We start from the raw sequence: 65,824 nt of genomic DNA on the forward strand, positions 1-65,824 counted from the left end.
TTGTAATGGGAGCACTGAAGCGAACTATAAGGTAAAATAGGCAAAATAGTTCGCCTATTCAGTGTGAATTTGATTTTGAAATAAAAATCAATGCACGGGACCAGGGGGGAAATAGGGATTGGGGGACGGGGGGGGGGGGGGGGTCTTAGGAGCTGCTGATTGTGAAATCCCTTATGCGGCCCAGCCTCATCCTGACTTTGCCTCCTGCGGCCCCCAGGTAAATTGAGTTTGAGACCCCTGATTTAAAGCATCTATAGAAGTGATTATTACCATCACAGGGCCAATAGAGAGCTAATATTGTGCTTGAGGGAGGGCCCCTCGGGGTCCCTCTGGCCCAAGGGTAGAGTTGGGCCGAACCTCCGATTTTAGGTTCGCGAACCTTGTTCGCGAACTTCCGCGGAGGGTTCGGTTCGCGTTAAAGTTCGCGAACCGCAATAGACTTCAATGGGGATGCGAACTTTGAAAAAAAAATAATTATGCTGGCCACAAAAGTGATGGAAAAGATGTTTCAAGGGGTCTAACACCTGGAGGGGGGCATGGCGGAGTGGGATACATGCCAAAAGTCCCGGGGAAAAATCTGGATTTGACGCAAAGCAGCGTTTTAAGGGCAGAAATCACATTAAATGCTAAATGACAAAGTGCTTTCAAACATCTTGCATGTGTATACATCAATCAGGTAGTGTAATTAAGGTACTGCTTCACACTGACACACCAAACTCACCGTGTAACGCACCGCAAACAGCTGTTTGTGTAGTGACGGCCGTGCTGGACTGGTGCGCACCATGGCGAGAGTGCAGGTTTTCGTGGCTTTACAGCCCATATGGTCGCCTGGCTGATGTAGCTGAATGACAGAACAGTGACTGTCCAGCTGATCAAATTTGGTCTGACCACAATGAGGCAATGACCTTATTATCGTGGGTGTGCCCCCCGAGACACTCATCTAGGCGCCGGTCATTGCTTCATTGTGATACGCAAGCCCCTTCACCACGGCAAGGTAATGATCACGAAGGGGAATGGGCGCATGTACATGCCTTTTCTTTTGTTGTTGCAGCTGCCCGCAGTGCAGCCAGAAAAATTAGGCAGTCATGTACACGCACCAGAAAAATTATTACAGCGGCCGCTGCTAGCAGCGGCCTAAAAAATTCAGCAATCCGCCTGGAGTCCCGGACCCTGTTGGTGGTGGCGGAGAAGGTAGTCAAGCGGCCTGCAGGCAGACATGCTGTGTGGAGGGACTGGGAGCCACTTAGTCTTCTTGGGGCAGGCCAGGCAGCCAGTCACACGGCGTGCAGGCAGAGATGCTGTGTGTGCGGGGACTGACTTAGTCTTGGGGATCCATGGGATCCATGCCTCATTCATTTTGATAAAGGTGAGGTACTTAACACTTTTGTGACTTAGGCGACTTCTCTTCTCTGTGACAATGCCTCCAGCTGCGCTGAAGGTCCTTTCTGACAGGACGCTTGCGGCAGGGCAGGAGAGAAGTTGGATGGCAAATTGGGACAGCTCTGGCCACAGGTCAAGCCTGCGCACCCAGTAGTTCAAGGGTTCCTCATCGCTGTTCACAGCAGTGTCTACATCCACACTTAAGGCCAGGTAGTCGGCTACCTGCCGTTCCAGGCGTTGGTGGAGGGTGGATCCGGAAGGGCTACGGCGAGGCGTTGGACTAAAGAACGTCCGCATGTCCGACATAACCATGAGATCGCTGGAACGTCCTGTCTTTGACTGCGTGGACACGGGAGGAGGATTAGTGGCAGTGGTACCTTGCTGGTGTTGTGCTGTCACATCACCCTTAAAGGCATTGTAAAGCATAGTTGACAGCTGGTTCTGCATGTGCTGCATCCTTTCCACCTTCCGGTGAGTTGGTAACAGGTCCGCCACTTTGTGCCTGTACTGAGGGTCTAGTAGTGTGGCCACCCAGTACAGGTCATTCCCCTTCAGGTTTTTTATACGGGGGTCCCTCAACAGGCAGGACAGCATAAAAGACGACAGCTGCACAAAGTCGGATCCAGTACCCTCCATCTCCTCTTGCTCTTCCTCAGTGACGTCAGGTAAGTCAACCTCCTCCCCCCAGCCGCGAACAATACCACGGGAAGGTTGAGCAGCACAAGCCCCTTGCGATGCCTGCTGAGGTTGTTCTCCTGCCGCTGTCCCCTCCTCCTCCTCCCCCAAAGAAACACCTTGCTCATCATCCTCTGAGTCTGACTCGTCTTCTGCACACGACTTCTCTTCTTCCTCCTCCTCCCCCCTCTGTGCTGCCGCAGGTGTTGAGGAAACAGCTGGGTCTGATGAAAATTGGTCCCATGCCTGTTCCTGCCGTAACGGTTCCTGGTCACGCTCATTCACAGCTTCATCCGCCACTCTACGCACAGCACGCTCCAAGAAGTAAGCGTAGGGAATTAAGTCGCTGATGGTGCCCTCACTGCGGCTCACAAGGTTGGTCACCTCCTCAAACAGCCGCATGAGCCTGCATGCATTTTTCATCAGTGTCCAGTTGTCGGGCCAGAACATCCCCATCTTCCCAGACTGTTTCATTCTACTGTAGTTGTAGAGGTAGTGGGTCATGGCTTTCTTCTGTTCTAGCAGGCGGGAGAACATGAGCAGGGTCGAGTTCCAGCGAGTCGGGCTATCGCAAATGAGGCGTCTCACCAGCATGTTGTTTTTGCGCTGAATTTCCGCAAAGCGTGCCATGGCTGTGTAAGAAAGCCTCAAATGCCCACAGAACTTCCTGGCCTGCTTCAGGACATTCGCTAAGCCAGGGTACTTTGCCACAAATCTTTGAACCACTAGATTCATGACATGTGCCATGCAGGGTATGTGTGTCAGCTTCCCCATATGCAAAGCGGCAAGCAGATTGCTGCCGTTGTCGCACACCACATTGCCTATCTCCAGGTGGTGCGGGGTCAGCCACTCATCCACCTGTTTCTTAAGAGCAGCCAGGAGAGCTGCTCCAGTGTGACTCTCCGCTTTGAGACAAGACATGTCTAAGATGGCGTGACACCGTCTTACCTGGCATGCAGCATAGGCCCTGCGGAGCTGGGGCTGTGTAGCTGGAGAGGAGAACTGCCACTCAGCCAAGGAGGAGGAGGACAGCGAAGAGCATATAGCAGGAGGAGAGGAGGTGGCAGGAGGCCTGCCTGCAAGCCGTGGAGGTGTCACAATTTGGTCCGCTGCGCCCTGCTTGCCATCGTTCACCACCAGGTTCACCCAATGGGCTGTGTACGTAATGTAGCGGCCCTGCCTGTGCTTGGCAGACCAGGCATCCGTGGTCAGGTGTACCCTTGACCCAACGCTCTTCGCAAGAGATGACACCACTTGCCTCTCAACTTCACGGTGCAGTTGGGGTATGGCCTTTCTCGAAAAATAAGTGCGGCCTGGCATCTTCCACTGCGGTGTTCCGATGGCCACAAATTTACGGAAGGCCTCAGAGTCCACCAGCCGGTATGGTAACAGCTGCCGAGCTAACAGTTCCGCCACGCCAGCTGTCAGACGCCGGGCAAGGGGGTGACTGGCCGAAATTGGCTTCTTCCGCTCAAACATTTCCTTCACAGACACCTGACTGCTGCTGTGGGCAGAGGAGCAGGAACCGCTCAAGGGCAGAGGCGGAGTGGAGGAGGGTGCCTGTGAAGGTGGAAGGGAGAAAGCAGCAGAAGCAGATAATGCACCTGATGGAGGAGGAAGAGGAGAAGGAGGGTGGCTTTGCTTTTGTGTGCTGCTGCTTTTGCTCAGGTGGCCATCCCATTGCTGTTTGTGCCTTTTCTCCAGGTGCCTTCGTAAGGCACTTGTCCCTACGTGAGTGTTGGCCTTTCCACGGCTCAATTTTTGTTGGCAGAGCGAACAGATGGCTTTGGTCCGATCTGAGGCACACACATTAAAAAATTTCCACACCGCTGAGCCACCCTGGGATGTGGGCACTATGGGGACCTCAGCAGCTGATGCTGAAGGGCAAGTTGGCTGGCTGTACATAGGTGGCGATACATGGTGCCGGACTCTGCCACCAGCTGTTTCTGACGAAGAGCTGCCCCAGCTTCTTTCAGCAACTTCTCTCCTCCTACTACTCTCTGACTCCCCCTCTGAACTGTCCCCCTCTTCATCTCCTCTATTGGGAACATACAGAGGATCCCTATTACCGTCATCATCGTAGTCATCCTGCCCAGCTTCGCTTGCCTCAGACAAATCCAAACTTGCACCATCAGTAGGTCCTTCATCCTCCTGACACGTTACATCCATAGTGTTGCCGCGTAACTCAGACATATGAGCTGGTGAAAATTCATCTGGCTGTAACAACAATGGCTGTGCATCAGTGATTTCACCACTAAATAATTCTTGCGAAGTGTCAAATGCAGCGGAAGTGGTGCTAGTAGTAGCGCTGGTGGCTGAGCAAGATGAGGTGTTCTCAGAACAGGTATGCAGTGGCAGGTTCACTGAACAGGTATGCAGTGGTGGGTTCACAGCACAGGTATGCAGTGGCGGGTCCACTGAACAGAACAGGTATGCAGTGGCGGGTCCACTGAACAGAACAGGTATGCAGTGGCGGGTTCACTAAACAGAACAGGTATACAGTGGCGGGTTCACTAAACAGAACAGGTATACAGTGGCGGGTTCACAGAACAGGTATGCAGTGGCAGGTTCACTGAACACAACAGGTATGCAGTGGCGGGTTCACTGAACAGGTATACAGTGGCGGGTTCACTAAACAGAACAGGTATACAGTGGCGGGTTCACAGAACAGGTATGCAGTGGTGGGTTCACAGCACAGGTATGCAGTGGTGGGTTCAATGAACAGGTATACAGTGGCGGGTCCACTGAACAGAACAGGTATGCAGTGGCAGGTTCACTGAACAGGTATGCAGTGGTGGGTTCACAGCACAGGTATGCAGTGGTGGGTTCACAGAACAGGTATGCAGTGGTGGGTTCACAGCACAGGTATGCAGTGGCGGGTCCACTGAACAGAACAGGTATGCAGTGGCAGGTTCACTGAACAGGTATGCAGTGGTGGGTTCACAGCACAGGTATGCAGTGGTGGGTTCACAGAACAGGTATGCAGTGGTGGGTTCAATGAACAGGTATACAGTGGCGGGTCCACTGAACAGAACAGGTATGCAGTGGCAGGTTCACTGAACAGGTATGCAGTGGTGGGTTCACAGCACAGGTATGCAGTGGCGGGTCCACTGAACAGAACAGGTATGCAGTGGCGGGTCCACTGAACAGAACAGGTATGCAGTGGCGGGTTCACTAAACAGAACAGGTATACAGTTGCGGGTTCACTAAACAGAACAGGTATACAGTGGCGGGTTTACAGAACAGGTATGCAGTGGCAGGTTCACTGAACACAACAGGTATGCAGTGGCGGGTTCACTGAACAGGTATACAGTGGCGGGTTCACTAAACAGAACAGGTATACAGTGGCGGGTTCACAGAACAGGTATGCAGTGGTGGGTTCACAGCACAGGTATGCAGTGGTGGGTTCAATGAACAGGTATACAGTGGCGGGTCCACTGAACAGAACAGGTATGCAGTGGCAGGTTCACTGAACAGGTATGCAGTGGTGGGTTCACAGCACAGGTATGCAGTGGTGGGTTCACAGAACAGGTATGCAGTGGTGGGTTCACAGCACAGGTATGCAGTGGTGGGTTCAATGAACAGGTATACAGTGGCGGGTCCACTGAACAGAACAGGTATGCAGTGGCAGGTTCACTGAACAGGTATGCAGTGGTGGGTTCACAGCACAGGTATGCAGTGGTGGGTTCACTGAACAGGTATGCAGTGGTGGGTTCACAGCACAGGTATGCAGTGGTGGGTTCACAGCACAGGTATGCAGTGGTGGGTTCACAGCACAGGTATGCAGTGGTGGGTTCACAGCACAGGTATGCAGTGGTGGGTTCACAGCACAGGTATGCAGCCAGACAGGAACAAGTTAAGCCTAACTAATCTTTCCCTGAGAGACAGTCTGCAGCAGCTCACCCTACTCTCACTAACGCAGGCAGCACACGAGTGACCGTAATGGCCGCCGCTGCCTGCCTTATATAAGGAGGGGTGGGGCTCCAGGGGCTAGTGTAGCCTAATTGGCTACACTGGGCCTGCTGACTGTGATGTAGAGGGTCAAAGTTGACCCTCCATGTGCATTATGGGGCGAACCGAACTTCCGCAAAGGTTCGCCCTGCGGGACGCGAACGCGAACCACTGAAGTTCGCATGGAACCGTTCGCAGGCGAACCGTTCGGCCCAACTCTACCCAAGGGCCCCGATGCAGTCGCTACCTCTGCACCCCCTATTGCTATGCCCCTGCCCATAGGCATTCATTGGAGTCAGTTTTTCTGCATCCAGAATCCCTGTGTAGTGGAAACAGGACCTTAGGGGAAAAAAGTGAATTAAATAAGGGCTGATATGTTTTAAGGGAGCATTTAATGGCACCTCCTACCCCCAGAAGATCTACCAACCTTAGTTCATGTCTTCATTACCTCCTGACTGGACTACTGTAATGCTCTCTACACCGGCCTTCCAAAAAAGGACTTGTACCGCCTACAGCTGATACAGAATACTGCTGCCAGACTAATAACCAACCAATCCTGCTGTCACTGCCACATAACGCCAGTCCTGCACTCCCTCCACTGGCTACATATAGAATGGAGGGTCCTATTCAAGATCGGCCTACTGACATTTAAATCACTAAATAATCTAGGCCCTGGATACATGAAAGAAATGCTGCAGCTGCGTAGCAATCCCCGCATTCTCAGATCCATATGCTCCATTAATCTTGTCATACCCAGAGTACTTGGAAACTTTTGGTCCCAGAGCCTTCTGTCATGCTACTCCTACGTTTTGGAACTCCTTGCCTCAACAGATCAGGACAGCTCCATCTCTGGATGTGTTTAAATCCAGACTGAAAACCCACCTGTTCAGTTTGACATTTGCAGAAATAGAACTTTTGTTGTGTGAATACTTCATCCTACTACCAACTACTGAATCTGAGAGAGCCTAAGTGCTTTGAGTCCTATGGGAGAAAAGCGCTATAGAAATGTTATTGTATTGTTATAAAAAGGTTGGAGGGGGGTGTTTTGAAAGGGGATTCCAGAGGAGGGTTGAGGCTCGTGAGAAATCTTGTATACGTAATTGCGTGTAGGTGATTCTAGAGGAGGTTAGGAGATGGATGGGTGCAGAGCGAACATTGCAGTTTGGTTGGTATCTGCAAACTACTGAGAAGTTGTACAGGGGAGAGAGATTGCGGAGAGCTTTGTAGTTTAGGGGTAAAGTCTGGTACAAACCTTCAACTTTAATTAGCCAATCACTGACCACCTCCATGTAGTATGAGAGCTTACCTACAAAATCTGATCATAGTAGTCAAAATCTGGTGACCCTCATACTACATGGAGGTGGTAAAATGGGTAAGTGATTGGCCAATCAAATTAGAAGGCTTTTAAAAGAAGAAAAACTAATGACACGGCCTCCTTGTTCACCAGATCTGAACCCCATTGAGAACCTGTGGTCCATCATAAAATGTGAGATGAACAGTGTCTGGGAGGCTGTGGTTGCTGCTGCACGCAATGTTGATGGTGAACAGATCAAAACACTGACAGAATCCATGGATGGCAGGCTTTTGAGTGTCCTTGCAAAGAAAGGTGGCTATATTGGTCACTGATTTGTTTTTGTTTTGTTTTTGAATGTCAGAAATGTATATTTGTGAATGTTGAGATGTTATATTGGTTTCACTGGTAAAAATAAATAATTGAAATGGGTATATATTTGTTTTTTGTTAAGTTGCCTAATAATTATGCTCAGTAATAGTCACCTGCACACACAGATATCTTCCTAAAATAGCTAAAACTAAAAACAAACTAAAAACTACTTTCAAAAATATTCAGCTTTGATATTAATGAGTTTTTTGGGTTCATTGAGAACATGGTTGTTGTTCAATAATAAAATTATTCCTCAAAAATACAACTTGCCTAATAATTCTGCACTCCCTGTAGTATGTTACAATAGTCCAGACGAGATTTTGAAAGCGCATATACTAATGCTGGGAATACACGTTTCGTTTTTGCCTTCGTTTTAGCCTTCGTTTCGATTGTGCCTTTTGTCCTTTTCGTTCCCGAAATAATCGAACTTACGGTTAATATCACCACCCACGGTTTCGTTTTTTTTTTCGATTCTGATGGTTTCGTTTTTCCAATGATCGAAGGCTGCAAAGAAACGAAACGAAAATCCCTTTTTACAGGGACGGACTAACATAAACGAACATATAATCGATCTGAACAGCCATCAAGCCTACCAATGGTTCGATTAGATGGATAAAGAGAGATAATATCAAACATGTTCGATCACTAGTCGTTCGTTTTTGGGGTCTATTAATCGAAACTATAATGAGATTATGACTATTTTCACATAAGTTTTCAACACTCGATTCGTTTACTGAACGAATCGAAGGCTAAAACGAAGGCAAAAACGAAACGTGTATTCCCAGCATAACATTTTAGTCGTGCCTTGAGTGAAAAAAGGTCAGATGCGAGTTATGTTTTTAAGCTGGTGATGACAGGAGCTGGTTAGGGAGTCAGTGTGAGGAATAAATGAGACAGAAAAACTGAAGTTATAGGTGTAACGATTGGTGTCAGCAACACAGATTTTTCTGATTATTGGTGATCTGCAGTATCACTAATAATACAGATGCTATACTTGATTATGTGGTGATCTGCAGAATCACCAATAATACTAGTATAGCTAGACACAGGACACCCAATGTGGTATAGTGTTTGGTGCAACAGTAATCAGAGAGGTTATCTCCCGAGAAGCGGGAGATACAGACACTACTGCAGCCAAGGGTTCCCTGAGGAGCAGGGAACCAGACTGCACTGCAGCCAGTGGACCTCTGAGGGGCAGAGTCCCACTGACTGTGCTGCCAGGTAATGATATGTAATGGAATGAGTGATTCTGATAGACCTGCAGCCAAGGATTTTTCTGAGGAGCAGGAAATCAGACTGTACTGCAGCCAGTGGATATCTGAGGAGCAGGGATCACTGACTGGAGTAATATGATTAGGATTGGTCTACAGCTAGGGATTCCCTGAGGAGCAGGGAATCAGACTGTACTGCAGCCAAGGATTCCCTGAGAGGCAGGGAATCAGACTGTACTGCAGCCAGTGGACCTTAGAGAGGTAGAGACCCACTGACTGTGCTGCAAGCTGGTCTCCAGAGGAGCCGGTGACCATAGGCCTGATCTTGCAGCTAGTAACCACCTGAAGAACAGGTGTCACAGATGTACAGCAAGGCTGATCACCCAAGGAATAGGTGACAGCCAGGAAGGTCAGACAAGCCAGGTCGGCAACACACGAACAGATAAAGTACAGAGGCGGAAGACTGAGTCTGTATCCAGGTACAGGCAATGTTTGCAACAGATAATCAGATGAGCGGAAGTACAGAATCAGAGAACAGGAGAATAGTAAGGAAAGCCAAAGGTCATAACAGGTAACAGTAATGTATCCCAGTCCTAGTCTTAGGTGTGAGGTCCTTGGTCTCAACACCTGGGATCTAGTCTAACAGATTAACAATAGCAATGTAGCAAACTCCTAGTCTTAGGTGTGAGGTCCTTGGTCTCAGCACCTGGGAACTAGTCTAACAGATAAACAGTAGCAATGTAGTAATCTCCTAGTCTTAGGTGTGAGGTCCTTGGTCTCAACACCTGGGAACTAGTCTAACACATAAACAGTAGCAAGCAATAGTACTTTAAAGCTATCAACGGAATCTGACTCAGTGTGAATTCCCAGCTGCGGCTGGTTCTTACACACTGTGGGATCTGACTCAGGTCTGAGCGCTCACACGTAAATGTTTGCAACAGCAGACAACTTGCAACTGACAGGCAAGTCCTATATATACCAAAAGCGCTCCACAGCGCCGCCCCAGTCACTCAGCCAATCCGGAGCATAGCTGGAGTCAGCTGATCGGTATGATCAGCTGACTCCCCTTCTACTAGCATAAAGGTCCTGTCGCCTGGCGCTCGCACGTGTAGCTCTCCATCTGTGTGCACTAGAAGGTCCAGGCAAGGTAGCATCATGTTGCTGCGCGGCAGAAGCCGCCGGCTGAGACGCAGAGATAGCCACCCTGCCGCTTGCCCATGCGGCGGCATCTCCGCTATTCATTACAATAGGGGTGTTATTAACATTTATGGTGGAAAATGATTATTTAAATTTTACTTATATTAAGTTTGAGGAAGCGAGAGATCATGAAAGAGGATATAGCAGACAAGCAATCGGGAACACGTGTAAGGAGGAAGTTGAGGTCTGGGGCTAAGATGTACATAGTTACATAGTTACTTTGGTTGAAAAAAGACATACGTCCATCGAGTTCAACCAGTACAAAGTACAACTCCAGCCTGCTCCCTCACATATCCCTGTTGATCCAGAGGAAGGCGAAAAAACCCTTACAAGGTAAAAATTCCTTCCCGACTCCAGATGGCAATCAGATAAAATCCCTGGATCAACATCATTGGCATTACCTAGTAATTGTAGCCATGGATGTCATTCAACGCAAGGAAAGCATCTAAGCCCCCTTTAAATGCAGGTATAGAGTTTGCCATAACGACTTCCTGTGGCAATGCATTCCACATCTTAATCACTCTTACTGTAAAGAACCCTTTCCTAAATAAATGGCTAAAACGTTTTTCCTCCATGCGCAGATCATGTCCTCTAGTCCTTTGAGAAGGCCTAGGGACAAAAAGCTCATCCGCCAAGCTATTATATTGCCCTCTGATGTATTTATACATGTTAATTAGATCTCCTCTAAGGCGTCTTTTCTCTAGACTAAATAAACCCAGTTTATCTAACCTTTCTTGGTAAGTGAGACCTTCCATCCCACGTATCAATTTTGTTGCTCGTCTCTGCACCTGCTCTAGAACTGCAATATCTTTTTTGTAATGTGGTGCCCAGAACTGAATTCCATATTCCAGATGTGGCCTTACTAGAGAGTTAAACAGGGGCAATATTATGCTAGCATCTCGAGTTTTTATTTCCCTTTTAATGCATCCCAAAATTTTGTTAGCTTTAGCTGCAGCGGCTTGGCATTGAGTACGATTATTTAACTTGTTGTCGATGAGTACTCCTAAGTCCTTCTCCAAGTTTGATGTCCCCAACTGTATCCCATTTATTTTGTATGGTGTTAGACCATTGGTACGACCAAAATGCATGACTTTACATTTGTCAACATTGAATTTCATCTGCCATGTATGTGCCCATATAGCCATCCTATCCAGATCCTGTTGCAATATAACACTATCTTCCTTAGAGTTGATGATTCTGCACAATTTTGTATCATCTGCAAAAATAGCAACAGTTGTGTATTATCTGCATATGGTATTGAAAACCAAATTTGTTTATAAAGTTGTTGAGACCGTGCATGTAGATGTAGAAGAGGAGGGGACCAAGAACAGAGCCCTGAGGTACCCCCACAGACAAAGGATGTGGTGAAGATATCTACTATGAGTAATAGACTGTAGAAGACCTTTCAGAGAGATAGGAAGATATCAAGGAGAGAGTGAGGCTCTTTATACCTACTAATGAAAGTGTGTGTAAGGTTGTGGTTCTTAGCTGTAAGAAGATCACTGGCATACTTTAGTAAGAGCTCTTTCTGTGGAGTGGTTGGAGCGAAAACCAGACTGGAATTAATCAAGCAGGGAGTTAGACGATATATAATTGCTGAATTTAAAGGGAACCAGAGACAAAGCACCCTCATGTATTTTACCATATATATCAGTGGGAACATTAGAGAAAACACCTACCCTGCTCTCTGTTTCATTATTTACTGTTCAAATTGCTTTTTATCAGCCCAGATAAAATCCCTGACTGAGCATTCAGTCTGGCTTTGTTCATGAATCTTTATAGCTGAGTCTGTCTTCTCTGATATCTTTTCAAGCCCAAGCCTGCCCCCTTGTGGCTCTGCTCAGGAATCATTATAGCTGAGTCATTATAGCAAAGCCAGACTGAATGCTCAGTCAGGGATTTTATCAGGGCTGGTAAGAAGCAGGCTGAGCAGTGAAGAATGAAACAGAGAGCAGGGTCGGTGTTTTCTCTAATGTTCCCACTGATATATATAGTAAAATACATGAGGATGCTTCGTCTCTGGTTCACTTTAACATGAACATGGCGTTCTAGTAATTTGGATGCAAAGGTAAGAAGTGACACAGAGCTGTAGCTGGAGAGTGCAGTAGTATCTAGAGATGGTTTCACAACAGCCTTTTTAAAGACAACCTAAACTGAAAATGATATCTCCTCCCTAGTTTGGTACTCCTTTAAACCATACTTCCGTGGACTCCTAATAAGCTCATTATCCCACCTCAAAAAAGAAAATAATGCCAAAATTACAAATCCCAATATTGGAGCCAGTAACAGTACACCTCCCAACCTTCTGATACATCTCTTGGGAACTGGAAAAAGGCACAACTGGAACTTAAAACCTTAATTAGCGAGAAAACCCAAGCCAAAGCCTTTTTTTTTTACAAGCAGGCATTTTATGAGGCTGGAGAAAAAACGGGCACCATTGTTGCTAGAATCGCCAAAGACAGATCCTCCTCAAGTACCATTACTAGTATTAAAGAGAACCTGAACTGAAAATTAAAAGTCAAAATAAACATATGCACGTCATACTTACCTCCCGTGTGGAAAAGCAAAGTGGAACTTTTTATAATACATGTTATCTTTTGATATATAATAACGAACCCCTGTCTGTATTTCCTTGAGGTAGGTAAGTCCACCGCTTCCCCCCTTTTAAACTGATTTTGGACTTTTTTACTCTATCTTGGCACCTCTGTTCAAATATTTCAGCATTACCTCTCGTGTAGTAGCATAACTACTGCGCCTGTGCAGTCTGCTCCGGCCCACGTGGCGGTGATTGATAGCGCCGCTCACGCAGGCGCAGTACAGGCCGACCTGGAGGTCGCCCTGATGTCATCGCCAGGGACCGGGACGGAGCTGCGGCGAACGGCTGCAGGGAGAGCTGCGGCGAGGGACATGCTGGGAGCTTGGGGCTGGAGGAAGCCCCCGATAAGTAGCACTTATTTTATTAAATTTTCCCTGATGACTCCTTTAAAGAGAAACCATAACCAAGGATTGTACTTCATCCCAATCAGTAGCTGATACCCCCTTTCCCATGAGAAATCTTACCTTTTCTCAAACGGATTATCAGGGGGCTCTGTATGCCTGATATTGTGGTGAGACCCCTCCCACAGTGTGATGTCAGGGAGAGGGAAGATTTTACAATGGGCAAACACTGACTAAACCATGTATACATAATTATTGTAAAAAATAAGCAATTTTTTTATTATTTATTTTCACTGGAGTTCCTCTTTGATTAAGTGAGGACAGGAAAATACCAGTGGAGGGATAGATTATATAGCAATGTTAGTATAGGCATGAAGGAAGGATGAAGACACCTGTGGAATGAGATGGGAGGAGCCAGGAGACACGGCAGTCGCAGAGCCTGAAGGAGCAGACATACTGCGCATAGACAGAATGAATCTGACTGACATGGATGCAGGCGTTGGCAGTGGCAGCAGCAGCCTAGGGGTTTTATTATAGAGGATTGCGTCTATCATTGTATTCTATCAAAGCGTGTGCATGATTTTTTCTTTTAGACACCAGAGCCTGCTGTTTTGGACTGCTGACTGCAAGAGTTATGTCAACAGGTTTGTAACTATTAAGCCCCATACTCACGGGGGACGGCCGTCGCCGCAACCGCGTGGCACGCGCATGTTGCGGCGACAGTTCGCCCGTGTGTATGACGCGCGCGCCCCGAACCGTCGCCCATCGGAGCTGTCGCCAGGCGATTGACATGTTCAATCGCCGGCTACAGCCGTCGCCGCAACCTCGCCGGAACTGTCGCTAGCCCCGCATGTGTATGCGGGCTAGCGACAGCTACCCACAGACAGTACACGGAGCATCCAGCGGGGGGGAGGAACCTCGGCGACAGCTTCCGCCGCATCGCTAATCCCTCTGCTGCTGTGTGTATGCAGAGGGACTTGGCGACGAGCTGTCGCCGAACTGTCTCCGAACTGTCGCGCACACGCTCCCGTGTGCAGCGACAGCTACAATTGTCCCCCCGTGAGTACTTAGCTTTAGTGGAGCAGCCCCAGAGCTCTGATACAGGACCTCCACTCCTGAGCAGATGTCCTCTGGTTGATGGACCCCCTGGCTGTGAGGGTCATCATAAGGGGATGGGAAAGGTATGTCAACATAAGGGGAGCCCCATCACAATTATTCTGGGGAGCCATGATTTGTAGTTACACCTCCATATGTACTGTAGGCCTTGCCTTATGGGCTAAAGAAGAATCAGCCTCTATCCATATCTCCTGTGTCCTAGTCCTAGCAAATTCCTACGGAGGGGACAAGCACAACACATCTTCCTGGAGGAGACAACTCATGTAGGAGATGCTACCAAGGTTAAAATATTTTTAAGGTCAGACACCATATAAAAGGAGGAAGACTAACTTAGTTCCTTATAATGCAACTGAGAAAAGATCATGCTAGGCAATAGCGATGTTTTGTGATCTGTGACTTTTTGAGGAGATAAGTTTACCTTCCTCATTTTGTAACTATAATAAATATTGTATTCCTTGGGATGTCTCCTACATAGGTAGGTCTACTTATTCATCCCAAAGGGGTTTACATTGAGGCTTGTCTATGATAAGTGTTGTTACTCTTGCCTTATTATTTGAGCACAGATACCGCTGAACCATTTTCCGTAAGTTTGAGATGACCTCTGTTTTCATCTCGTTCCTTCAGTTTACAGCAGGCTTTCTCAACTCGGGTTCCTTGAATACTCTACAAATATGGGGTTGACATATAAGGTAGGAGCTCAGAACGAAAAACAAGATCATGCAAATATCTTATGCTGGATACACACGGTGCGTTCCCGCACTCGATTTCCCGCTCGATTCACGTCAATTCCTTTATTTCCAGCATGTCCGATTTGCATTTCGATGAATCGTTAGGTCGATTTGCATGCAAAGTATGCAAAATCGACCTAACAATCCATCGAAATGCAAATCGGACATGTGGCAAATAAACGAATCGAGCGGGAACCGAGCGGGAAATCGAGTGCGGGAACGCACCGTGTGTATCCAGCATAATGCTGGGTACACACCATAAGATTTCCTCTCGATAGATGGATTCAATAGATAATTTCCCACATGTCCAATATTCCTACCGATCGTTTTTTGGCTCGATTCCTCATAGAAGTGAATGGATAGAGATAAGAAAAACGAGCGGAAGATAAGAGAATCGAGTGGAAAAATCGATCAGGTGAAAAATCTAGTGGAAAAACGTATTGTGTGTACCCAGAATAACAGTAGTTCATTGTCTGGTAAAAATAGATTTGTTCTAGTCCGCGAGAGGGGTGTCCAAGAATGAAGGCGCATGATCAAGCCGGACACAGAGGCTTACAATCTAATGCTGGGGATACACAGTACGGTTTCCCAATATCAATCGAGCCGCTGATGGCTCGATTGATAATTTCCGACAGGTCCAATGACCCTGCTCGATCCCCGCGGGCGGACAATAGCGGGTTGTCGAGCAGAAGATAAGGAAGCGCCCACGGGGACGAGTGGGAATCGATCCGGACGGTGGCGGGGACGAGCAGGGACGCGGCGGGAGTCGATCCAGCGGCTAATCGAGCCGCCGGGCCGTACTGTGTATCCTCAGCATAAAGGCTGGGGGTAGAGACACAATAGGTGCTTTAATCAATGTTATCTTACACACACACATACACACACACACACACGTACACACACACACGTACACACACACACACACACACACACACGCGCACACACACACACACGCGCACACACACACACACGCGCACACACACACACGCGCACACACACACACACACACACACACACACATACACACACACACACGCACACACACACACACACACACACACACACACAGCACACACACACACACACACACACACACACACACAGAGCACACACACGCACGCCACACACACACGCACACACACACACACACACACACACACACACACACACACAGAGCACACACACACACACACACACACACACACGCGCACACACACACACACGCGCACACACACACACACGCGCACACACACACACGCGCACACACACACACACACACACACACACACACACACACACACGCACGCACACACACACACACACACACACACACACACACACACACAGCACACACACACACACACACACACACAGAGCACACACACGCACGCCACACACACACGCACACACACACACACACACACACACACACACACACACACACACACACACACACACACACACACACACACACACACACACACACACAGAGCACACACACACACACACACACAGAGCACACACACACACACACACACACACACACACACACAGAGCACACACACACACACACACACAGAGCACACACACACACACACACACACACACACACACACACACACACACACACACACACACACACACACACACACACACACACACACACACACACACACACACCCTTTATCCTTCCTAAAGCCTTGTACACAATCCAGCTCTAGAAATATACATAAAAGCTGTATATTGGCTGTGTGGTGTGAACAAGGACCATGGGGGTTTGAAATGGTGGACCACCGTAGCCACTATACAGCTTTTATATTTCTATGAAGATCCAATAAAGCAATTTTTGTAAAAGAGCCGTGCCGGATCATTTTGGAGGAGCTGGATTGTGAACCCAGGTGGTACACGGATGGATCGGCTGCCCGCTTCTGTCCCCCGCATCCCTTGACTGCTGTCCCTCACACTTTTTTTAGTGATTGTACACAAGCTAGACAGAATCTAGTGTGGGTACAGCGGCGGCATCCCTCAGTGCCTCGGCCAGCAATCAGCCTGGTGGAACGACTTGGCTGAGCGCTGACTGAGAGCACTATTACCCCCACGCACCTCATATGAGCCACTCCATCGGCCCTTAGACTTTTTGCTAAGCAAAGTGGAAGTAGGGTCAAAGGAGATGGCAGATGGGTCCCTTTTCACAGACTAGGCCCCAGGAACCTGCCTAGGTTGCCTTGTCGATGATCCTTCTCTGGCTGGAGAGAAGCCCCAGTGTGATATCCTCAGTAGACCTTTCAGGATTCCACTGAGTATAAGGCGTGGGGGGGTTTCGAGGGGAAGAGAATCACCCTTATGTTAGGATGATTAGAGGGTAAAGAGTTTACAGCTGTAGAGAGGATTTAGCATTGGGCAGGGCTGAACTCTGCTGCCTGCTGATCAGCGCCGCGCTGGAAAAATAACAAACTAATGAAATGAATGAGGTCATTCCAGTTAGCGAGGAACAAACATTCCTCAACTTCCTCCTACAGTTCATTTCCAGCCTGTAACGTTTTATAGCAGCTGCCACAATAACAACGTCTAACTGTAAACAATCATTATGGGCCGGGCTGTGTTTGTAGAACCTGATCAGCTTTTAATCTGATGGCGGTACCCTACCCGGCCTCGAACAATTAATCTACTGGCAAAACAAGGGCACCCGCAAGCTATTTATAGATTGTAAATCACATGAACCAAAAGGGACTCAAACCAGAGTTACCGAATAGCGTTATAGCAAACAGCAGTATTATTGTAAGTAAAGCACCTCTTCTTCTTTGTCCTAAATTACACTGGAATTAGGGGTGCTCATTCGGAATTCGGAAATTGGTAATACAAGTGCGGTAGGCGGATTTTCGCAAAAACTACAAGGTCTTTTTGAAAGATTTTGTTTCTTGTTCCCACTCTTCTGCTTCACATACCCTGAACATTTGGTGTTTCTAGCATCTATGGGGGCTTTGCTGTTATCCGCTTAAGTTGGCAGCCATTGACTGTGATGTAAAATGTGGAAAATCCGCATTACCGATATGCGGTATGTCGCTGACTTTAGAGGTTAATAGCAAAGCCCCCATAGATGCTAGAAACACCACATTTTCAGGGTATGTTAAGCAGAAGAGTGGGAACAAAAGGGAAAAAAATCAAAAAGACCTTGTAGTTTTTAAGAAAATCGATGTTAAAGTCGGAAAATCTGCATCGGAATGCGGAAATTTGTAGTGGAAAGTGGAATCAGTAGCAGTAGCGGTAATCGGTAATGGCGGAAAGCAGATGTTCAGCGGAAGCGGAAATGGGCAATTCCAACCATCCCTAAGTGGGACAAAACATTCCATAAAAATGTGTTTTCCTACTTTTTATTATCCGTATTTGCTTTTGTGCACAAGTAATAATGTCCATTTACAAATGACAAGTTCCCAAAGTACAGTTTATCTGCTCTGAAAGCTGCCATTGCATCTTACTGCATAGTTGCTGTATTTATATATTATAATGTATCCAGTGATCACTTCTCAGCTCTCTCTGGTTCTATAATGTGTGAAGTTCAGTGTCAGCACGCTGCTGGCTGTATACTAATTGTAGAATACAATTTGTTTGTGGTAGTAGATTTTATGCTGTACAGTAAATATTTTTTTTAGAACAAAGTGGAAATACGGAGTTTCATACCACTTTAAAAAAAAAAAAAGAAACGCAACCTTCTCTAAGCCTAGGCTCAAGAGGAAGTGACATGAGTCAGAACCAATGAGTATTATAGGTGTTCTATAATAATAGAGGCTTAAAGTGTACCTAAAAGCAGAGCAGGGACAAGGTCCTCCAGCACCCAAGGCTGAGACACCAAAGTGCGCCCCTCCATCCCTCCCGCCCCAGCTGTCACACACTGATTGCTATTAGACTAAGAGGGCCACAGGGCCCACAACCTCCCCAACACCTTAATCTCTAGTTATCTGGCTTGTAGTCACTGCCATGTATCCCCTTTTCCTATTTCTTTCTGCTTCAAACACAATTAGGAATGACAGCTGAATGAATTGTGCGCCCCCTCCTACACTGCGCCCTAAGGCTGGAGCCTCTCCAGCCTATGCCTCGACCCGGCCCTGCCTAAAACTAACCGCATGGCAGCATTTATACTCTTCTTTCCGCACAGGCGCAGAACACTTCCGGCGGCAGAAGCACGATAGGGGCACACGTGTTGCCAGGCCGCGCATGCGCAGTGCAGCCCGACTGACGCGACTCGAGCCCTATCACTGGCGAAGATTCTAAACGAAGGGAGTGGCCAGGGAGGACGGCAAGGGAGGCAATGGAGTACATGGGGCTGGAGGAAGCCCCCGGTGAGTATAAATGCTGCTAAAATTAATCTCAGGTTTCCTTTAAAGCGGACCTGAGCACAGAACTTCCTCTGTGCTCTAAAAGATACGCAACAGCATATTAACCTTTACAGAAAAACATTTGTTGCAGCTCACAGAACTCCTGTAATAAATCTGATGTGTGTCTACTTCCTGCTTTCACGGAAGCAGACAAAGGGTTAACAACCTGTGTTTACAAATTAGCTGAGGCTGCCGTGACTGCCAAATTCCTGAGCTGACACAGCTGAGAGATCAAATTACAATTGTGATTACTTGCAGCTGAAGGGGAATTAGACAGGCTCTTTACCTTAAACACAAACAGGGTGGATTAATCTGTGTTTTCCGTGTGTCCTCTGCTAGAGTTCAGGTCCATTTTAAAGGGAAGGTTCAGGGAGGGGATTAAAAAAATAAAAATACATTTCCATTTACCTGGGGCTTCCTCCAGCCCGTGGCAGGCAGGAGGTGCCCTCGCCGCCGCTCCGCAGGCTCCCGGTGGTCTCCGGTGCCCGACCCAACCTGGCCAGGCCGGCTGCCAGGTCGGGCTCTTCTGCGTTCCATTTCCTGGCACTTCTGCATCCCACGCCGGCGCGCTGACGTCATCGGATGTCCGCCGGGCTGTACTGCGCAGGCGCAGTAGTTCTGCGCATGCGCAGTACAGCCCGGCGGACGTCCGATGACATCAGCGCGCCGGAGTGGGACGCAGAAGTGCCAGGAAATGGAGCGCAGAAGAGCCCGACCTGGCAGCCGGCCTGGCCAGGTTGGGTCGGGCACCGGAGACCACCGGGAGCCCGCGGAGCGGCGGCGAGGGCACCTCCTGCCTGCCACGGGCTGGAGGAAGCCCCAGGTAAGTGGAAATGTATTTTTATTTTTTTAATCCCCTCCCTGAACCTTCCCTTTAAGGCAGAAGACAGAGAGTCTATAGGTCTCAGTCAGAAATACCCTGTTCATTTATTGTCATACAGAGTTCCATGAAGCAAACCTGAAGTATATAATAAACGGATGAGATAAAAAATAGTATCTATAGTCCTGAGATTAAAAGGTTTAAAAATCCAGGTTTATAGCTTAACCCCCTTGGCGGTATGATTCTTTCCAGATTTTAGGGTCTAAATGCAGTGCAATTTTTTTGCATGCTTTTAGACCCTAAATTCGGGGGGAGATCATGCTGCTAGGGAGATTTGCAGCAGTACAGCACACATGAGGCATAGGCTGGAGAGGCTCCAGCCTCAGGGCGCAGTGTAGGAGGGGGTGCACAATTCATTCAGCTTTCATTCCTAATTGTGTATTAAGCAGAAAGAAATAAGAAAAGGGGATACATGGCAGTGACTGCAAGCCATATAACTAGATATTAAGGTGTTGGGGAGGTTGTGGGCCCTGTGGCACCTCTTAGTCTAATAGCAATCAGTGTGTGACGGCTGGGGTGGAGGGATGGAGGGGCGCACTTTGGTGTCTCAGCCTTGGGTGCTGGAGGACCTTGTCCCTGCTCTGCCCTGGAGGTTTCTCTCCATCCTCCGGGTGGCGCTATACTCCTATAGTGTGATTGTCGTCTGTTGTCATGACAACAGACAGCGATCTCAACAGGGGGATGCATAGCCTCCGTGGAGAGGAAGAAGTATGGCAGCCGACATCAGGATCCCCCGGGAGGTGAGTGATAACGCCCACTGTGCGCATTGCTCTGCATAGACCTCCGACGGCAACCACAACCACGAGTCACGCTCGGGGTTACCGCTCCTAGCGTTTTTTTCCACACCAAGCCTGACTCTTGATTACCGCTAAGGAGGCTTTAGGTACATGAAGGAAATGCCTAAGGTACATGAAGGCAATGTTATTCAGCTACCATACAGACAAATCTTTAAACAGTAAGGCCTCTTTTCCATGAGCAGTTGAACTGTGTGCTCAGCAAGCAGTTACCAGGCAGCAGTGAGCAGTTACCAGATAGCAGCGAGCAGTTACCAGGCAGCAGTGAGCAGTTACCAGGCAGCAGCAAGCAGTTGTGAGAGTTGCTTTTTCCTCAGCCATACAGAGATTGACAACTCTATTTAGTTATCAGTGAGGGTTAGGCTCTGTTTCCACTATACCAGGGTTTTTCCTGCATGTAAAAAAGGAATTGGATCTGCCTGCCTATGTTTATTAGGGGGCTGGTTTTGCACACCAAGAAAACAAACAAACAAACTGAGAGCATGTCGTTTTTTTTCCAGACAAGGCATGTTTTCCATATTACATGCCTTGAAACTGCTGTGGAAAATGCACACAATTTCATATGTGAATGGGCAAGGTATCCAGAAAACCGCACACCAAAATAGATGTGCTGGGAAATGCTAATTTAACTGGGAATCTTTTTTTGATGGAGCAGAGTGGTCTGTACATGCAGATAGGCACCCAGTATAACAAGTTAGAATTCTTTACGGAAGAAAAACATGCAGAGATACAACATACACCTCCATCAGGAAAAGCAGCTTACTTAGAACAGAGAGCAACACAGAGTGAGGACAGGAAACACCATAGAGATCATCATCACATTTTACACACAGTGACATCTTGTGGTTGCATTACTATACAGCAGTTTAGGTAATAATCCTGTCGATACTTCCAACACTTTTGTTTCGACTGCAGCCCAACTGTAGAGAAGCTTTTATTTAGAGCCCTAGCCGCTTAACCATCAGAGTGATAAAAAAAGGAACACAGGTTAGTTCTATGTAGGACTGGGACTGTACACACACATATCTATCCCATCATGGGCCCAAAACATGTACCAGCAGTAATATTGCCATGCATAGGCAGAGCACAGCAATATAACCGGTACTGACAGCAGTAGAGTACTGCGTGTTGAGCAATAAACGTGACCAACAGTACATGGGTAACGTGAGCGTTGCTATGTTAATGCGTGTTATGATACTTGCTTTACTCGCATTACCACAGCAACACTCGTTCACCAATTTACCATGGGTCAGGCTGATTGCGCAATACCGCTGGTGCATGCATCAGGCCCCATGTCCCTTTAGGTGACCTTCAAAATAAAATTCCCTTTTGTGAGATGAAAAAAAAAAATCAATCCCATTAGTTCATGAACACAGCGACCCCAAAGAATTCCTAGCATAAAGTAGTAGAGAGGAGTGTCATAGCTTACTGCATTGACACAGAACATTTATATTGCACTTTTCTCCTGGCAGACTCAAAGCACTAGAGCTACAGCCACTAGAGCGCGCTTTATAGGCAGTAGCAGTGTTAGGGAGTCTTGACCAATGACTCCTCACTGAATAGGTGCAGCTTTCTGAACAGAAAGAGCCGAGATTCCAACCCTGGTCGCCTAACTATCCAACCACATTGACTAGATTACTCCAGGTGTAGAATAACAGGCATTACTGCTGTATGTAGCTAATTAATCATGTAGGAAGATGGGAATTAGTGCGTAGTCTGTACAGCAAACAGTGTACTGTTGCCATGACTGCAATGAAAAGTTAAGCATTACGTTACAAAATACCTGTAACTGTAGCACTGATCTTCGCTTACAGGCTGTGTAATTTCACATTAGGAAAATGTGTTCCCATATAATGTATGTATAAAGTAGAGGGAAGATATTGCTGTACCTTTGCTTATCTGTCCTCGCCTGTTGTCACGGTCAGTTACCTGTCCAGGTAAGGCGGCTGGCACACACGGATGCTGGCGGTCGTCCTGGGGGGTCTCGGCGGGCTGCCTCTCGAGGTGGTTTGTCGGCACTCACCAGTGCGCGTTGCATGGTTCGGCGGAAACATTGGCGTTGCAAGATGCTGGTGTGAATGCTGGGCACGCGCGCGCGCAAGGACGGCTGTTTTATGCATATTGTTTGTTCCGCGTGTGTGCGCGGGTGCGCGCGTGTGGTTTGCGCATGCGCGTGGTCGCGTCTGCGCATGCGCGCGTGACGTGTCGCGCCGTGCGTGCGTGACGCACTACGTGGCGTGCGCATTGCGCGGTGCGCGCCAAGAGGCCTATTTAAGCCTGGAGAGCCCTAGCAGCGGTGCTGTAGTATTGCAGCTAGTTGGTTCCTGTGACCTGACACTCTGTCTGCCTGTTCTGACCCTGCTCCATGCTGACCTTGGCTCGTCTGACTTCCCGCTCTGGCTTTGACCTATGCTATGTACGACTACCCGCTCTGTTGCCGAACCCTGCTTGTCTGAAAATCCACTCTGTTGCCGAACCCTGCCTGTCTGACTACCTGCTCCGTTACCGAACCCGGCCTGTCCAAGGATCCGCCCTTGTGTCTCATTCCTATAGAACCTGCGTGTCAAGATCACCTGCAAGTCTACTGGTGGACGGGTTATTGCACTACCAGACCTGTCCTGCGGGAGTCTCCAGTTCCTGTCTGCTCCGGCTACTGGTCCTGCGAGCACTCCTGCCCCGTGTTAACAGGAGGACCCTGTCCCCAAACCAGGGCCTCTGGTTGATAAGTCGCAGGGGTTGCTGCCCTCAGCAAATCGGTCTCCTCCGTTACAGGTACGTGACACCTGTGTTTTCTTGTACGTACGTGAGACCTACAACACAAATTCAACATGCAATATTAACCACTTCAGCCTACAGGGTTGAGATTTTTTTTACATCTGAGCAAATTTCACCTCCCATTCATTTGCCAATAACTTTATCACTACTCATCACAATGAATTGATCTACGGTATATCTTGTTTTTCCCGCCACCAATTAGGCTTTCTGTGGGTGATACATTTTGCTGAGAATTAGTTTATTCTAAATCCATTTTAACAGGAATATTAAGAAAGAAATGGAAAAAAAATCATTATTGCTCAGCTTTTGGCCATTATAGTTTGAAATTAATACATGCCACCATAATTAAAACCTATGTACTTTATTTACCAATTTCTCCCGCTTATTACACCATTTAAATGATGTCCCTATCACAATGTATGGCGCCGATATTCAATTTGGAAATAAAGGTGCATTTTTTCAATTTGCATCCATCACTATTTAGAAGCCCATAATTTAATAAATCATATTGATATACTCCTTTGACATGAATATTTAAAAAGTTCAGACCCTTAGGTAACTATGTTTTTTTTTTATTATTGTAATTTTTTTATTTTATTTTTTATTAAAACTTTTATGTGGGTATTTTTTGGTGTGGGAGGTAAACAGGGGATTTTAAATGTTTAAACATGTATTTATTTAATAAAATGTGGTTTGGGGTGTAGTTTTACTATTTGGCCACAAGATGGCCACAGTCAAAAAGTCCTGTGAGCGATCGATCTCACTCTTAGGAAGAAGAAAGAAGACCAGGAACTTTTTTAGCTCAGAAAAGTCGCAGCGTCTGAAGAGACGCTGTCGGCTTTTCTCCGGGGGGGGGGGGGTCCGATCAATGAAAGTGATCTATAATCCCTTTCATTGATCGCTGGGCTAACGGCTGGCAGCGGGAGCGCGCACCGGGGTGGGGGGGCTCGGGGACCCGCGGTAGTGCACGCGACCCGCGGGAGTGCGCGCAGCCTAACTGGACGAAAATTTTTGTCCAGTTAGGCTCAAGTGGTTAAACAGCTATTAATATGCCTTCCTGCCAATCATAACTCACCTCCTGGATGGCACGCCATTTATGTAAAAAAAATCAATATTGTTGAAAATATTGTATCAACAGTGGGATATTCATAAATACAACAATATCTATTTCTCGTAAGTTCTATGTGGTCATTGACAAAGAAATGGACATCAACAACAGTATAAATAAACTTTATATTGCATGTACTAACATTGATAAGCTAATAAAGCAAGATGTACACAATATTTTGACAATGTAAAAGCATAAACAATAGAAAACAATTCTCACAATGGATACATTGATTCCTAACCCCCCCCCCCCTCCCCCATTATAAAAAATGCTAGGCTAGCGACACGCAGATTGTCCGTAGCCTTTTATTTACCTCTGCCCTGCCACTCACAGCCGCTCCCCTGCCCCCTGTATAGCGCAGCTCCCCGCCTGTGTCCCTTCCCTCCCCGCCTCCGTAAGCTTCCGCCAATCGGCTTACAGAGGCGGGAAGGGACACAGGTGGGGAGCTGCGCTATACAGGAGGCGGGGGAGCGGCGGTGAGTGGCAGGGCAGAGGTAAATAACAGGCTACGGACAATTTGCGTGTCGCTAGCCTGGCACACTTTAGAAGGACACAGAGGCTGGTCATTGTATACAGAATATGCCTACGTGTCCTAATAGGATTTCAGAAACCCACCTCGGGTTCTCTTTAATGCAGCTTCCCAGCACCTTATAAAATACAGCTCAAATTCAGGCCAGGATTATCCACCAGGCAACCTAGGCAGTTGTCTGAGGCCTAGTGGGTGTCAAGGTGCACACCTGCCACGTACTTTGATAGAGTGACCAGACGTCCCGGATTGCCCGGGACACGTCCTGGATTCGGGGTCCGCTGTCCCAGGCTGCATGAGGTCCCGGGTAACGTCCCGCTTTCAGCAGCGGGACATCCCGGCCTCGGGACTCTGGCCACTCTATCCTTATGAACTGGCAGCGGCGTCTATAGACGCCGTGCCAGTTCATTGCCCGCAGCCCCGCTCCAGCCTCCTCTTCCGGTGTCTGTTCCGACACCGGCAGGCGAGCAGGGCTACGGCAAGATGGCTGCCGAAGCCCTGTACTGGAGACTATTTGTGTCTCCAGTACAGGGCTTCGGGCGCCATCTTGCCGTAGCCCTGCTCTGCCAGGCTGTCAGCGCGGGAGACTTCAGGAGGAAGGTGGTCCCGGAGGCCAGAGGCTGGAGACTTCTGCCAGGTGAGTAAATGCTTTATTTTCCAGGTGAAATGTTTGCCCGCATTGCGTTTCTTTTTCAGGTGAAATGTTTGCCCGCGTTGTTTTTGCGTTGTTTTTTTTTCCAGGTGAAATGTTTGCCCGCATTGCGTTTCTTTTCCAGGTGAAATGTTTGCCCGCATTGCGTTTCTTTTTCAGGTGAAATGTTTGCCCGCATTGCGTTTTTTTTTCCAGGTGAAATGTTTGCCCGCATTGCGTTTCTTTTCCAGGTGAAATGTTTGCCCGCATTGCGTTTCTTTTCTGGTGAAATGTTTGCCCGCATTGCGGTTTTTTTTCCAGGTGAAATGTTTGCCGGCATTGCGTTTCTTTTCTGGTGAAATGTTTGCCCGCATTGCGTTTCTTTTCTGGTGAAATGTTTGCCCGCATTGCGTTTCTTTTCTGGTGAAATGTTTGCCCGCATTGCGTTTCTTTTCTGGTGAAATGTTTGCCCGCATTGCGTTTCTTTTCTAGTGAAATGTTTGCCCGCATTGCGTTTCTTTTCCAGGTGAAATGTTTGCCCGCATTGCGTTAATTTTCTGGTGAAATGTTTGCCCGCATTGCGTTTCTTTTCTGGTGAAATGTTTGCCCGCATTGCGTTTCTTTTCTGGTGAAATGTTTGCCCGCATTGCGTTTTTTTTTCCAGGTGAAATGTTTGCCCGCATTGCGTTTCTTTTCTGGTGAAATGTTTACCCGCATTGCGTTTCTTTTCTGGTGAAATGTTTGCCCGCATTGCGTTTCTTTTCTGGTGAAATGTTTGCCTGCATTGCGTTTCTTTTCCGGTTGAAATGTTTGCCCGCATTGCGTTTCTTTTCTGGTGAAATGTTTGCCCGCATTGCGTTTCTTTTCTGGTGAAATGTTTGCCCGCATTGCGTTAATTTTCAGGTGAAATGTTTGCCCGCAATGCGTTTCTTTTCTGGTGAAATGTCTGCCCGCATTGCGTTTCTTTTCTGGTGAAATGCTTGCCTGCATTGCATTTCTTTTCTGGTGAAATGTTTGCCCGCATTGCGTTAATTTTCTGGTGAAATGTTTGCCCGCATTGCATTTATTTTGTACTGACATGTTTGCCCACATTGCGTTTATTTTGTACTGACATGTTGCCCGCATTGCGTTTATTTTATGCTGACATGTTGCCCATTGCGTTTATTTTCTGGTGTCCGGGGTGTACTGCATTTATTATTTAATGGTCATAGATGGCTATGTTTGCTGCTTTGTGGTTACGGTATACTATTAGCATCACACAGTTTCTGCACACCCATGATGCAAAGTCTCGTTTGTCCACATCATGGCGTAAACACTGCTTTCTTATGCCTCGCTGTTACATCATTACGTTAGCTCCGCCCATACAATGGCATGGCCACGCCCACTTTTCGTCGCTGCGCGCGCCGCAGCACCCTCCCCAGTTTTTGTCGCTGCACGCTCCTCAGTACTCCCCACTTTTCGCCGCGGCGCGCTATGCGCACCGCCCCCCCCCCACGCCCCCCCTCCTCGTCCCGGGTTGGACCCACAAAAATCTGGTCACTCTAACTTTGACCTCTGTCCACTTCAGCTTACAAAAGGCCACAAGGGGGCCCCAAATCTACAAACTTGCCTAGGGCCCATTACATCTTAATTCATCTCTGCTCACATTACACAGACCCAAACCATCTGACCCAGCCAGGATCACCTCCAGCAGCCCAAGCAGAAGTCAAAGACCAAAAACCCCTTTCACCTGGTTCACAGAGTATAAGTTCACTTCACTCCACCCCCTCTGCACACCTCACTTCCCTTGTAGAAGCCTCAGTGATTGGCTGAGGACTCTTTTCAGCAGGTTCAAAACATAACTTTTCTAAGTTTAGAGTTCACAGGAATAGCATTCCACCCTAAACTGTTGCTCAAGGGATCAAATCCTGATCCCTACGGCGACATCACTGTGTGTAGTGATGGTCTGGAGATGAGAGTGTCTCTCTTGCTTTGAGGGATCAGGTAGTAATGCATAGCTCCCAACTGTCCCTCTTTTGGAGGGACAGTGCCTCTTTGGGAGCCCTGTCCGTCTTTCCTCCTCATTTGTCCCTCTTTCAGAACTTTGTCCCTCTTTCTATGTAAAAATATATATTTCCCTACTAAAACATGTGTTTGATTAACTCTAAACTGTATTTCCATTCTTTAAATTGATCTATTACTAATTTTAAAATGTTAATATGAAGGAAAATGAACCAGGATAGAAAGGACCATATTTTTCTTATGAAATCTTTATGGTATGCGTGACTAGGGGTGTGGCGGGGGAGTGAGCAGGGGTGTGGCTTAACTGTCCCTCTTTCTCATCTCAAAAAGTTGTGAGGCATGGTAAAGTTGGACTGGAACAGTTATGTAAACCTCTGAAGTTGAGAGAATAAAGATGAAGAAGCGCTCGCAGTAAGACGTGTTAACAGACCTCTAGCTAAGTGGACAGGTTTCACCCGATATGGTGGGCTATTGGAAAAACAGCCAATTAAGCATGCGTCCCACTTTATGCCCCGGACCAGGCAGATGTTGTAGATAGATCCTGTGCCTGTGCAATCCATAAACCCAGTGATGGAAAGTTGCCCAATGGGGTCAGTTGCCCCTGATGTGATGTGATGGACTATGTGGTATAATAAAGTACTAGATACAATAAAGCAGCAAAGTCCAGCTGCTCCGCAGAGTGGTAGAGCTGGCAGTGCCAATGTTCTGTAGAAGGTGGTGCAGACATGCACCTGATGAAGCACCTGCGAGTCCGTAAAATGTAGTGCCTCTGTTCCGCAAATACAAAGCAACTCTCTGCAGCCAGTGGTGTTACGCCTCTTTTGTTTGGTGCAGGCATACTGCCTTGTAGTAACTGACCACTGTGGCAGGGCCTGTGTGTAGGTACGGTGTTCCGGGTTTCTAGCATACCTGTAAAGGGAGCATACGTCTTCTTCTGCGCTTGTGCAACCCGCTTCATTTACTGTATAGCGCATGCGCAGCACCACCTCGCATCAACTCAGCAGACGGGGTTATTAGTTGCCCACCAGGGGGAGTTATTAGTTACCCACCAGAGGAAGGTTCTATGTGACAGTAGTAAAAGGTTGGTTCCTTTGTTGGAACACCGGCACTGTGTGTAACTCCAGCGCTCGTTTTGGGGGGAGGGGGGATGGGCGCTACTACCCAGAGCATTGGGGAGCCCTATCAAAGTTTCCCCATGAATTGTAGTTACACCACTATCAGATATCAATGAGGGCTCGTTCCCACTGTTGCGACGCGATTTCGGCCGCATTCCGACGCTTGTAAAAACGCATGCGGATGCGTTTCCACATGCGTTTTTACCCGCGATTTCGCATGCGATTTCGCATGGCAGGGTGACATGCGAAATTAACCATGACACTGCCAGGGCTAAATAAAATTGAAAAAGGTGCGAAATCGCACGCGAAATCGCGGGTAAAAACGCATGTAACAAACGCATGCGTTTTTACTATTAAATACATTAGCGGCGATTCGCACGGATTCCCGACGCAGGCAAAATCGTTGGCTCTTTTGTGCGTTTTTTTCACGCTGAAAAAAACGCACCTCAACAACGCTACAGTGGAAACAGGCCCATCCACTTGTATTACATGTGCGGATCTGCATGCGTTGGACGCATGCAGATTCGCGATAGTGGAAACGAGCCCTTACACTACCTGCTGGATTATGTCACTGACCATCACTTATCTCTATTAATACTAATGAAACCTAAACAAATGTAGCTCTTTCTGAGAATATGGAAGCAGAGTGTGAGTTCCATGTAAGTAGTTATTGGCAGTCATATGCTTATGCTGGTGCTGTGTCATCCTCTCTTTGAGGAAGAATGACTTCCCTGGAACTCCACAAGTTCAATGCTTTGATTTTCTGCTTTGTGATAGGAGAAATATGGGCCCTACATATAACACAGCAATCAACGGCATTAGGGCCTATTTCCACTACACTCAGATTGGATGCAGAATGGACAGGGCCGGATTTAGGCCAAGGCCACCTAGGCCATGGCCTAGGGCACCACAGGAGCGAGGGCACCCAAGCAGCAGGCTAAATTGGTGCAGCATTTGCAAGCTTGCAAATGCTGCAATGCAGGGAGATCAGGCGAGTGCCTGACCACGGTACTCTGCTTCCAACCACCTGTGCAGTGGCGACCCTGCTCTCTCTGCGCATTGGCGTTGTGGCTGGTGGCTATGGTCTTGGGCAGCATTGCAGAGTTACAAGCGGAAGATGTGGAATAACATCCGCCAGTCGCTCACATCTCCACTCGTCTCCAGCGAAGAAGCTTCCTCTTCCCATCTGACTCACTGGTAACATGTCGGCAAGTCACAAGTAAGAGTTGCTGGTTGGAGGGACAGATGTACAGCAGTGGCTGATGTAGACGGAGGGGAAGAGGAAGCTTCTGCGCTGGAGATGAGCGGAGATGTGAGCGACTGGCGGCTGTTATTCCACATCTTATGCTTGTAACTCTGCAATGCTGCCCAATAGCCACCAGCCACAACGCCAATGCGCAGAGAGAGCAGGGCGACCACTGCACAGGTGGCTGGCAGCAGAGTACCGTGGTCAGGCACTCTCCTGATCTCCCTGCACTGCAGCATTTGCGAGCTTGCAAATGCTGCACCAATTTAGCCTGCTGCTTGGGTGCCCTTGCTTCTGTGGTGCCCTAGGCTATGGCTTAATCCGGCCCTGAGTCTACATTAAAGTGTACCCGAGCGTACAAAATGATATACTTAACTAAAGAGAAGGAAGCATCAGGATCCTATTGATCCTACTGCGGTGTGGAGGCGAACTGAATACCTATACTGAAAGGTGGAAGTGGGAAAGGGAGGGATTAAGGGAGTCAACGAGCTACCTATATTTGAGAGGGAGGGGTCATCAGGCTACCTATACAATAGGGAAAGGGGAGGGTTCATCTGGCTACCTATACTGAAGGGGGTGGCTGGTGACATTGGCCTTGGGTGGTAAAAAGTACAAATCCGGCCCTGAGAATGGATGCAGAAAAACTGACTCCAATTAATGCCTATGGGCCTGTTTCCACTGAACGGGAGTTTTCTGATGCAGAATTTCCTATAGGCATTCATTGGAGTCAGTTTTTCTGCATCCATTCTGCATCAATTCTGTTTCCAATCTGCGTGTAGTGGAAACAGGCTCTAAATGTTCTGTCTCTACTTCACTGCACCCCACTATTGGCTCTTCACCCTAGTTGTTTGCTGTCTAACTTAGTACTCTTAAAGAGACACTGAAGCGAAAAAAAAATAATGATATAATGAATTGGTTGTGTAGTACAGATAATTACTAGAACATTAGTAGCAACGAAAATATTCTCATATTTTTATTTTCAGTTATATAGTGTTTTTTATAACATTGCATCATTCTCTAATATTTGCAGCTTACACACTCAGCATTCTGAATGATTTTACAGTGCAGGCCAGTGAACTATTGACCTGTCCTCTACAGAGAAAAATAAAGTACAGTGACAGTTGAGATAACAAGCTTCAGATGACAGAGCTCTCTGCGACTTTGAAAGTCGTGGAGCTCAATGGCTCTTTTGCATAGATAACAATTGGAGTTTCTTAACTCTTCCTGTACTGGAAACAATATTACACTTATGTCTCTGCACCTAATGTTTTATTTCTTAGCTGTACTACACATACAAATCATTAAATCATAATTTTTTTTCACTTCAGTGTCTCTTTAATACTTCAGGACTCCCTAGGAAGATGAAAATTAGGGCCCATTTCCACATCGCACCGCAGGTGTCATGAAACACATGCACAGCAATGGAAGAGTTTCCACTGCGTGCATGTTGTGCGGAGCGGTGCGGAGCGATCCGAGAATCTGGAGCATGCTGCAGATTCTCGCACGGCTGCATCCGCCCGCAGCCGCGTCCCATCTCCTCCAATACACTTCCGCATCGGGAGATGCGGAAGTGATGCGGCCGGTGGCGGAAGTGATGCGATGCGGCTAGGTAGACGCATTCGCATCACTTTGTAGTGGAAACCAGCCCTAAGGGGAGTTTTAAAGGGCCATTAATGATTTGGAAGGGTAAGAATGGGAGCAATTTAAAAAATAACCTTGTGCCTACATTAACCCTTCCTCTGTTCTATGACCTATCACCTAAAGCTTCGTACACACTCACAATGACTGTTACCCACAGGAATTGGGACTTGATCCCTCAGGAAAATGTATGGGGCCACATACTGGTTGGACTTGATGGACGGATGTCTTTTTTCAAGCAAACTATGTCACTATGCTCTACAGATGTTCTGTTCCTATTGGCATACATTTGAAATTGGAGCCAGGAGACTTGGGCACAGGTAACAGCCGGTATATGGCTGATCCTGCTGCTGCACAAGTCCCGGCCGCGTTAATTACTATTCCCCCTCCAGGCCACCATGGATGGTGGGGAATTATATAATTCGGCTTTCAGCTATTGCTGGAGGGCGAATTATTGTGTTTTAAAAGCAACTTCAGTTCCGTCTTCTGACGGCGCCGACGTTACTCACTGAGCTCCGCTATAGCTGTAATTCCTATTACAGTCTATGGTGGCGCCGGCAGCGCCCAAATCTTCCTGCTCTGAAAAGCACTGCTCCGTCCTATTGGGGGGAGCCATAATGTGTGTTGCACAACCAACTGGCTTCGGAAGGACAGCGTGAGGAGTAGTAATATGTGCTCAGTAGCTGGTTGGGCATTGTTGGGGGGAAGCCTTGGTAGATTCTTGGCCAAAAAGTTCTTAAAGCGGATCCGAGATGAAAAACTAACTATAACAAGTAACTTGTCTATATATCTTATCTAAAGTTTAGATAGTTTACACAGCAAATCTAGCTGCAAACAGCTTCAATAGAATATGATTATTTCTTCCTGTGATACAATGACAGCAGCCATGTTGTTTGTAAACATTACACACAGTCAAGCTTATATGCATCTTTAGCACTCAGCCTGTGATAAAAACCTAATCCCCCCTCCTCCTCCCTCCTCTCCTCTGCCTCTGAAATCTCTGGCTAGTAATACCTCCGCTCCTCCTGCCCAGACTGAGCTCCCATGAGCCCTTGCTACTGTCTGAAAATGCCAAGGCTCTCTGAAAATCTGTGGGCGAGGCTTGTTTAGTTTATAGGGAATTAGAGTATTAAAACAAAAACAAAAAAGTATTTGGCTTGAGGAATGCCCTATAAACTATATGAAAGGAACACAATTATGTAATGAGTAAAAGTTCATCTCGGATCCACTTTAAAGTGAACCTGAGTCGAAGCTTAGGTCAAAAAGGAAATACATTACTAAAAATGGTTTATCACAGGCGGAGACATCAATAGTACCGACAGGTGGTCTTTGTGGAATGTTTGTTTACTGAGAGTTCTGAAGCCAGTAAAAAAGATCTCTGATCTCCAAAGAATGCTGGGAGTGTGTGCATGTGTGTTTGTGTTATTCTGCATAAGAAATAGGCTAAGCCTTAGTGGGAGGACGGGGCTACATACCAATATATATAGAGTGTTTCTAATACTGAAACAGCATAAAAGTGGGCATTTTAAATAATTTACCGCATTTTCCTATATGCCGTTACAGTAACTGAATCTGCTGAAAAAGTCAACCCATGTATGGCTACATTTATACTGATCTATTTGGGAAGGTTCAGGTGACAGGTCCTTTTGATCATGGAAACAGAGCCCTAGAGTCACCTGACATATCATATTCACTGTAGATCTACATGGAGAGGCTTTGGAGGCTCTGGCTGCTGATACAGCACTGGGCAGCAGGTCCAGCTGCATACTACTATTCCTCTTGTTGCCACGTCAACACTATTTGCAATAATTACTATCAAATCCATTACTTTTTTTTATCAGGCAGTGCCCGAGTCACCTTCATTTTGCCCCAGTTCAATCGAAGGACCCAAATCAGGAAGCGTTGCCAACAGTGACTGGTAAAAGCTGTTCGCTGATTTGACATTGTCCGAAAGGGGCGTCTGTTTTGCGAGTGACGTCCGGTAGAAGTTAAAGCGTGTCTGGTACGGTAGCCGAGTGAGGACTCAGGACATAAGTTATTTGAATCGCCCTGGTTTGGCCTGTATCGATCAGCCGTGAGCCCGGAGTGTGCAGCGAACCGTTTGGAAAGCGAAGATGAGCGGCAGGAGGAAAGGAGAGTCCAGTGATCCGCTGCTGACATGGGTATATAGCTGGAAGGGGGGAGGGGACAGTGCCATAGGCTCCAACTACAGGACATAAAGTTTCCAGCTGTTCCACTCTGACCTCCATTCCCATATTACTCCACCTCATCAGTGCCACACATTGCTCATCATCACCCCACAATTCCACACATTGCTCCTTTATAACCACATATTGCCAACACAGGCAGCACAATAGCATTGCTTGTATCACTCAGCTCTAGTGTCCCATATTCACTGCCAAGCTTGGGCACTGTCTTTGTGGAGTTTGTATGTTCTCAGTATGTTTCCCCCTCCCACTTACCTTAAAGTGAGAGGGATCTGGAGGCTGACATATGTATTTCCTTTAAAACAATGCAAATTGCCTGGCTGTTCTGCTGATTCTCTAAAGCAGGGTTGTCAAACTCGCAAATACTAAGTGGGCCAAAATTGAATAGTGAGAACAAGTCGTGGGCCAACCTCAATGTCTAGTGGCCACACCCTCCTTTCCTTATAAAGTTCCTTGGTGACTAATGGCTCCTCCTCACTTCCCTACACAGTTCCCTGGAGTCTAGTGGCACTCCTCCCTCTCCTACTCAGTTCCCTGGTGTCTAGTGGCCTCCATCTTTCTCACCTATAGTTCCCCGGTGTCTAGTGCCCTCTTCCCTTCCCCATACAGTTCCCTGGTGTCTAGCGGTTTCCCCTCCCTTCACCATATGGCTCCCCTGGTGATCTAGGGCTCCACCTCCAATATAGCTTCCTTGGTGGTCTAGAGTGGGTCAAACATAATGCAAAGTGGGGAAACCACTCGAGGGCCAATTGTGATTCCCCTGAGGGCCAGATTTGGGCCACAGGACAGAGTATGACATTTATGCTCTTGTGGCTCGTACTCACACTTGACTAAAGCCCCATCTACACGAAGGGACATTGCAGCGATCCGGCGGCTCGATTAGCCGCCGGATCGCCTCTTCCGCGTCCCCGCTCGCCGCATTCGATTGCCCGCTCGTCCCCGCCGGCGCCGCTTATCTCCCGCATGATTCCCTGCCATTGTCTCCTCGCGTTGAGCGAGCAGGGAATCGGCGGTGCGGAGATCCGTCCTGTCGGATCTTATCAATCGAGCCGCATCAGCGGCTCGATTGATAAGGAGCAACGCGGCCGCATCTGCTCGTGTAGATGCGGCTTAAAGTAGGCTGAGGCGGTCGATAATGCCTGCCTTACTCAATAATCAAGCATGTGTACAGCAGCCCCTAAGCGATTTGTCTGGCAGACCACCTCACATGAAGGACTACCATCTTCTTTGAAGATGCCGTTTCCCTGCCTGACACGACACAAGTCAGTTGTGTGTAAACACCTTAAGGGCCCTTTTCCACTGCACAGCTGAATTGCAAAATTGCAAATTGCTAGTGATTTTTAAATCGCTAGGGTTATCATAGAAATCATGAGAAGTATTTTCCACTGTAGTCATTCGATTTGTAAATCGCAATCACTTTCTGGAGCGATTTTAAGAGGGAAAATACAATGCAAATGAAAAAACGCAATCGCATAACAAAATTAACCCTCCTGGCGATTTGAAAAAATCCACCAGGAGGCAGCGCGGCAGTTTTTTTTTTTTTTTTTAATTTAAATCATGTAGCGAGCCCAGGGCTCGCTACATGATAGCCGCTGCTCAGCGGCATCCCCCCGCCTGCTTCGATCAGGAAATCCCGTTCATAGAACGGGATTTCCTGAAGGGCTTCCCCCGTCGCCATGGCGACGGGGCGGGATGACGTCATTGGGAGTCCCGATCCACCCCTCGGCGCTGCCTGGCACTGATTGGCCAGGCAGCGCACAGGGTCGGGGGGGGCCCACACGCCGCAACGTATAGCGGCGATCGGGCGCGGTGCGGCGGCGATCAGTGTGCTGGCGCAGCTAGCAAAGTGCTAGCTGCGTCCAGCAAAAAAAAAAATTAAAAAAATCGGCGGAGCAGGGCCGGAGAAAACCTCCTGCGCGGCTTACCCCGAACGTAGTTACCGCCAGGAAGGTTAATGAAAAATTGCAATCGCTGGCATTCGTGATTTGCGATTGCTAGTGGAAAAGGGCCATAATACTTTTAGCCATAGACCCTAAACAATTCAGCAGATCAGGGGCTCTGACGGAGGTCTGGCCATATTAGCTGCTTGCTTGTTTTAGAAACTACTGATGTCAGAATAAGTGGTACTGCCAGACAACCCGTATTGTTTAAAAGGAAATTTATATGGCAGCCCCACTTCACTTTAGGTTCTCTATAAAATTCCTAAAGCTATTTTATTCCAAAAAAGAAAGCCACTTCTCCTTCCACTGACATCACCTGCCAGCAGTAAAAATGTCACCATGTAATAAATGTCAGAATGTAAATCAGGGAGAGGAAAGATTTTACAATGGGAAAACACTGACTAAATAATTTATACATAATTATTGATAAAATGAAGCACTTTTTTATTACATTATTTTCACTGGAGTTCCTCTTTAAGGCTCCTTTCACACTGGAATAAAAATTGTTCCGATTAGTGGAGCGCAACTGACTTGATGCAAACGGATTCTGTTCACATCATCTGTTTGTAATGGATTTGTTCGGTGCATTCTAACAAGTGGGATGCAAGTTTGGCTCCCGCACGATTTTTTTCGGAGGCGAAAGAATAAATGCTTACCTATGAGAACAAACTAGGCTCATTGTCTTGTGCATTTCGCAAGATATCTGCCACCGTCCATTCAGGTCCCTGCATAGAAACGCTGGAGTTCTGATCCTTAGGCCCCAGTACAAGCATCTCAGGCTCCCATTGGTTGCAATCGATTAATGTGGTTGCAATAGATTAATGGGAATAGTCCCTCCCCTGGGAGGATTCTTATTGGTTCCTCTAGAATGAGGCCCACAGTTTGTCTGTCTGCCTTCCTCCCTCCCGCCAGAAAATGTGCAGATGGATAAAGATTTGCACTTTCCAGCAGCAATCTCCATGGCGGTATCATGTGACACGCTGGTATGTACTGTCGGCAGGTCACATGACGATGCTTTTGCCATGGAGATCAGTACTGGAGAGTGCAAGTGCAATTGGGTAAGTTGCTTCTTGTATGTGCACTACACATTTTTTTGTAAAGGACAGAGGGAAAAGGGGCGGAGCTCCACCCTCTATCGCCGGACTGCCTTTCTAGGAGCTGTGAGCTGTAGTTTGGCCAGGAATGGTCCATTGTAACCAATATGAGCCTGAGATGCTTCTGGGTCCTTGGGATTGGTATACCTGCATTTCCAGCGTGCCAGGATTTGATTGGATGGGGGGGGGGGGGGGGGGTGGAGGACCTGACTGAATATTGGCAAACTGATGCACAGTGTAAGGGCTTGTTTCCACTGTTGCGACGCGATTTCGCCGGCATTCCGACGCTTGTAAAAACGCATGCGGATGCGTTTCCACATGTGTTTTTACCCGCGATTTCGCGTGCGATTTCGCATGGCAGGGTGCCATGCGAAATTAACCATGACACTGCCAGGGCAAAATAAAATAGAAAAAGGTGCGAAATCGCAGGTAAAAACGCATGTAACAAACGCATGCGTTTTTACTATTAAATACATTAGCGGCGATTCGCATGCATTCCACTCGCAGGCGAATTCGTTGGCTCTTTTGTGCGTTTTTTTACCGCTGAAAAAAACGCACCTCAACAACGCTACAGTGGAAACAGGCCCATCCACTTGCATTACATGTGCGAATCCGCATGCATTGGACGCATGCGGATTCGCGATAGTGGGAACGAGCCCTTAGAAACGGATCAATTTAAACTGCAGTAGGGTATTGTACCGTGTTAGCCATCAGTAAAAGCAAGAAGTTTTAAATCAGGATGATACCATTTATTGGCTAACTAAAAATGAATAAAATAAGCAAGCTTTCGGCCTTGCAGCCTTCGTCTGGCTTATATCCTGTTAGTTTGCAAACTGGTGGTACAGACAGCTTATATACATGCAACATCAAAAGGGAAAACGGATATTTTTTTCAAGCATAAATACATGTCATTAAGATGCCTTAATTCACACAGACCATCGACCTGGGGTTAGAGGTTGTAAGCCAAGATAATAATCCTTGTTTACTCCCTGCTCACATACCTGGGAGTTGGACTGACACAGAGGTATCATAAATTCTTAGTTCACAAGTTCAGCTATAATGGCTGAGAAAAGTTCAAATGTCATCAATCTCATACCAATATAGAAAGTTGTTGTCCTTATTCAAACCATTCTGCACAGCCTTGAACCAATTTATAAATTTTGTTTCTGCTATTAATCGATCATTTGACGTTTTGAAGCCGCCCTTCAGGGCAGTGACACGAAGATCATCCATGCTGTGTCCGTTGGACCGAAAGTGTGTAGCAACTGGGAGCCCAGATTTGGTATCTTTAATAGTGTGCCTGTGTCCATTCATACGTTTGCGCAGAGTTTGTCCAGTTTCTCCCACGTACATAACATTGGGGCATTTCGCACACATGATCAGATACACCAGATTGGTGGAACCACAGGAAAATGTACCTTGTACTCTGTACTCCTGTTGTGAACCTGGTATCGTTACCCTGTCAGTGGAGTAAATGTGTCTGCAGGTCCCACATATTTTTTGTCGGCAGGTTGATGTTCCCATTTGTTGAGGCCTATTCAAAGAACTCCTGACAATCATCTGTTTTAGATTGTGTGGTTGCCGATATGACAAGAGTGGAGGTTTAGGGAATATCGTTCTCAGTCTGTGATCCCTGGTTAAAATGGGATGTAGTTCCTTAGCAATCCTTAAGATTTCCAGGTGTGGGTTGTAGGTGACAACCAAAGGGACACGTTCCTCTTTCTAGTTTTGCTTATATTTCAGGAGTTCAGTCCTGGGGATGTTGCTGGCTTTCCTGATTTGGGCCTCAGTCATAGGAGGACTGTAACCTTGTTTAATGAAAGTGTTCTTAACCACTTGATGACCCACCCTTTACCCCCCCTTAAGGACCAGTGCTGTTTTTACTGATCTGTGCTGGGTGGGCTCTGCAGCCCCCAGCACAGATCAGGTAGCAGGCAGAGAGATCAGATTGCCCCCTTTTTTCCCCCCTATGGGGATGATGTGCTGGGGGGGTCTGATCTCTTCTGCCTGCTGGGTGTTGCGGGGGGGGGGCACCTCAAAGCCCCCCTCCGCGGCGAAATTCCCCCCTCCCTCTCCTACCTGCTGCCCCCCCCCGGCGATCGAGGCTGCACAGGACGCTATCCGTCCTGTGCAGCCAGTGACAGGAGGCGATCCCCGGCCGTTGATTATTTCCGCTTGTGTTTACATTTAGCCTGCGAGCCGCCATCGGCGGCCCGCAGGCTATTCACGGAGCCCCCCGGCGTGAATTGACAGGAAGCAGCCGCTCGCGCGAGCGGCTGCTTCCTGATTAGCCTGCAGCTGGCGACCTGCAGCTGCCACTTTGCCGACGCACGGTATAAGCGTGCGGTCGGCAAGTGGTTAAGGCGATCCAGGTGCTTGTCTCTGTCCATCCTGTCAGAACAAATCTGGTTGTACCTTATTGCTTGGCTGTAAATTATAGAGTTCTTAATGTGCTTGGGATGAAAACTGTCATATCTCAGGTATGTGGGATGGTCTGTAGGTTTGCGATACGCAGAGGTTTGTATGTTGTTACCCCTGATGTATATGGTGGTGTCCAGAAAGTTAATCTCTGTGTGAGAGTAGGTAAGTTTCAATTTGATTGTAGGATGGAAGGCATTGAAGTTCCTGTGGAACTGGAGAAGATCATCCTCACTTGCGGACCAGATGATTAAAATATCATCAATGAAGCGGAAGTAGGCCATGGGTTTTATGCCACTGAGAACTGATCATTTTTTCCCCCTGGTATAGTGTGAATCCAGCAGAAGACTCGTCCCTACAAAGGCCCTTGATTTGTTCCTGCAGCAGTGTTTGTATGAATGGCAACATATCAGGAACATTAATGGGAAATGTGATGTAATGCCTTTTGCATGATCCGAACTCCCCAGGGGGTGATCATACCTCAGATTTCATGCTGAATGTCAGTGTAATTTATATGTGGTTTTTACATATTGGAATGTTCAAACGTTAAAGCTGATCCTCAGGAATGTAAAAAATGTATCCAGCCAGCAGCCCCTCTCACACTCTTGTGGGCTGCTAATGATTCATTCAGAAAATGTGGATACATATTTGTATTGCTTGTCAGAACCCGCAGTCACATGACTGTCGAGCTTTCCCTGCTGTCCCCCTTCTGTCCTGAAGGTGAGGTGCTGTGTCTCAGTATGTATGGTAGGGGCATTGCTGACACTGCCAGGCTTCCGAGGAGGGTGGGACTTTACCCAGCAGTCTGGGGTGAAGGGGAAGGCCCAGTGGTAGGGACAGCATAGCCAGTTGGCACTCTTGCTTTGCAGCTCTAAGGTCCCAGTGTCATGTTAGGCAGGATGACATCTGCATGGAGTTGGTATGTTTATTTTTTTTCTTAAGCCTGGTAAACACATACAATTTTGATTGGCCAATCGACACTTCCATGTAGTATGAGAGCGTATCTACGAAATCTATTGCATAATTGTGTTCCTTACATATAGTTTATAGGGCATTTCTCAAGCCAAATAATTTTTTTTTTTTTAAATGGTTTTAATACCCTAATTCCCTATAAACGAAACAAGCCTCGCCCACAGCTCCTCCAGCGCCTAGGCACTCTGAGACCCATGCAGCAAGGGCTTGTGGGAGCTCAGTCTGGGCAGGAGGAGGAGGTGTTACTAGCCAGAGATTTCAGAGGCAGAGGGAGGAGGAGAGGGGAGTGAAGTTTTCACAGGCTGAGGGCAGCTTGCCTGTGTGTAATGATCACAAGCAGAATATGGCTGCTCTCATTGTATGACAGGAAGAAATAATCATATATTGTTAAAGCTGTTTGCAGCTAGATATGCTGTGTAAACTATCTAAACTCCAGATAAGATACATTGACAAGTTACTTGTTATAGTTAGTTCTTCATCTCGGATCTGCTTTAAGTGGGCTTCTTCTGGCCACTACAGTTTTCAATTCCACGTCCCCAAAAGCCTTCTTAGAGGTTAGTTAGCTTCTTCTTCCCCAACCCCCCCCCCCCCCCCAAAAAAAAAAAAGATAACAATACTGCAGTACTTAAAATATCTGCCCAATAGTCATCTGAATTGATCTGCCGGTTGGGTTGAGCATAACACCTAATATCAGTCACTTGTCATTTAGCTACATTTTTGACAATGATCACCATCTGAAATGGCAAAATCTGTCATTTGTCAGACGTGTCAAACTACAGTACTTTTTTTACAGTACAAAGTATCTGCCCAATAATATGTAATAGTACCCAAAAGAACTTTAGCTTGAAACGCTGTTTCAGATGGCAATCGTTGTAAAAAAATGTAGCTAAATGACAACGAGTGACCGATATGAGGTCGCCAGGAGGGTTTTGCGGCCAGTGGACGATTGGGGAGGATGGAGAGTGAGCCTACGACCCACAGGGGGCTGGAGGAAGCCCCAGGTAAGTGAAAATGTGGCACTGCTATTGTTTTTCACTTGCACTCTGGTCTGATTTCAGGTACCCAAAGTTGCTCAGATTCAACAGCCTTGGCAGGGCTAAGCAGGGAGTTCAAATATCATTTGAGGGCTGCAACCCACTAGAGCGATTTTGTGAGCGTTTAGGGAGCGATTCAAACCGCTAGCGATTTCCCTAAACGCTCAGCTGATGATGGATGGGCCAAATTCCACTGGAGCGATTGCGATTACCAAATCGCCAAACGCAGGACATGCAACATTTTTGTCTGTTAGCGTTTCCGCAATGTAAAGTATATAAACGCTGGCGTAATCACTCATCAAAACTTGCACAGAGCGATTTTGCTAGCGTTTTGAAGTTACTGCACACTGTAACAAAATTAAAATAATTGAAAGGACTAATCAGAATTAAAACGCTAATCGCTACACAACTGCTGGCAAACAGAATACACTTTTTAAAATCGCTCCTTAAAGGGACACTTAAGTCCAAACAAAAAAAAATGAGTTTTACTCACCTGGGGCTTCCAATAGCCCCCTGCAGCTGTCCGGTGCCCTCGCCGTCTCCCTCCAATCCTCCTGGACCCGCCGGCAGCCACTTCCTGTTTCGGTGACAGGAGCTGACAGGCTGGGGACGCGAGTGATTCTTCGCATTCCTGGCCACAATAGCGCCATCTATGCTGCTATAGCATATATCATATACCATATAGCAGCATAGAGGGTGCTAATGTGTCTGGGAACGAGAAGAATCACTCGCGTCCCCAGCCTGTCAGCTCCTGTCACCGAAACAGGAAGTGGCTGCCGGCGGGGCCAGGAGGATCGGAGGGAGACGGCGAGGGTACCGGACAGCTGCAGGGGGCTATTGGATGCCCTAGGTGAGTAAAAGTCATTTTTTTTTTTTTTGACTTAAGTGTCCCTTTAAAAAGCTCATGAAATCGCTTGCAAACCGCTCATACAAAACGCTAGTGATTGCGATTAGTGACCGTTTTGCAGTGAGTTCCAGGCCTGACTCTGACTTCCCAGGTACCCAAACCACTGACTCAGACGCCACAGCCCTGCGCTAGATGAAACTCTGCCACAGGCTGGCTGATGACAACCCGCCTCTGCAAGGATTTAGCGCAAGTACAGGATCCCCTGGCAGCTCGGCCAGTGATCAGCCCGGCAGATTGGTTTGGCTGACTGCCGACCAAGAGCTTTGCTCTCCCACTCACTTCATCTGCCGCATGCCGCTCCTGGTGCTGCTCCATCTCTTCCTGCTGGGGTACAAGGTGGCTGTTCTGGCACCCCATTCACACCTCCTCAGCTGGATCAGGAAAGTGAGTATTTGGAGCAGTCAGTATGTATACTGCGGGTCACTGCCTTGAGCTTCCTGCAGGTGCCATGTAGCTAAATTGCCTGAGAACGTGTCATGGCAGAAGTAAGAGGTCTTGCAAGGGGCTTTATTGCTGGTTAGAATTGTACGATTTGCCCTCAGTGTAGATAAGCAGGCCCGTACTGTGGGGACTTAATTGTGTAGAATAATTGAACTGTGTAAAATCGAATACTCACATTGGTAATTCTGATTGTGATGCGGTGTTTCTTTGTTTAGATGCAGACCTTTTCGGTGTCCGGACCCTGCACATCCTACGAGGATCTGACTGGAGGCGTGGCCATCGCCCAGGTGCTGAATCTCATGTGAGTACATGGTCTGACCATCGAGAGGGATGACAAAGTGGTGGCCTCTTTAAAGAATCTCGAGGTTGTCCAAGACTTGCCTGTCTTTCCCCTTTCACACATGGTGTATGTATTGCACAGGTCCAGGGCTGTGGAGTCGGTACCAAAATCGTTTAACTCTGAATCCTCTTTATGAAACCTCCGACTGTAGTTACTCAAATTACTCTGACTCCTTAGTCTAATTTTTACAAAGGCTTTGTATTTGGTTAAAAAAATCATCCGACTCCTCAGTTTATTGAAACCACCGACTCCATGTACCCAAAATGACTCTGACTCCTCGACTCCGACTTCACAGCCCTGCACAGGTCTGCTTAGTATGCAAGTGCTTCATAAAATAAAGATAATAAATGGGGCAGTCTATCAGACTGTGAGTTTCATCTCTTCCCCCCCCTCTCCTTCTGCTGGTTAGTATAATCTCTGGAAAACTGCTTTTAAAGAGAATCTGTATTGTTAAAATCGCTCAAAAGTAAACATACCAGTGCGTTAGGGGACATCTCCTATTACCCTCTGTCACAATTTCGCCGCTCCTCGCCGCATTAAAAGTGGTTAAAAACAGTTTTAAAAAGTTTGTTTGTAAACAAACAAAATGGCCACCAAAACAGGAAGTAGGTTGATGTACAGTATGTCCACACATAGAAAATACATCCATACACAAGCAGGCTGTATACACCCTTCCTTTTGAATCTCAAGAGATCATTTGTGTGTTTCTTTCCCCCATGCACTGAAGTTTCAGGCTGCTCTTTTCTTCCTGCAAACAGCTTTGCCCTTGTTTGTAATTCCTCAGTATGTGAAAGCCCAGCCAGCTTAGAGGAGGATTTATCCAGCTGATTAGAGCAGCTTCTCTCTTCTCTCTTATCTAAATAAAAACAAAAAATTGCTTTCCTAAAACAGAAAGAATTTGCGATAATTCAGGTTGGAGTGAGCTCGAGATGTCTCCCAGAGCACCACTGCTGAATATATGCAAATTAACCATTGTACCCTTAGAAGCTAAACACACCTCCAGAACCGCTGGAATGCAATGATGTGTCAGCTTGTTAAATTGTACAGAGCCATAATAATCCAACATGCATACAGACTGTTTCGGATTGTTTGATCCTCATCAGTGCATGGCATGGATTAATTTGGCTCTATGGAGTCGTTATCTAAATAACACACAGGCAGTGTGCATAGAGGGGCCAGGAAGGGTGAGTTCATAGCAGAACCACAACACTGAAGAACTTGGCAGCCTTCCAGACACAGGCCGACAAGTCTGACAGGGGAAAGATACATTGATTTATTACAGAGACTGTCATAGTAGAAAGTGCTGCAGTTAGCCAGAACACATTAGAATAGCTTTTGGAACTTGTAGAATGATAAAAAACAGGATGCAATTTTTGTTACGGAGTCTCTTTAAAGAGACTCTGTAACATTAAAAAGATCCCCTGGGGGGTACTCACCTCGGGTGGGGGAAGCCTCCGGATCCTAATGAGGCTTCCTACGCCGTCCTCTGTCCCACGGGGGTCTCGCTGCAGCCCTCCGAACAGCCGGCGACTGTGCCGACTGTCAGTTCAATATTTACCTTTGCTGGCTCCAGCGGGGGCGCTGTGGCGGCTTTCCTCTCCGAACTACACGGAAATACCTGATCTCATTCGGGTCCGCTCTACTGCGCAGGCGCAGGACACTTGCGCCTGCGCAGTAGAGCGGACCCGACGGCGATCGGGTATTTCCGTGTAGTTCGGAGCCGACAGCCGTCAGAGCGCCTGCGCAGGAGCCAGGAAGGTAAATATTGACGTCACCGCTGCACGGACTCCACGGAGGGCTGCAGCGAGACCCCTGACGGATGGAGGACGGCGTGGGAAGCCTCATTAGGATCCGGAGGCTTCCTCCACCCGAGGTGAGTACCCCCCCAGGGGATCTTTTCATGTTACAGTTCCTCTTTAAAGAGACACTGAAGCGAAAAAAAAATGATGATATTATGATTTGTATGTGTAGTACAGCTAAGAAAAAAAACATTAAGATCAGATACATCAGTCTAATTGTTTCCAGTACAGGAAGAGTTGAGAAACTCCAGTTGTTATCTCTATGCAAAAAAGCTATTAAGCTCTCCGACTAACTTAGTCGTAGAGAGGGCTGTTATCTGACTTTTATTATCTCAACTGTAATTGAACTGTTTACTTTTCCTCTGCTAGAGGAGAGTTCATTACTTCACAGACTGCTCTGAAAGACTCATTTTGAATGCTGAGTGTTGTGTAATCTGCACATATTATAGAGTGATGCAATGTTAGAAAAAACACTATAAACCTGAAAATAAAAATATGAGAATATTTTCTTTGCTGCTAATCTTCTAGTAATTATTCATAGTACACAACCAATTCATTATATCATATATTTTTTTTCGCTGCAGTGTCTCTTTAAAGGGAAGGTTCAGGGAGGGAGGTAAAAAAATAAAAATCAATATCCACTTACCTGGGGCTTCCTCCAGCCCGTGGCAGGCAGGAGGTGCCCTCGCCGCCGCTCTGCAGGCTCCCGGTGTTCTCTGGTGGCCGACCCGACCAGGCCGGCTGCCAGGTCGGGCTCTGCTGCGCTCCAAGGCCTGGCACTTCTGCGTCCCACGCGGGCGCGCTGACGTCATCGGACGTCCGCCGGGCTGTACTGCGCAAGCGCAGTAGTTCTGCGCATGCGCAGTACAGCCCGGCGTACGTCCGATGACGTCAGCGCGCCCGCGTGGGACGCAGAAGTGCCAGGCCTTGGAGCGCAGCAGAGCCCGACCTGGCAGCCGGCCTGGCCAGGTCGGGTCGGCCACCAGAGACCACCGGGAGCCTGCGGAGCGGCGGCGAGGGCACCTCTTGCCTGCCACGGGCTGGAGGAAGCCCCAGGTAAGTGGATATTTTTTATTTTTTTTACCCTCCCTCCCTGAACCTTCCCTATTAAAGTATACAGGGGAAAAAAATTCTCTTACTTACCTGAGGATTCTTCCAGCCCTTCCTCCATAGCCTTACAAGGTCACACAGTTTCCTCCCAGGCCTCTCCGTTGTGCCTCTTTGCCCCTCTGAAAGCTTGCCTGTTGGACCAGTCTGCTACAGCACATGTGTGGCCCCAGGTACCATGGCCGGGAGCGTGGTCAAGGAAGCATGTGGCCCGGGACAATGCATGGGCTGTAGCCAGCAATGGGTGAGGTTTCTGTAGGGGAGGAAACTGAGGGACCAGGAAGGCTTACAAGGGGCTTCCTCCAGCCCCCTGTAGAAAAACAGGACTTGTTTCCCCCGCTTCAGGTTTAGGTTAAGACGTCCGGACCTTTTGTGGTGTATTTCTAGCTAGCCTTGTGGAAAACAAGAAAACCGACAGCCCACAATGGTGTAGTATGTCTAGGTCAAATTGAGACAAATTATTGTGAATAAATACTCACAAGGGAGGGTTACCCCCGAGGCAGCCACTGTACAGGCAGGTGGGGAGCTTAGACCTGACCTCACTTGGGTTAAGAAGTCGCTCTCTGTAGATGAGAAAAGTAGGGGATTACACCTCTCTACCAGGGGTGGACTAACTTGCAGATGATGTAAAAAAAACAGGGGCGCCAGGAAGATTAAAATACTCTAAAAATAGTATTAAAATGGCGGTAGTGGTGGAGTTGAGTCATCGGAGCAATTTTGGGTACCTGGAGTCGTTGGTTTCATAAACTTCTGAGTCAGATGATTTTTGTACCGGCTCCACAACCCTGCTTGCTTCCCCAATGAAGACTTAATATGCCAATTTCAGGCAACATTTTGATTGTATACTCCACAAAAATGCAACGTGTTATGCAGGTATCTCACCTGCTTCCTCAGGCAATTAACAGGAGCAACTTTTTACAAGCTCTTAGCTCAGTATCCTCTGGACGCCACTGAAAATACCCAGCTGTGTTTTCTGAGCGTTTTGTCACCCCTGAACCATCATCGCTTTTGGCTATTGCTCTGTATATGTTACGGCCAGAAGCCTGGCCACTTTGGGTTCCAGCTGGCCCATATGCGAACGATGTACAAAACGCATCCTGTTTGGCAAAAACGGCACAAGTTTCAGTGGGGCTCCATCATTCTCTGCGCTGCCAGATTGCCGGTTTGGTAAAGCTGGGCATGTGTGAGCTCCTCTCCCTGCCCCTTGCCCCTCCTCTCCCCTGCAGGGAGGTAATATGCAGGCAGCCTGACTAGTGCGCCTGTGCTCATATGGACTCTGACTCTCACTCGCGCTCTCTCTCTCTGCTGTGTGTGCATTTGGGTTTCTCCCAGGGCTTTTATTGCAGCCTGTGTCACTGGTATCCGGTGCTGCAATGTAAGCTGGAGACGCCGCATGCGCAGCAGGGGAGGCAGTGCAGGCACAGGCTGTCCAGTGTACTTCCTCCCTGCATACGCCAGTTCTCGCATTCAGCGCAGTAGCCCAGCCGCTTCTCGTATAGGCCTGGCCAGATCCTGAGGTTGCCAACTTCAGGATCTGGCCGTAACATACAGGGCTGTGGATCCGGTACAAAAATCATCCGACTCAGTTCATGAAACCACCGACTCCAGGTACCCAAAATTACTCAGACTCCACAGCCCTGATAACATATACACAAAACTGACCAGATGCTGAATGACCACTCGTGTGAACTGACGCCAATGTTTCTAGCGGTCTCTGTAGGTTGTGTTTTGCTTGTGGTTTTTATACGCATGTGTGTCAGGCTTTAGTGCGCATTTGTTTCCTGTCAGAGCAAGACCTTTCCTTTCTGCCAGTATCTTTATCTTGACCAGAATTCAGCTTTTACTGTTCAGATTCAGATTTTGCTTTTGCTCTCCTCCCTCTCTCACTTCTCACTTTTGTTGTATGCCCACCCTCCCTTACTTTCCTTCCTATGTTGCTGCTTTGAGTTCACACAGTGCCTACAGCCTGCCTAAGACCTCTTTTCCATGGGCAGTTGACGCACAACAGCTCACTGCTGCCTGATAACTGCTTGCTGTTGCCTGGTAACTGCTCGCTGAGGACACAGTTCAACTGCCCGTGGAAAAGAGGCCTTAGGTCCTGTTTCCACTACGCGCAGATTGGATGCAGAAAAACTGACTCCAATGAATGCCTATGGCTTGTTTCTACTAAACGTCACTTTTCTGATGCAGATTTTTCCATAGGCATTCATTGGAGTCGGTTTTTCTGCATCCAATTTGCGTGTAGTGGAAACAGGCCCTAATGCCTGTGTGCTCAGCAAGCAGTTGCCGGGCAGCATTGAGCAGTTGTTTGACAGTCTTTTTACTGCCTATCGAACGCTTGTGGAAAAGGGGCCTTAGATTGATATCGCAATCCGAACATTGGCTATGCATGTATTTGTACTTGTATTACCGGATGTTATGACTGTACAGTATCTTGAACTTGGCATGTATATATGTTCCCCAATATATTTGTACTCTGTACAGAGCTACGGAAGATGTTGGCGCTAAATAAATAAAAAATATTGGTGACAGGATGAGTCTCTTCCTGCGTCATGCCTCTGCCATTCTCTGTCTCTCGTTTGTAACCTTCACTCCCTAATTATTGAACAATGCTGTGTAATGCGCTTGGCCCTTCGGAAATACAAGCCAATAAATGTAGCCATTCAATTTACAATGAATGACGCTGATTCATACCTGTGCCAGCAGAGATTATTGGTGAATCATCCGGATTAATGCTGAGGGTTGTCTCTTAATTATTACCAAGGTGACTGTCTTTCAATCAGTGGAGAGCTGACTGCTCAGTTAGAGGAACTTCACCCAAGGATAGTACTGTAGTAGGAAAAAAAGAAATCTCTACAGTGCAAAGTGAGAAGCAGCTGTCCTGGCACTAGCTACATGCTTGTTCCTGATATCAAGTAAAGGAGGTCCGCACAATGTCTCCACAATCCACAAATGTATTCAGGACATATCCCAATCAGATAAAAGAGTACTCCGACTTGTTCCTGATAAGTGCATCACTTATAGAACACCTGAGATGGGGCGAAATAGAAAGTGTACCTACCTGGGCTTCCTCCAGCTTAATCGCTCCCCTGCCACCATCCTCCGCTGCCTGCAGCCTCCACAAATTGCCCTGGAAAGTCCTCCGGGAGTGTGACAGGGGAGTATGTACAGCTGGGCTGTGCCTGTGCTGACTGGCCCCAACTGGAGGACTTACTGGGGCCAGTTGCGGAGACTGCAGGCAGCGGTGGACGGCGGTAAGGGAGCGATCAGGGCGGAGGGAGACCCAGAGATATATATATATATATATATATATATATATATATATATATATATATATATATGTGTATATGTGTATATGTATATGTATATATATATATATATATATATATATATATATATATATATATATATATATATATATATATATATATATATATATATATATATATATATATATATATATATATATATATATATATATATATATATATATATATATATATATATATATATTCATATATATTCCCCCACCCCACACGCCTGCATCGCGGGTACACTTCAAGGTGGCCACTAAAGATCCAATTTCTAGCAAAAAAATTGGTTGGGCGATCAGATATTTCTGATTGGAGGCGAAAGCGGACTGTCGTAATACATCGATTAGCGCCATTACTGCTTAAAAATGTAGACCCATCTCTATCAACCAACAAGAAAATCCGAATTCTGGTTTGACGAAAATCCAATCGGACGATTAATCCAAACTGAGATTATTTACAACCAATCCGATCACATGTGATCAGAATTATCTGATTGCTCGAACAATTTTTCGTCATCATCCTCATCAGTACTCAACAAGAAATGAAGGCGGTGTAGCAATGGCTTCCTTGTATGGTAACGGCTTCCTTGTATGGTTTGGCCTTTCATCATGTGACAAGCCAGCACCAGCTTGGTTTCTTCTAATGGCAGACGTATACAGGTGTAGCCATAGTGGTTATTATTGATTTACTGTCATCCTCTGACATGTCTCTGTAAAAATGTAAGCAGTGCATGCGTAGTAATTGGATAATACAAATACTTGAAGCACTTCCAGAAACAAGTAAAATACGAGTTGTTGTTACACATACAGTATATGTACTGTAATACATAGCTTTAATCTAGAAAGCGCTGTCTAAAGGGACATAGTCTGCTGGGATAAAGGAAAGTTGGTAAACTGTGTCCGTAAGTAAGGTGTAAGGGAGTTGGTAAACGGCCTATAAGTTTAAAGGGAAGGTCCAAGCAAAAAAAAAAAAGAGTTTCACTTACCTGGGGCTTCTACCAGCCCCATGCAGCCATCCTGTGCCCTCGTAGTCACTCACTGCTGCTCCAGTCCCCCGCTGGGAGCTTTCTGACCTCGGAGGTCAGGGCCGAATTGCGTACATTTTTACACATTCCCGCTAGTGCAGGAACATTAACGCATACATTTTTACGCGTTAGTGGTGCAACGTGTAAATATTTGTTCCTGCACTAGCTGGAATGCGTAAAAATGTATGCAATGTGGCCCTGACCTCCGAGGTCAGAAAGCTGCTAGCGGGGGACTGGAGCAGCAGTGAGTGACTACGAGGGCACAGGATGGCTACATGGGGCTGGTAGAAGCCCCAGGTAAGTAAAACTCATTTTTTTTTTTTTGCTTGAACCTTCCCTTTAAGTGTACATAAGGTGGCAGTGAGTGTCTTGTCAGAGACTAGAGGCACAACCTGTTCTGGCCTGGGGACTGAGAAAGGACATAGGAAAAACTGGTGGGTGGAGGTCGGACAAAGTTAAATAGGAAATGGGAGCGCATTGAAGAGGTTGTGTTCTGCCCGAGGTTACAGATATGTTAAGAGAAGGGGTCCGAGGACTAATCCTTGCGGTGTGCCACCGAGGACAATGTGAGATGTGGGAACCTGAAATACTGGTCCATCTAGATTACAGGAAAAAAAAAAAAACAGTAGTGGAAGATGTTTTTGACCTCTAACCAGAGGTGCTAAAGTAGCAGAAAGGTAAATGCTGTGGAAGGCCATGGGCTGACAAGGAATAAGTAGTTGCAGTCATTGGACTTTTTTATTTTTTTTATCCTAATTTTTAGTAGTTTAGGAGTGTGTGTGTGTGTGTGTGAGTGTGTGTGTTTTTTTTTTTTTTTTTGGGACCTGATTGTAACTTTGGGGATTGACCATGTATATAGCTCAGCCATTCACTGGGGAATGGGCATTATTATTAAACGTCACTGTAGTTGGAGATGCAATTTATAAATGGCTCTTTTTACCCTTTTCTAGGATAGTTATGTGACTATAAAAAACTTTTATTGTACTTGGTTTCCAGTAGGAGACGATTATAAGCACAATACCAAGTTTGTAGCGATGGCAGCTGCCTCAGCTTTGTGTAGAATTGAATGTTTAGTCAGGTATGTTGTGTTCTTCAGTTGATGGACCTTCCTCTGTTCTGCCTACAGAGATTCCTCCTGGTTTAATGATACCTGGCTGATGCGGATCAAGCCGGACTCTGGAGACAACTGGAGGATGAAGGTAAGGCTGAAAAAAAAAAATCTACTAGGGCTAACAATAGTTTATTTACTTTCATTTTTACTGCTAACAGCTGTGTTAGTAATATTTAAATAAACACCAGTTTGTAGTGCAGCTTGTTGCTTATAGGTGTCAGGTTTTTTTTACCTGTCAAAGATCCGTTCCTCTTTCCTCTCTCCTTTCTTCTTCACTTTCTCTTTTTTTTTTTTTTCTTTTTTTTTTTTTCTTTTTTCTTTTTTGTGTCTTTTCCTCTACCCCTTTGGTGGTCTTCTCTTGTTTGGCAGGTCCGAAGTAGGCTGTGGGTCTCAGTACCTTCCTTTCTCCTCTTTCTGTTTTTTTTTTTTTTTTCTCTCCTTTTTATCCTGCCATAATAAAGGTATACTGATTCTTGGCTATTGGTTGTACTCAGGTTATGTTCACAATATCATTTGGTTGATGTATGCTTCTGTGGATCTTGTATTCTGTTTCATGTGATATACCTTGTTATGCTGCTTAAATCTCTTAAATCAGTTTTAACAAGTAAAAAAAATCTAGTTTCCTCCTTTTGGAGCTATTTGTAGCTTCTATGGGTCCTGAAGAAGAAGAAAAAAATAAGTGCCCATAGGTGCAGTAGCATAGCAATAGGGGTTGCAACTGCACTGTGGCCCCTGGACCAGAGGGCCCACTAGGGGCCCATCCATCTTTTTTAGCTTTTGATTGGTGTTTTTCTGGTAAAGGTCACATCTAGATGTGTGCTGTATAGTGGTATCATTAACAAATGGTTTCCCTGCTCTAATTCCACTTCTTACATGGAAGATGTCATTGGAAGGTTTTGAGGCTTTATGCTAATAAAGTGCTGGGGGCCCATATAAAACTCGCACTGGGGCCCTTGGTTCTGTTGCTACACCACTTCCTAGGGGGGTACTTACCTTGTGGAGGTATAAGCCTCTGGATCCTTCCCTTTTCATCCTCTGCAGGCCCGTCCAGCACTGGGACCCCCAAAACAGAGCTAGTCCACAGCTCACGCTGTCCTGCTCTGCTTGCTTTGGAAATAGCCGGGTCGGATCGAGTCCGGTCTACAGCACAGATGCGAGCCTCCTGCACAGTAGCTGGACCCGATCTGGTTCAGCTATGTCCACCTGAGCAGGGCAGTGCTAGTACGCATGCGCAGGGAGGCCACTCTCCGGGGGTCCCAGCACTAGAACAGGCTGATGTAGGTGGACAGAGGAAGCCTCCTTTAGGATCCATAGGCTTCTTTCTCCACGAGGTAAGCATCTAAAAATGTGCCACGCAATGCTGTATATATTGCACCCGAAGAAGTAGACTCAACGAGAACCCGAGGTGGATCTTCAGGGGGCAGATAGGACACAGGCATGTTCTCTGCCTAATGACATGGCTCTGTGTAACCCCCCCCCCCCAACCGCAGCTCTCTGCCTCCCACCACCGCGCTATAGTCGTCCCCCCACCGGGGTTAGCGTCAAGATTTGTCGCTATCTCGGAGGTAACATGGGTAAGAGGGGATTCCCTGTGCAAAACGCCCGCCAAGGGCGTTCCTGCAGGGTTTCCTGAGCTGCCATTGGGCAGCTCTCTCCCCTTGGCCACACCTCCTGCTGCTCCCAGAGGTCACGAAAGTGGGCCATTGTGGCCCACGGGAGTGGTGGTTTTTTGCGGCTACCTGATCCGCTCAGCCCTGCAGATCAGGTAGCCTACTTTTATTTTTAGTCATTTTTAAGTCTTTAAGGAGAGCAGTTAATGCTAGCATTATGTTTTGTTGTTCTAGTGTTTATTTTTTTTATTTCCCATATTTAAAGAGACACTGAAGCGAGAATAATTCTCGCTTCAGAGCTCACAGTTAGCAGGGGCACGTGTGCTATCCCGCGGCTAAACGGGGGTCCCTTCACCCCCAACCCCTCCCCTCGCAAAATCAACGACCAAGTTGGTCGTAGATTTTGGTGCTCCGAGAGGCAGGGCTAACGGCTGCAGCCCTGCCTCAACCAGGAAGAGATCCCCGGCTGCACGGAGGGGATTTGTGATGTAAGGGACCCCCGTTTAGCGGCGCGATAGCGGCGGTTTAGCAGGGGCACACATGCCCCTGCTAACTATGAGCTCTGAAGCGAGATTTATTCTCGCTTCAGAGTCTCTTTAAAGAGTACCCGTAGCTCGGGTACAAAATTAGATACTTAATGAAAGGGAAGCCCGAGGATCCTATTGAGTCTTCCCTCCCTTCTCTCATGTCCCCATCGCTGAACGTGGCCCCCCAGAAGATCAGCGACCATGCATTGCCTCTAATCAGATCGCACACAGCTCTTCTTCCTTCATCGTGACTATGCAATAACCGACCCATCGTGCCTGCACATGCGCAGTTAGCTGGAGCCGCGGGCTACGTGGTACTGCACATGCGGGCTCACACGGCCACGCTCCGGAACAGGATCTGTGCAACCCCGATGTGGAGGAGGGCCGCGCTCAACAACGGCAGCTTAGGATCTGCGAGAGAAGCCTCAATAGGATCCTGAGGCTTCCCTCTCTTAAGGCATGTATCCGATTATGATCCCGAGCTTCGTGATCACTTTAAAGAGAACCATAATTGAGAGGGGTATGGACGTTTCTTTTGAAACAATACCAGTTGCCTGGCAGTCCTGCTGATCTCTTTGGCTGCAGTAGTGGCTGAATCGCACGCACCTGAAACAAGCATGCAGCTAATCTAGTCAGACTTCAGTCAGAGCACTTGATCTGCATGTCTGTTCAGGGGCTGGGGCTAAAAGTATTAGAGACACAGGATCAACAGGAGAGTCAGGCAACTGGTATTTATTTTAGAAGGAAAAATCCATATCTTTCTCAGTTTAGGTTCCCTTCCCTTTCCTGGCAAGGAAATCTAAATAGAATGCGGATTAGTTTTCGACTCCGCATTCTATTTAGATTTCCTTGCCAGTTTTGCCCCAAGTTCCTGTGCCGTGTCAGCAGGGAAATAAAAGCATTGGTTTCAGTTACGCAAGTTTGGTGTGGCAAGCGATGCCGAATAAGTATTTTAGCACTCCATCAGTATAATCACACTTTTGTGTGTTTCTTTCATTGTATGCCATTTTTTTTCCCGCGAACAATTTAGTTTTCTATGAATTTTAATGGGAAAACAAGGAAAAGAATAGAGAACACATTTCTCAGTTTTACCAATTCCAGTAAAAAGTGCTACTGTAGTTTATAAAAAACATTTTGTTTGCACATTCTTACCGCTTATCACAAAACTTAGATTATGTTCCTGTCACAATTTATGGTGAAGATATTTGATTCTGAAATAATGCTGCAGAGTGTATTTTTCACTATGAACTGAGAAAATAAAAGTATTTTTAATGGTAAAAATCAATCCCATTAGCTCAGGAAACCTATATTCCCTTTCACCAATTAGTGCTGCATCAGATAGTGCCAGAAATGTGCACAGGAGCAAGCCCAATCCTGCACAGCACTGCTTCTGCTACAAGACGTATATCTACTGACCTGTGGCTTAGATGAAGTCACAGAGGACGTGGATAAAGTGATTAAAGTGACACTGAACCAAAAAGAAACTCATGATATAACATTGGTTGTGTAATACAGATAATTAATAGAAAAAACTGTAGCAAAGAAAATGGTGTCATATTTTTATTTTCAGGTATATAGGGTTTTTTTTTTTTTTTTTTTTTTTTTTTTTTTTTTTTATAACATTGCATCATTCTCTAATAATTGCAGTTTCCACACTACACTCAGCATTTTAAATGACTTCACAGAGCAGCCTTATGGCCCTTTGAACTTTTCTCTGCAGAAAAAACATAAACAAAAAAATAGAAACCATGAGACAGTTGAGATAAGTGCTTCAAAAGACAGTGCTGTCCACGACTTTACAAAGTCGCAGAGCTCAAAGAAGCTCTTTTGCATAGATAACTGTTTAACTCTTCCTGTACTGGAAATAATACGAGACTCCTATCTGTGCTAATGTTTTTTTATTAGCAGTACTACACATGCAAATCATTTTTATCATGAGTTTATTTTCACTCCAGATTCCCTTTTAGTTCCACTACACCTGACAATGGGCTGGGGTGGAGGGGGGACACTACCTGGTGTCCGTTACAACAGCCAGTTTGTGGGAACTCCTCCTGTCTGTACTGGAGTTTCCTGGGTCGTCACTGTGGCTCTATAGTGGGGAACTGGGTGTCCCCCGAAGAAGCAGGTGCTGATTCAGTCCAAAGTTCTGAAATCTTATGCTGGGGATACACGGTACGTTTCTGTACCGTGTATCGACCAGCTGATCCGGCCAGCTGATAATATTTAGCTGGCCTGATCAAGCCGCTCGACCCCCGCCCGCTCGATTCCCGCCGGAGGACAATGGCAGCGAATCGAGTGGCTGATAAGGACCACCGGCAGGGGGGACGAGCACTATTCGATCTGCGGGGACACGGCAGGTACGAGGCTGGAGTCGATCCGGCGGCTAATCGATTAGCCGCCGGATCGACCCGTCTATGCCCAGCATTACACTGTGTAAACCAGCCCATTACCGCCGCACACATCTGCCATGCAGGTATTGAGGATTGGGCTGTCTGGACGTATGATGTGAAAGCTTCACCACACCACAAATCGGTCCAGATGTCCCTGTGATGTGGTCAGCATCGTCGGAGGCACATGTGCAGATCTGAAGTATCCTAGACCTCATAAAAGCTCAGCGAACACAGAGGTCTTCAAAGTATGGTAATACTAGAGGGGCATCCTGTATGTGTTTCAGCAGATGGAAAGCTGACGAGACTTGATACAGTATCAAGTCTTTCACAATGGTTTCATTAAAAGTGGACTTAGCTTTAGGTTTTCAGAGGTAAAGCCAGGCAGTAAAACTCCAAAGTGTTTGGTGTTGCAGCCTGTCTCCGCCCACTCTGATGTCATGGCTCCTCCCTCTGATCAGTAATCCGAATTCAGCAATCCAAAGAAAAGGTCCACACCCAGGGAATTGGGAACTGTGCTGTATTCTTCCATCACAAGAGTATCACCCCATCTAATCGTTCTAGCTTTTCTGTTTTCCAGTACAGCAAGAGTAAAAAAAAACAAAAGCTAGTTTTCTATGCAAAAGAACTTGTCGAATTCATACCAGTTTCCTGAAGAGTGAATAGAAGCCAAAACAGCTGAGAAGCAGCAAGATAAGGATTCTAATGAGGTTTTACTGCAGGAGAGTTCAGAGTCACTAGATCGGTGTCCTTTTACTTCCATAGGTAGAGTCCCTGATTATTTTATATTGTATTGTGTTCCTTTCATATAGTTTACAGGGCATTCCTCAAGCCAAATACTTTTTTTTGTTTTTTGTTTGTTTTAGTAATCTAATTCCCTATAAACTAAACAAGCCTCGCCCACAGCTTCTCCAGAGTGCCTTGGCGCTCACAGCCTAAAGGGGCCCATACACTCAGCCGATTTTCTGGCCGACCCGATCGATCAAAATCGATCGATCGATTGCAAATCGGTTGGCCAATCGACCGATCGACGGCCGATTTCGATCGATTTCCATGGATTTCCATCGAACTGGCAGGGTGGAAAATGTAGGTTGATCTGATGAGATTGCTTATCATTTTGCATTGTCCCTAATGGAAATCTGATGGCAAAAAAATGCCATCAGATCGAATTTCAATAGATTTCAAACTGAAATCTATTGGAATGCTATCCTAGTGAAAAATGTTCTAAAAAACACATCACACATCAGGTAGATAAGAAATTCATCTGATGATCTATCTGCTGCTAATCTGATGAGTGTATGGGCACCTTTAGTAGCAAGCGCTTATGGGAGGTCAGTCTGGGCAGGAGGAGGAGGTGTTAATAGCCAGAGATTTCAGAGCCAGAGGTGAGGAGGGGGAGTGAAGTTTTCACAGGCTGAGGGTTGGAGAGACAGATCAGCTTGCCTGTGTGTAATGTGACAAACAGAACATGGCCCGCGGCTCATTGTATCACGGGAATAAATAATCATAAACTGTTGAAGCTGTTTGCAGCTAGATTTTCTGTGTAAACTATCCAGTGTTCTCCCCAGAATTTTTTTTCCAGCCGGGTGGCATGAAAAAGTAGCCGGGTGGGGCAAGATGAGAGAATACAGGGCCGATGCTTCTGTGTGCAAGTCTGCTTATAGAATAGGAGGTGGTGAGCTGATGACAGCCGGGTGTGCTCACCAAAACTAGCCGGGTGGAGCACCCAGCTAAAACAGCCTGGGGAGAACACTGCTATCTAAACCTTAGATAAGATATATAGACAAAGTTACTTGTTATAGTTAAAGGGGAACTGAAGAGAGAGGTATACGGAGGCTGTCATGTTTATTTCCTTTTAATCAATACCAGTTGCCTGGCAGCCCTGCTGGTCTATTTCTCTGCAGTAGTATCTGATTAAAACCAGAAACAAGCATGCAGCTAGTCTTGTCAGATCAGACTTATAAGTCTGAACCACTGAAACACCTGATCTGCTGCATGCTTGTTCAGGGGCTATGGCTAATAGTATTATAGGCAGAGGATCGGCAGGGCTGCCAGGCAACTGGTATTGTCTAAAAGGAAATAAACATGACAGCCTCCATATACCTCTCTCTTCAGTTGAGGCTATATGGAGGCTGTCATGTTTATTTCCTTTTAGACAATACCAGTTGCCTGGCAGCCCTGCCGATCCTCTGCCTATAATACTATTAGCCATAGCCCCTGAACAAGCATGCAGCAGATCAGGTGTTTCAGTGGTTCAGACTTATAAGTCTGATCTGACAAGACTAGCTGCATGCTTGTTTCTGGTTTTAATCAGATACTACTGCAGAGAAATAGAGACCAAGCAGGGCTGCCAGGCAACTGGTATTGATTAAAAGGAAATAAACATGACAGCCTCCATATACCTCTCTCTTCAGTTCCCCTTTAAGGTAGCCATACACTGGTCGATTTGCCATTAGATCGACCAGCTGACAGATCCCTATCTGATCGAATCTGATCAGAGAGGGATCGTATGGCTGCCTTTACTGGCAAACAGATTGTGAATCGATTTCAGCCCGAAACCGGTCACAATCTGTGGAGCCGCCGCTGCCGCCTGTCCCCCCCCCCCCCCCCCCCCCCCCCCCCGGCGCATACATTACATGAAGCTGGCTCCCGGGCATCTTCTCCGCATCTTCCTCCACGCTGCACCACCGCTCCATCCCGGCGCTTCCTGTGTCACTCTGTGACCAGGAAGTTCAAATAGAGCGCCCTCTATTTGAACTTCCTGGTCACTGCAGTGACAGGAAGTGCCGGGATGGAGCGGATGCTGCAGCGCTGAGAAGATGCGGAGAAGACGCCCGGGAGCCAGCGTCAGGTAATGTATACCGGATCGGCCGCCCGCTAGCGACGCGCTCACCTACCCGCGGGCGATCGAGGGGTAATTTCCCGCGCACGGTGCGATCGACGGACCGGTCCAGATTTCGGGAGGAAATCGGATCGGCGGGTGCGTTTAGCGCAAACGATTGGCAGCAGATTCGATCCCAGGATCGAATCAGCTGTCGAAACGGCCGCGAAACAGGCCAGTGTATGGCCACCTTTACTTTTTCATCTCTGATCTGCTTTAAAGGCTGCACAGAATACTGCCTAAGAACTATGTTGCTGATCGATAACAATACCATATAGCCTGTAAGTTTCTAACACCTTTGCTGCTAGTAACTATCCAGTGGAGTCGCTGTCACATCAGCAGCTAAGTGAATTCTTCTACTGTATAGTTAGGTAAGAACACAGCACCCTCTGCCTGCCTGCCTGACCTCTCTGTACTGGCTAGGGTCAGTACTATTCAGTAAGGAGTTCAAGGCAAGACTTCCTAACACTGCAAGGGTGGCCTCTTGAGCGCATCTCATTGGCTGCAGCTCTTAGCGCTTTGAGCCCGACAGGAGAAAAGCGCTATAGAAATGTCCAGATTATTACTAGAGACAATGATAGGCTGTCAGTCAGCAGGTAGGCAGGGCTCCACCTGTCAATCACTCCCTGCATCCACATGTGATTCAAGGGGGAGTGGTTAAGGCCATAGGTTGCTCAGGAGGGTAGTGATAAACTTGTACAGCACCTACTGTACTTAGCTTTTATTTTATTTTTTTTAGTTTTTTACGAATGGTTTTAGATATATAAAAGATTCCTTTCTTAATTCTTTTTTTTTTTTTTTTTTTTTTTTTTTTTTTTTTTTTATTCCAGGTTAACAACCAGAAGAAAATCCTGCAGAGTGTTCTGGAATATTACCAGGATGTAAGTTCATTTTATTCTATTTACGTATTGTCCTCTTTACATTTCTTCTTTATGATATAATATATGAACGATTGTTCAGTATTTTTTGTGAAGCGCTATACAAAAAAATGTATCAAGTCGCCTAACTGTCCGAGGTTTTGCTTTCGATTTTAAAGGACGTCCGATGTGAGAAAAATATGTTGTCTGCCAGATTTATTTCCTTTTTAAACAATACCAGTTGCCTGGCAGCCCTGCTGATCTATTTGGCTGCAGTAGTGTCTGAATAACAGCAGAAACAAGCATGAAGCTAATCTTGTCACATCTGCATGCTTGTTCAGGGGGCTATGGCTAATAGTATTAGAGGCAGAGGATCAGCAGAACAGCCAGGTAAACTGGTATTGCTTATAAAGAAATAAACATGGCATCCTCCATATCCCTCTCGTTACAGTTGTCCTCAAAGTTTTTGTGAAATATAAAGGTTTTTTTTACCTTGTCCAAGGTATTCAACTATTTCACACTTTTCGGCAGCAGAGATAAGTTTTCTTTCTCATATTGCTTGAAAAAGGTGTGCTTAACCACTTGCCGACCGCCTACTTCATATTGGCGGCGGCAAAGTGGCAGCCCCCAGGACCACGTAACGCAGATTGGCGTCAGGTCCTGGGGCACTCTCTGGCCGGGGATCGCGCGCTGGATGCGCGCGCATCCACCGGCAATAGGCTCCGCCCACCCCCGCGACGTCAACCCGCCGGCCAATCGGAAGCGCCGGCGGGTTGTTAACCCGACGATCCCCGGATAGGAAGCGTATAATACGCTTTGTAATGTTTACAAAGTGTATTATACAGGCTGCCTCCTGCCCTGGTGGTCCCAGTGTCCGAGGGACCACCAGGGCAGGCTGCAGCCACCCTAGTCTGCACCCAAACACACTGATCTGCCCCCCCCCCTGATCGCCCACAGTACCCCTCAGACCCCCCCCCTGCCCACCCCCCAGACCACCATTTGCACACAATCACCCCCCTAATCACCCATCAATCACTCCCTGTCACTATCTGTCAACGCTATTTTTTTTTTTTTTAGTCCCTAAACTGCCCCCTGCTCCCTCCTGATCACCCCCCCCACCCCTCAGATTCTCCCCAGACCCTCCCCCCCCCCCCCCCCCCCTGTGTACTGTATGCATCTATCCCCCCTGATCACCTGTCAATCACCCCGTCAATCACCCCCTGTCACTGCCACCCATCAATCAGCCCCTAACCTGCCCCTTGCGGGCAATCTGATCACCCACCCACACCAATAGATCGCCCGCAGATCCGACATCAGATCACCTCCCAAATCCATCGTTTACATCTATTCTCTCCTCTAAACACCCACTAATTACCCATCAATCACCCCCTATCACCACCTGTCACTGTTACCCATCAGATTAGACCCTTGCGGGCACCCAATCGCCCGCCCACACGCTCAGATTGCCCTCAACCCCCCCCCTTATCGATTCGCCAGTGCATTATTTACATCCGTTCTTCCCTGTACTAACCCACTGATTACCTGTCAATCACCCCCCTGTCACTGCCACCCATCAATCACCCCCTGTCACTGCCACCCCATCAATCAGCCCCTAACCTGCCCCTTGCGGGCAATCTGATCACCCACCCCACACCAATAGATCGCCCCGCAGATCCGACATCAGATCACCTCCCAAGTGCAGTGTTTACATCTCTTCTCTCCTCTAAACACCCACTAATTACCCATCAATCACCCATCCATCAGTCACCCCCCTATCACCACCTGTCACTGTTACCCATCAGATTAGACCCTAATCTGCCCCTTGCGGGCACCCAATCACCCGCCCACACCCTCAGAACGCCCTCAGACCCCCAGCCCTGATCACCTCGCTAGTGCATTGCTTGCATCTATTTCCCCCCTCTAATCACACCTTGAGACACCCATAAATCACCTCCTGTCACCCCCTAGCACACCTACCCATCAGATCAGGCCCTAATTTGCCCCGTGTGGGCCCTGATCACTCGGCCAAACCCTCAGATCCCCCTCAGACCCCCCTTCCGATCACCTCCCCAGTGCATTGATTGCATCTATTTTCCCCTCTAACCGCCCCCCTGAGACACCCCATCAATCACCTCCTGTCACCCCCCCTAGCACTCCTATCCATCAGATCAGGCCCAATTCATCCCTGTCATCTAAGAGGCCACCCTGCTTATGACCGTTTCCACAAAATTTGCCCCCTCATAGACCACCTGTCATCAAAATTTGCAGATGCTTATACCCCTGAACAGTCATTTTGAGAAATTTGGTTTCCAGACTACTCACAGTTTTGGGCCCGTAAAATGCCAGGGCAGTATAGGAACCCCACAAGTGACCCCCATTTTAGAAAGAAGACACCCCCAAGGTATTCTGTTAGGTGTATGATGAGTTCATAGAAGATTTTATTTTTTGTCAAAAAGTTAGCGGAAATTGGATTTTTATTGTTTTTTTCACAAAGTGTCATTTTTCACTAACTTGTGACAAAAAATAAAATCTTCTATGAACTCACCATACCCCTAACGGAATACCTTGGGGTGTCGTCTTTCTAAAATGGGGTCACTTGTGGGGTTCCTATACTGCCCTGGCATTTTAGGGGCCCCTAAACCGTAGGGAGTAGTCTAGAAAACAAATGCCTCAAAATGACCTGTGAATAGGACGTTGGGCCCCTTAGCGCACCTAGGCTGCAAAAAAGTGTCACACGTAGTATCGCCATACTCAGGAGAAGTAGTATAATGTGTTTTGTGGTGTATTTTTACACATACCCATGCTGGGTGGGAGAAATCTCTCTGTAAATGGACAATTGTGTGTAAAAAAAATCAAAAATGTGTCATTTACAGAGATATTTCTCCCACCCAGCATGGTTATATGTAAAAATACACCACAAAACACATTATACTACTTCTTCTGAGTACGGCGATACCACATGTGTGACACTTTTTTGCAGCCTAACTGTGCTAAGGGGCCCAAAGTCCAATGAGTACCTTTAGGATTTCACAGGTCATTTTGAGACATTTGGGTTCAAGACTACTCCTCACGGTTTAGGGCCCCTAAAATGCCAGGGCAGTATTGGGAACCCCACAAATGACCCAATTCTAGAAAGAAGACACCCCAAGGTATTCCGTTAGGAGTATGGCGAGTTCATAGAAGATTTTATTTTTTGTCAACAAGTTAGCGGAAATTGATATGTATTGTTTTTTTTTTCACAAAGTGTCATTTTCCGCTAACTTGTGACAAAAAAAAAAATCTTCTATGAACTCACCATACCCCTAACGGAATACCTTGGGGTGTCTTCTTTCTAAAATGGGGTCACTTGTGAGGTTCCTATACTGCCCTGGCATTTTAGGGGCCCTAAACCGTGAGGAGTAGTCTAGAATCCAAATGCCTCAAAATGACCTGTGAATAGGACGTTAGGCCCCTTAGCGCACCTAGGTTGCAAAAAAGTGTCACACATGTGGTATCGCCGTACTCAGAAGAAGTAGTATAATGTGTTTTGAGGTGTATTTTTATACATACCCATGCTGGGTGGGAGAAATCTCTCTGTAAATGGACAATTGTGTGTAAAAAAAAAATCAAATAATTGTCATTTACAGAGATATTTCTCCCACCTAGCATCTGTATGTGTAAAAATACACCCCAAAACACATTATACTACTTCTCCTGAGTACGGCCGGGTACCACATGTGTGGCACTTTTTTGCACCCTAAGTGCGCTAAGGGGCCCAAAGTCCAATGAGTACCTTTAGGATTTCACAGGTCATTTTGCGACATTTGGTTTCAAGACTACTCCTCACGGTTTAGGGCCCCTAAAATGCCAGGGCAGTATAGGAACCCCACAAATGACCCCATTTTAGAAAGAAGACACCCCAAGGGTATTCCGTTAGGAGTATGGTGAGTTCATAGAAGATTTTATTTTTGTCACAAGTTAGCAGAAAATGACTTTGTGAAAAAAAACAATTCAAATCAATTTCCGCTAACTTGTGACAAAAAAAAAAATCTTCTATGAACTCACCATCCTCCTAATGGAATACCTTGGGGTGTCTTCTTTCTAAAATGGGGTAATTTGTGGGATTCCTATACTGTCCTGGCATTTTAGGGGCCCTAAACCGTGAGTAGCAGTCTTGAAACGAAATTTCTCAAAATGACCTGTGAAATCCTAAAGGTACTCATTGGACTTTGGGCCCCTTAGCGCAGTTAGGGTGCAAAAAAGTGCCACACATGTGGTATCGCCGTACTCAGGAGAAGTAGTATAATGTGTTTTGGGGTGTATTTTTCCACATACCCATGCTGAGTGGGAGAAATATCTCTAAATTGACAATTGTGTGTAAAAAAATAAATAAAACAATTGTCATTTACGGAGATATTTCTCCCACCCAGCATGGGTATGTGTAAAAATACACCCCAAAACACATTATACTACTTCTCCTGAGTACGGCAATACCACATGTGTGGCACTTTTTTGCAGCCTAACTGCGCTAAGGGGCCCAAAGTCCAATGAGCATCTTTAGGCTTTACAGGGGTGCTTACAATTAGGCACCCCCCAAAATGCCAGGACAGTGAACACACCCCACAAATGACCCCCATTTTGGAAAGTAGACACTTCAAGGTATTCAGAGAGTAGCATAGTGAGTCCGTGGCAGATTTCATTTTTTTTGTCGCAAGTTAGAAGAAATGGAAACTTTTTTTTTTTTTTTTTTTGTTACAAAGTGTCCATTTTCCGCTAACTTGTGACAAAAAATAAAATCTTCTATGAACTCCACCATGCCTCTCACTGAATACTTTGGGATGTCTTCTTTCCAAAATGGGGGTCATTTGGGGGGGATTTGTACTATCCTGGAATTTTAGCCCCTCATGAAACCTGACAGGTGCGCAGAAAAGTCAGAGATAAGTCTAATGAATGCAAGAGGATTACAGTGGTAGTACAGGCAGGATTTATCGGGATTTCTCTAATGCCAGGCCTTATACATTACACACAGAAACTGAAGCACGCTTATTGCTACCCAAATAATAGCAGAATGACACTTGACTGGAAACTGGACCATCCATAGCTCTGCTGTCCAGTTAAACCCTTAAAGGGACACTTACCGTATTTTTCGGACTATAAGACGCTCCGGACTATAAGACGCACCTAGTTTTTAGAGGGCAAAAAACTGAAAAAAAACAAAAAACTAAATCTAGGTGCATCCATGGTCCAGGAGTGTCCAATAGACCTTTAAATTCCCCCCAAGATGTCTCTAAGTTACACTACCCCAACTACGCTTACCTCTGCTGCCCCCCACCAATTACACTAACCCCTAATGCCCCCCAGCTACACTACACTACACTACACTTCACTAACACCTGATGCCCCCCTCCCCCAGCTTCATTACACTACACAAACCCCTGCTTCCCTCCCCCCAACCTACCTACATTAGCTAACCAGTGCAATTAAATTAAGGTCTCACCCATCATGACGAGGATCCTGGTGAGACCATCTTCCAGCTTGTGTCCCCAGAGCAGGCTGCAGCACGATCACGTGTTAACTCCCCGGGGCATAGGGCGGCATACGAAAATCTGTAAGTCTATCTCTACAGCTTTGTCCCCGCTGGAGCGGCTTGCTAGCGACGATCACTAGTTAACTCCCGCGGGAGGGCGGCATATGATCGGTAACTTCCAGCTTGTTGTCCCCCTGGAGCGGCTGCAGCACGATCACTTCACTCCCCGGGGAGGGCGGCATAGCAGCAGCTGCTGTAATATCAGTAATGCGGGTCCGCTCTTCTCACTGGCTTTTCGTCCCCTACATTAGCCCCGTGTCAGCTAATCCGGGCAGAGCGGGACATCTCCAGCCACGATGCTTGCAAAGTCCATCAGAGGCCACCATAACTGCCTTGGAATATT

General features: G+C 47.0%; 1 protein-coding gene across 1 annotated transcript; it reads left to right on the plus strand.

The window, feature by feature from the left end:
* Positions 1-33,854: 33,854 nt before the first annotated feature.
* LOC137543810 (protein Hook homolog 2-like) lies at positions 33,855-59,939 on the plus strand (the record flags this gene model as incomplete). Its single annotated transcript, XM_068264890.1, has 4 exons — positions 33,855-34,107; positions 43,174-43,259; positions 51,669-51,741; positions 59,889-59,939. Coding segments are annotated over exons 1-4 (258 nt in total), but the record flags the coding sequence as incomplete, so codon positions are not given.
* Between the last annotated feature and the right edge of the window lie 5,885 nt (positions 59,940-65,824).

This window comes from Hyperolius riggenbachi, unplaced genomic scaffold (assembly GCF_040937935.1).
Source record: "Hyperolius riggenbachi isolate aHypRig1 unplaced genomic scaffold, aHypRig1.pri scaffold_207, whole genome shotgun sequence".
Lineage (NCBI taxonomy): Eukaryota > Metazoa > Chordata > Amphibia > Anura > Hyperoliidae > Hyperolius > Hyperolius riggenbachi.